We start from the raw sequence: 72,089 nt of genomic DNA on the forward strand, positions 1-72,089 counted from the left end.
AACAGCTGAGCTGCCAGGCGGACCATGGGTTGGTCTTGAGACCCAGGGCAGCTTTCGGGCTTGTGATACAGGCAGGCTGCTACTACCCAGAGATAACCAGCAGTCAGCCTGGTGCCATCACAATCCTGAAGAACCATAAGGTCTTCCTGCAGGGAGAACTTAAAACTAAACATCGGGGCCTGGAGAGATAAGCTGCGTGGCTAAGGGTTCTGGCTGCTCTCCCAGGGGACCTGCCGTCAGCTCTCTGTACCCAAGGGTCTGTAACTCCAGGTCTAGGGGATCCGGCACCCTCTTCATCTGTGACTACCTCACACACAATGCATGCTTGCATACATGCAGGCCAAAGCCTCGTACACTTACGAATGAGAATAAACTTTTCTCTTTTTTGGTAACAGGAGCCATAAAGCTTGAGACAAGGTCTTACTATGTAGCCTCCCGCTGTCCTGAAATTTAGGGATCTGTCTCAACTCTGCTTCCAAAGTGCTGGGATTAAAGGTGTGTGTCACTACACCTGATTAAAAAGAAATACATCTTTAAAGAAAAAAAAAATAAGCAGCAATAAAAATCTCAACCAGGATTGCGCAGGTAACCAGAACGCGTTGCGTAATGTCAGAAATTGACAAAGAATAAGATTTAATAACAAATACGTATAAAAGCAGTAAAAAAAAATTCCCGATGTCCAGATCATATGTGAAGAAACATAAGGGAGCCAGAGAGGGAAGATAGTACTTCACAAGCCCGACAGACACAGCTGGGCCTGCAAATCCTGCTCTGGACACTAAGAAGCAAAGTTCAATAAAAAGCCTGCCCTTACACCATGCCAGAGTCCAACATGGAGCTGTAGCGACCCCTGGTGTTCCAGGACTGATCAAACAAATGCTTCAGGAGCCGCGCCTACAAACGCCAAGCCTGTCTCCACACCTCTCCAGGAGGAGCACCCTGGCACCCTGCTGCAAAACCGCTGTGGCTTCAGTCCACTGGCTAAGCATCCAGAAACAGCCATAAACGAGAAATCTGCCCGGCAAGGATGCAGAGAACAGTAGGAAGCCGTGTGGTGAGTTCTTGTGGGCGTGGTTAGTTAGACACTTTGTGGATGGGCCAATTGGAATAACCGGGAGCTCAGGGGCTGACCCCTGCTACCTAACCCCTAGTCCGAGGTGAAGGAGATTCCTACAGAGTAGTTCCAGAGCATGAGAATCTGCCTAAGGAAAAGATCTGGAATGCGAATTTTGCTCCTGATGGGAGAGCCGACTGGATCAAGCCAGGGACTCAAAACGAGACCCAAATTAAACATGTTGGTGTGTGATTATATGACATTTGGGAAGTTGAGGCAGGGGGATCAGGAGCTCAACGTCATCCTCAGACACACACACACACACACACACACACACACACACACACACACACACACACACACACACACATTCATGGCTAGTGAGCTTCTACCTCAAGAAACAAAAATACAAACGTTGTAAACAAAAAGCTTAATGAGTCAAAAATATAGAAGGGTGCTGGAGCGATGGCTCGGCTGTAACACTTATTGCTTTTAAGGTCCCAGGTTCAGTTCCCAGCACTTCCATGGTGTAGATTCCCTTCTAGTTCCAAAAGCTGGGATTAAAAGCAGGTACAGGCTACGCCCGGCTTTTTTTTTTTTTTTTAAGATTAATATAACGAAAAGCATATATAAGCAGCGGTGCTTGGAAACAGGACAAAATCACGGAGATTGGCTTCGCTGTGGAGAGCCAACAAACTTATAAATATGACCGCATCCGCCGGCCCCGCGGGACAGATGTAGGGAAGGTTAGGGATCAGGATGTCGCCTCAGCCCCATTCCCACCTTTGTCCGGGGAACGCGGAAACAAGGTGACGATCATTTTTGTTTGTTTGAGGGCTTTTTGGTTTTGTTTGGTTTTCTTGAAATGGTTTCTCTGTGTACCCCGGGTGTACTGGAACTATGTAGACCAGGCTGGCCTTGAACTAACAGAACCGAGCATCTCTGGTGAGAGGCTCCTTTGCCAAAGTGGCTGCTGGGAAACCGCAAGCGCTGCCGGGAGGCACAAAGATGGCTTCCCTTACTCCGGGCCCACCCTCATCTCCAGGGTGCTTCCGGGACAGGCACATTCAGGTAGCTGGGTGCTGGTTCTCTCGTTTGGGTCGATCTGGAGCATTACTCTAAATCGCTTCATCTAGAACTCAGCTCCTTCTTCTCTCGGGGTCTCCTGACCCCATTTTTTTATACCTGGGGCCAGATGCTGGACGTCCCTGACCTGAGACAGACAAGGACTCCAAAAGCTGCTTTCATTCACCTAACCCTCCTCCATTACTCTTCTGCGGCGCCGACAGGCTGGGTTGGCCTCCTAGCCCCAAATTGGCTGTTGCTTAGTAACCATAAAGGCCAGCAGATGGCAGCGTTTTCCAGTTTACCATCCTTTAGGAAATGGAGGGTCTGTGGCATGCTTCTAATCCCAGCACTCTTGAGGCGGAGGCAGGAAAAACTCTCTGGGCTCAAATCCAGCCTGGTGGTATACATAGTAAAATCCCGTCTCAAAGGAAAACCCTTTCAGTGTTTATTTAGTGTGTATGTATGTGTGATAGCACGCTAGAGGCCAAAGGAAATGGCATTTCATTTTGGGTGTTGGGAGAGCAGGACACGATCCTTAAGGACACGATCTGTCTCCTGTACTCCGCGGATCCCTGGCTGCATGTTCTTCTAAAAGACTTGAGTTAGGTTCCCCAGCTCAAAACACATCTAACTCCAGCTCTTGGGGGGATTTAGTTCTCTCTTCTGGCCTCCATGGGACCCGCACCTAAGTGTACTCATATGCGCACGCACGCACACGAGCACACACACACACACACTATATTTATTGTTTATAATATTTATTTATAATCTTAGCACTCCAGGATCTTGAGTTGGACTGTAGCTACATAGGAAGGACTCCCAGTCTCCCTATCTCAATAAAAGACTGCCTTGTGGAAGTGAAGTGTCTACCACCAACACCTTCAGCAAGATTACTATTTTTCTTCGGGCACCCGACATTGTCACAATGGCTACAAAGAACTGTCAATACAGCTTGCAGATTGGCTCTATCACAGCAGGCCAGGGCAGGGTTTGGTGACTTGGGCCAAAGCTTGTGGTTTACTTAGAAGAAATGGAAACCCCAAATGCAGATAGGTTTTTGACCACAAGCCCACACACTGTCCTGAGATACAGAACTGGATACAGGAGTCAGGAACACAGTTTGACTCAGGCCCTGTCTGACCTAGTCAAGTTACTATGAGTTAGAATCCAGTCTTCCAACCGGACCTTCAGCTCCCCCTGGTCCCTAAAAGCTGCGCTCTCCTTGGGCTCTTCCCACCTGTCCGTAGTCCTTCCTCCTCCTTTCATCCACTGCTCCTGCAACCTGACTGACCAGTCTTGTTCCATACCTCAAAGCCAGCATGCTGAGCAAGGTTTAAGCTCCAAAAACTCACGCATGTATGGGCTACGGGTGCTAATCGAAATGTCCCCTTACCTTCTCCACCCCCATGCAACTCATTTCACTCTTTCTAGAATCTTCTCTTTGAGGATATTTTCCACAAACCTCAAGGAAGGGCTTGAGAATCAGTCCTAGGCTTGCACCCTCTGTATTTTGGGCTGTTATGAAAATTATCCTGAAAATACATGTGAAGATAAAAACAGGGAGGATTTTATATTAAAATCTTTAATGAAAAAAAAAAAAAAAAACTATTGTGTGGGGCCACTGAGGTAAAACAGCTTTCTATGTGCAAGTCTAGAGAGCTTGATCGTCAGAACTCGTGGGGGACAGAGGATTGATTTCGGGAACTTTGCTTCTGCCTGTCACATGGGATGCATGCATGGACGCACTCGTGCACACATACACGCCACAGAAACACAATAAAAGCTGCAATGGTAAACTATTATGTGACTCCTTTCTTGATATAGAATAGCAAACCTGGGGGGGGGGGGACGGCTTCCAGACAGCCTCACTTTTTTGGGCATTTCTGAAGGTTGGGGAAAGAGAAAACCTGATTTTTGTTTTGAGACAGGCTCACTCTGTAGACCAGGCTGACATTTAACTCAAAAGACCCACCTGTCTCTGCCTCCCGAGCGCTGGGACGCATCACTACCCCTAGCCCCCAATTCCCCCCCCCCCCCCATTTTCAACTTGCAGACTTTTGTTAGGAGGTTTGACTGCGACACTCTCATAATTACAGCATACTTTCCTGGTATTTGCAGCTCCTCATGCCTCCCTGGTGCCTGGTGGCCGTGCATTCTTAGGAAGGGTTGTGTAAGTCTCCAGATGAAAACTTTCTACCCTGCAGGGGATGGTCTCCTATAGCAGGGAGGTAAGCTGCGAACACAAGGAGCTTCAAGAGCTCCCTCCCTACCAGGTTCAGGAGACTCCTCTCCCTACCACAGTAAGCAGGGTCCAGCTCACGGAGCCCTGGGGCAACTCAGATAAGGCGGATTTCCAAGACTCTCAAGAGAATCTGCAGGATGACTCAGACGCGGAGCAGTTGCCTGGGAGCAACAGAAACCAGCAGAGCTGCCTGGAAGAGAGAGATAGGATCAACTGAGGCGCCTGGGAAGAAGCCACTGACCTGCTTTATTGCCGGAAGGCTGTGAGGTGGCTCCAGGTTTCCCAGCTTCTGAGAGCTGTCACCCATGCTGGGGTAGGCCTTCATGGGGCAGCAGTTTTAATCATCTCTGCTCCTTAAGTCTTCCCCCTCACCCATATTCCTGTAACTTCAATAAAAGTCATTGCTTCACCGGGTTGGACTTTGGTGGGAACTGTCTGCCTTGGGCTCCTTATCTGGGGTGAGTGGATGGTTTCATCTCCCTGGGAAGAGTTTTGTCGTGCTAGGAAGCAGCTGGAGCGCCAATGTACTGCTCTCTGTCCTGTGATTGCGCAAGAGTGGAACACTCCGGTGGACCCCTTGCTTTTTTCCTGTTCCCATTCCTTCTTGTCCTTTGAGCTGTGGGCCCAAACTTAAGGCAAACCAAACTCTGGAGCCTCAAGACTCTGGGCCAGACTGAAGGTCTAGTTCAGTGCCTCCGAACTCTACCCAGTTCTTAGCAACCTCGATCCCAACATCGGTGAGTATATAATAATCAGTAATTCATCCACTCAACCCGCTTTATGTAAGGTCTCCTAATGCAGGACTTCAACTTGCAGGGCTAACATCTGCTAACTTAGTTCTAAGTTGTTTTTTTTTTTTTAAACTGACTTTTTGAAGCCCCCTTGTCTTAAATAAAAACTGCAACCCCATGATACTCCACCCAGGAACAATGACACTGTTCCTGGGTCCCATGAGGGCTAATGGAGCAGAAAATGCATTCACATCACAGGGCCTAACAGGCAAGCATGTAAATAAAACACCCAACTTCAGCATGCCAGTCTGACTTCCAACAATGACGGGTTCGCATCTGTTAATATTACGGGGATATCAGTCCCTTAGTCACACCCCCAAAGGGTTCTTTCCAACCACTTCCTTCTGAAAGTGTCTGTTCTTGACACTGGGCGTACAGGCACAAGTGGAGCTCTACAAACCTGGGAGGCTGAGGCTTGAGAATGAGAGTCCAAGTCTGGTAGCTGAACCGAGTTCCTCAGAACACCAGGCACTCAGGGCACACAGATGTGTGCAGATGTGTACATGCGTGTGGGTGTGCCCCAGTGTTCATGTGCACACATTTGGCTGCAAGTACCTTTACCCTTTTTAGACATCCTGTTCACACGCCTGAAGATGATTCTTTTAAGTTGCTTTCTATCCACGGGTGTTTTGTACTGGTGATCCTAGTTCACCCAAACACAAAGTAAGGGCTGGGTGAGATGGTTAAGAGCACGCTGTCAAGTACGGCGGATTAGAACCTTTGGGCCGGGACTGGAGAACACCAACTGTTCTTCCAGAGGTCAAATCCCAGCAACCACACGGTGCCTCACAACCATCTGTAATGGGATCTGATGCCCTCTTCTGGTGTGTCTGAAGAAGCTACAGTGTACTTATATAATAAATAAATCTTTAGAACTCTTACGACAGTACTGTGCAGAAAACTCCAGTAAGATGCCCCCAGCATGTACCCACAGCCAACAGTGCCACTTCCTCCTCCCCCAGCCCCACCCACCCCACCTCACCCCTGCCATAACTGGAAGAGCCGGTATTTCAGATGGTCCTTAGAGACCCCTTGGCAGAATTGAACTTACCTGGAATTACTAAGATGAGCAACACTGCTGATCATTAGCAAACACATGAGAAAATGGGGAAGATTCCGTGTGCAGAGCCTCCAGCTTCTGTGTATGAAACGAGGCACCCACTCACCTTTACCTATACAGCATCTAATCCTTCACTGGAGCCCACTGTGATATCCCACCTTTTGAGGGACATTTCCTCCTGCCAGTACTTCCCATTTACCAGGATACTGGTGCTGAGAAATTCACACAGTAACATTTCCATGGAGGTGCACAGTTCCTTTGGACATGCTGCTATGCTCTCCGTTTGAAACAGCTAAACCGTGCTCACCTGTTTGGTTTTGTAACCACACCAGCAAGCAAAGGCTCCGACCTCTCCCCCATATCCCTGTAAAATACTTGGTTTGTATTTAATGTTCATAATCAGTTAGGGGCTTGATACAGAGGGGTCATTAGCTCAGCTCTTTAGAACTTATCCCACTGGGCCAGAGACAGTGGAAATCATATGGAACTAAAGTCAGATTAAAAAAATAAAGAAGGTCGGGTGGTGGAGTGGTACACTTGGGTGTCAGGACAGCCTGGGCTACAGAGAAACCCTGTCTCAAAAAACGAACCGGCCTGAATGTGGGCGCACACACGTCACAGCACTCGTGTGGGGTCAGGACAACTTCTACCACATGGGTCCCAGGCTTGGCAGCAATCCCCTTTTCTTGCTGAGCCATCTTACCAGCTCTATGAACGTCAGTTTTTCCTTCACAACTTACTTGCTTTGTCTGTTTCCACTCCAGACCTTCGGAAGAAAAGGTGGAGGATCCATTCCCCTGACCGTCCTGCCTGACAGGCGCTCCACGCCCAGTCACAGGTAGTATAAAGGAGACATGTCGCTCTCCATGTCCTAAGGCCACCCATGAACTCACAGGACTTTCCAGAAATGACTGGAAATCCCTCAGCAGGTGTTCAATGCCTGAGTTCTCCACTCTGACCACACTAAGAAACTAACAAATCATAACACTTTTAGGAAAAATGTAAGGACATCAGTCTAGTGGGTCACTTCCAGTCCCTGACAACCTCTACCTAAACTAAAGGCTACATGCTTTGAGAAACAGGTTAACACTTAGATCCACTCAAAGCAAATTCCAAGTCAACTGAAAACATACAGGGCTTAGCCTAGATCTTAAACCGAAATAAAAAAAAAACACTGTGTATGTATTTTTACCTCCATGTCTGTCCACACGTGTGTACCATGTGCCCAGAGGCCACAAGAGGGCGTCAGTTTCTCTGGAACTAGATTTAGGAACCCAACCTAGGTCCTCTGCTCTAACCACAGAGCCAATCTTTCCAGCCTGTAAACCACTTTCCAGTTGTTCCAGGTTTTGAAGCAGAACCTTACTACACAGCCCACACCAGCCTCAAACTCTTGATCCTCTGCCTCACTCGGCCTTCCTGGAATTTAGACGCATGTGCCCACCACGTAGAGCTCAGAGTTCTTTAACCTAGCACCTGCCTCCCTCCCTGACCCCACAAATCAGGAGATGAATTGCTTGGGGCCACAGCTTAGCCCTCAAATGGATCCTTCTCCATCAGCCCAAGATGAGGTTAAGGGGCCATAAGAAGGGAGGTAGCAGGAACAGCGGCAGCTGGTGAGTCACACCGCCTCTCACCCTCTGGAGAAACAGCTGCTACTCTCCTTCCTTGGGAAACTGAAGGACAGGGAGAAAAAGCCTGTGTAAACACAGACTCACACGGCCATTTACGAGAGTGTGCATTGGCATGGTGTGAATGCAGAGGTCAGACGACAAACTGTGGGAGTCGGTTCTCTGGTTCTATCAGGCCCTGGGAACTCTCCAAGCTCAGTGGCAAGCACCTCACAGCCATGCAGCCTGAACTACCCCCCACTCCACCCCACCCCCGGCCTGTTCTGTTTTCTTTCTAAAAAATACTAGCAACACCTGCTTAGCACGTGTGCACATTCGAAATCCTGGGACAGCCAGACCACCGAGTCCCATCCCCCACCCTACCAAGAGTGGTACACCCATACCCAATCCGGACGGAAAGATCACAGACACAAGTTTTTGTGGGAAAACCCTCTGTTTATTTGATTAAACAAAAATAAAATACGCTGCATAGGAACATTTTAAAGTCCAAAGAGACACCGGCTTTGTTTTGAGGCTGCAGTAGCGGATACAGCATCTCCTTGCTACCCCCCCAGCCTTCTCTGTGGACCACAGAGATACATTCAGAAGCCTGTTAGCTCACAGGAGGTTTGGACGCTTTGCCACTGGCTCTTCACCTGCTCATTGCCTGTCACGCCTGCGGCTGGCAAGAGTGACATTTAAGGTTTTAAAGGTAAAAGCCCAAAAAGGGGAGAAAAAAAAAACCAAAAAAACAAACAAAAATAATAATAATTAAAAAAATACACTTTTGCCTTGAGGTTTGGGGGGAAAAAAATTCCCCTAGCTACCCACTGTCTTGAAAAGTTCCTAAATGCCACCACAATCCCAAAGGTGGCAGAGGCAGCTGAGGGATTCCGGTGAGGGCTTTGCTGCCAGGGGAGGCAGTGTGTTCCTTCAATCAGCTTGTCGAGCTTAAGACACTTAAGTCAATTCCAGCATCAGGCAACATGCCTCTGAATTCCACCCTAAGGTATGCATTCACTTTCCTCAAACAAAACTAAAGGACCCAAGTGGGCCGTGTATTCTACAGTTTACATAAAAGTAAAGCTTCTTCTTCTTCTCCTCTTTTTTGGCTGGCCAGGCATGAGACAAGAGAGCTAATGGACTGTGTAAAACAAGATCCATTAAAAACAAAACCGACCGACAACCCTCCCACCCACAACTACATGTAACATGCTAGTTAAACATCGCTAAACCACCCACCCTCACCGGCACTGACAGGGAAGGGGAAAGGGGGAAGACATGTACCACCCTAAAAACAAGAAAGCCCCCCCCCCACCCATACATGTGAACAGTCTCCCTCTAAAGAAGGACAGCTACAGACTGCTAGGAACACATAGCAAAGCTGGTTATGGCGAGAAAGTAAACGCTTCGCTGCCAGGAGTGCCAGCATTCAGCCAGTGTGCTCGCTCTGAGATAGCCCTAAGTAAGACACGACCTGAGCTCGTGAGTTAATACAATCATTAAAAGGGGTCTAAGACCATGCAGATACACAAAAACGTTTAGAACCATTACTGGTTAAATGATGGAAAAAAAAAAAACAGCCCTCCAGGCTGGATTGTTAACCCGTAACACCAGTTTTAAAAATAGACATCGAGGTATTTCTTCACGGTGTGACATTTATTTATAAACCCAAAACCCGATTAGTCCGGCGGCCTTCAGGATGCACTCATCCAGGTAGACCAGCAGAAGGTTACCGGGGCAAACAGAGAGAAAGTTAACAGTACAGCATTTCCTGACAGTGTGCTTCTCAATTTATCAAGTATTTAACAAACAAGAACAAAAGGGGGAGACGGGGAACAACAAATGTCAAAGTGTTGCCTTTGGTAGGAAGAACAAATCAAAGCAAAAAAGCAAGCCGCAGCAGGTCACCAGCCGCTGTAGAGGTGGGTGACTGCACCACAGTGACCGGCATCCTGCTGGGCATAGACAAGCTTCAAATACAATCATGAAGTCAGAAATTCTCTTCCCTTCAAATACCTGATGCTTCCCACAAGACCGGAAGGGTTCCCACTAAAAGGGCATGCTTGCAGACACTCCTAACAGATATAAAACAGCTTTCTCTTGAAGAGAAGAGAGACCTAAAGGCCTTTAATCGAGTAAGCTTCCCCATCCGGTCAGAGAAGTAGCTCCAAACACTGCATGCAGAACTGGGGTTGTGGCAGGGACAGCAAGACTGGCTGAGAACTATGTGGGTGAATGACCACACTACTACAACTCTGGTTCAAGGCCAAACATTTGTCTACTAGAAGAAGCCAATCCTGCATTCCTGAACATTGTCTTCTAGAGGGAGTCTCCCACACCCACCCCCTCCTCCCCGCTGGATTAATACTATCCCTTTCAAAGACCCATCAGGTGCCGGACATGAGGTAGATGAAAATGAGGTAGAAGAAAAATCCATAATAAACAAATCAGTGTGGTTAGGGGCGGTGCCCTGTCCTGTGACCCTGGTTCACACTAAGCCAGAGAAAGCCCCAGTCCTATGTAACTATACACAGGTGATGAGGGACATTCTTCATACTGGCCCAGACTGTCAGAACCTCAGTAGGAGAGATGTTCTAAATAAATACATTTTGGCACCACTGTGTGTGTGTATTTATATGTACACACACAGAGACACACAGAGACACACACAGACACACACTTCTTAAACAACAGGGGGGGAACAAGCCTAGAACTTTGGCATTCCTTTTAATACCTACCAGAACACAGCAACCCTAGAATCTTCCAAACCCAAAAGACAACACATAGACAGACAGTACTGTGCTGCTTCAAGCTTAAAAGACTTCCCAACTCAAATGATTAAGCTTTGGCTTAACTACATGAAACACTGAGCCATCCATCACAAAGTGCCGTCACCCTGGCAACCTCTATGGCCCAACGATGTCCAATTCCGTTTAGGGTACCCTTATGTGCTTCCCCAGATAAGTTAGACTTAAAAAGGGTATTGATTGAGGAAGTTTAGTGCACTTGGGGAACAGCCTAGATTACTAGGCTCAAGCCAAGATGAGGAGTTTACCTGCCAGCCATAATGGAGCAGTTTTGGGAGACAGACAGGGTGGCTTCTCATGAACAAAGTTACAGATTAGTCAATGGTTTCAGATTACACTTTTGGAATGTTACTCAAACTTAAGATAATTCACTTCCAATGGGAGCCTCCTGGTCCCCGCCCTCTCCAGCTCCTGCCACCTGACCAGGCTAGATCTGCACAGGGACCACGCAGTCTCTCACAGCAGAGAGTTCCCATCCATCCAGCACCCAGGACGGCTCCTTCCTGTCGTACCTGTACAGCATCACCTCAGAGTGGACAGCGGGCGGGCACCAAACGTGGCTTGTATCACGATACGGTACAGTCCACATTATATAATAGACACTCTTCAAAGTGCTTAGCACCAATTCCCCTACAGGCTAGGAGTCAAATCTCAGGCAGCCACAAACAGCCGCTTGTTTTAAAAACAAAACTTCTCCAACTATGAACACATTCCTTAGAATCCAGCCCTACACTGAAAGGTAAAGAGCCACAGACCTCCAAGAAAGAATATACCTGCTGTGCTCTGCCCACACTGGTCTATTCATGTACGAATTAAGACCCAACCATCTCAGCCACAAGATGGGAACCTGGGCCGTGCTACCAAATCCTAAGTAAAATGTCAAAGGTCTTAGTTGTTAGTCACCAGAAAAAGTTCTCACTGAACAGCCAATATTCCTGCCGCCGGAGAGCTGTGAGGAAGACCACAAAAGCATGGAATATGACTTGAATTTAGCATTGAGAAACAGCTTTCCCCAGCCAGCGTTAAAAAACAGGTTTCTGAGAAGGTTGTCAAGATTCATTTGCTCAGTTAAGAGTCATTAAGAATGTAAAGCCAGTTATGTATTATGTGTTTAAGGGCAGTCTGTTAGGAAGATGGGGGAGGAGGCGGCCTCCCAGTTGTCCTGTCCTACAAAAAATTTTTTAAAATCAGTGTAACACTTAGGTGGCGTAACAGAGGCTAAAGGGATATAAACTAGGGAAGGACCCACTATTAAATTTTAAAAGGAGCTTGTAACCCTCTTTCGCATCCCCAGGAACTGAAGTGGGGATCAGCAGCTGAAGCTACTTCGGGATTCCTTGATTGTGTACCATTCTCCCTGCTGAGAGGACCCCGCTTAGATCACCCCGAAATCCTGAAATTAAAGTCATGTGGATGAACTTCGTAGTTCACGCAGGCCAACGAAACATCCCAGAGCAATCTGATTGACCCCTTTATCCAGTTCCCCATCATCTCTTCCTCTGGGAAGCTTCTGCCCTCCGTCGTGGGCAGAAACTGAGCTTTTGGTCTTTTTCAGGCAGTTTTCTGTCTTCAGCCAGCGACGTAAGTAAGAACCTCTTCCAAATCTGGTCTGATCTCAGCAGTGAGGAGTACAGAGAACCTCGGTGGGTCCTCATTCTCAGACAGATGAATGTCAAGAAGACACATTCCGTGGCTTACAGTAAATCAGCGCTCAATGGGATGGGAGCCACATGTCCCCAAGTTTCTATTCTTTGGTACAGGTTTTTTAAAAGACACATACTGTGTCCTACACTTCCTGTTGGGATGGTTTGGTTTGTAAATCCTTTACATTCAAAGGCCTTTGGTGGAGGAATGGGGGTTTGTGTTAACCTTGAGGTCTGACTCCACTCAGACACAAGGAAAATCCTGAGAAAGAGACCTGAGCCGAGGGGTTAGGGATCGAGGTGCTCTTACCACTCAGACATTCTTCCATATTCCCTGAACTTCCAAAGCAGGAAAAAAAAATTGTGCTTCTCAAATAAAAGCCATCCCTTTGCCTACCATACCCTCTTGCATGGGGATGAGGTCCCCTGCCCTCCTGAACAGTCCCTGATGTGAGGGCACCTCACTTCTCCAGCAACCCCCCTTCCTGTGGCACCCTGGATCCACATCTGAAAAGCCCCTCTCTCTAAGAACAAGATTAACTTAATTCCCTATACCTAAGTCTTTATAACAAACAACAAAAACACAGATGCTTAACTTTTGAGAACACTTTCAACTGAGAGTCCTGAGCTAAATCTATATTCTTAGCAAACTGGGAACAAGTTTGCTTGGGATGTCATTTATCAAGTCCAGCTTTTCTCCTCAAGCAAAGATGGCTTTGAAACACACACACACACACACACACACACACACACCCTTCCTTACCCGATACAAAGATGAGACATCTGAAAATATGAATGGTCTGCTTTTCTAGGCTAGCAAGCCACAGGCATATCTCCTAGGGATGAGGATGTTAGACACACTGAGGTAAACAGAGAAAAGCTGTTGCATCGATAAAAGATTTCTTTTCCTAAAAAAGAGCAAACCACACAACCTAACCCCACATAAACAACAGTATTCAAGAATACAAATACACCACAATTATGAATTTTAAATCCTATCCTTCCAACACCTATGCTTCTCTTTTTTTCACTTAGTAGCTTTTGGATTTCCTTGGCTCAATCTACAAAATGCACCCCACCATATGGTTCCAGTGCCCTCAAGGTTGCAGGGCTGCTGGCTTGTACCTCCTAAGCCTTCGGGAGAGAAGGGGGTGTGGACTCCACGGAGGAGCAAGGAGGGCCGCTAAAGAAGGAAATGCAAAGATTTGAGGTAGATAGAAATTATCACTACACAGGCTCAATCCCTGCACAAAAGAGAATTACATTCATCTGTAAAAAAATAAAAATTAAAAAAAAAAGAAAGAAAAAAAAAGGCTGAGGTAGGACTTAGGCAATGTTGTACTTTTGTTCTTTAAAAAAATAAAAATAAAGGGAAAAGAAAGAAAAAGAAATATCCCTGAGACAATTTCTTCTTTGAAATTCAAAAATGAGACACACATGCACACCCTAAACACAGAAACACCCAGAAGACACAATTAGAAGATGAGGATTCGATTGTTGCCAAAGTCCACCACGACGATCAAGCCATCCGGGGTGACCGCAATACCTGAGGGGCGGTCCATCTGCCCGAAGCCACTGCCTTGAGCACCAAACTTGCACAGGAAGCTGCCGTTTGCCTCAAACATCTGCACACGGTGATTTCTGGAATCGGCTACAATGATTCGCCCTTCCTGGTCCACAGCCACACCCTGTGGTCGCAGGAACTGCCCATTGCCGGTGCCCTCCGAGCCCAAGAATCGGGCAGATTGGCAATCAGGGTGAATAACCAGAAGCCGGTGGTTGTTGAAATCGGTGACTACCAGGTGACCTTCCTGGTTGAAAGCCACGCCCCTCGGAGAGTCGAAGTGCTTCCAGAGAGATCCCTCGAAGCCGTACTTATTCAGGAAGACCCCATCAGGTCCAAACAGCTGGATGCGATGGTTTCGGGTGTCTGAAACCAGGATCTTGCCTTCAGAATTCACCGCTACATCCCACGGGTAGTTAAACTGCCCGTTCTTGGTTCCTTTCTCACCAAACTTCAGAAGGAACTGGCCCTCGAAGGTGAAGATCTGAATGCGATGGTTGTCTTTGTCAGCCACGACGATCCTGCGGGAGGCGTCACAGGCCACCCCAGCTGGTCGGTCAAACTGCCCAGGCCGAGAACCTAGGGTACCGAACTTGTGGTGGAAAGAGCCACAGGGCTTAAACACCTGGATTCTGTTATTGCTGCGGTCGGCCACGATGATGTAGCCCTCCTTGTCGACGCTCACACCCCAGGGCCTGCAGAGCTTGCCCTCGGCGTCACCTTCACTGCCAAAGCTCAACCCAGGGAGCCCGATGCCCACGTAGCTGCGGCCCGACTTGACCACCACCTTGAAGGGGCTGTTCTCAATATGCTGATTGTACAGTGTCACCGACACCAAGTGCTCACCCTCGAGCTGGGGCCTGTAGCTCACTATGTAAGTCCCATTCTGCTGGTCACTCACTTCCGCACCAAACAGGTTTCCATCCGGGCCGAGGACCACAACTGACATCAGGTCACCTCCTGAGAGGCGGGGCTCACCATCGTGGTCATAGCCCATGACAGTAAAGGAGGCCACCTTCCCCTGAAGGGCTCGCTTGATGCCATCTCCGGCAGCCTTTGTGAGCGGGGCAAAGGCCCCGCTGCTGACAAAGCCGAAAGACTTGAGGGCAAGGTACAGGGCCTGGTCAGGGGGCGTGAACATAACTCGATCGTCTTCTTGGGGCTGCAGGAGGCCCCGGATGGTCTTGAGCTCCTGCACCTGGGCCAGCATCCGGTCTCGGGCCAGCAGGATGTCCAGGGCTCGGCCCTCTTCCAGGACCTGCTGGACAGCGCTGATGGTGCTCTCCAACTTGTTGAGGCTCTGCCGCAGCTTCTCCACCTGCAGGTACAGAGACTTCGCCTTCACCTGGCGGATCTTCTCCACCTGGAGGACAGAGGAAACAGAAACTTGGAACCAAGCAAGGAGAGCAGTGTGGAGCCCAGAACCTCGATTTGGGGTGTCTGTGGAAATAGGACATTAGCACCTGACAATGCAACAGAACATTTCTCTTTGCTGCAGTCAAATCCTAGTAACAGCCACCCATTCTAGGTAAGCTGTCCCACCCTCTGAAGTTTAAAAAAAAATAATAATAATCAACTCACATACTTTGCTTAGGACCATGACGTCCTGGTGCTCTTGAGCAGAGAGCTACAGAAAGTCGACTGTGGAATTAAGGGTCAACTTTTCTGAGGTCTGGATTCAAAACTAAAGAAATTCAATCATTTTAATTGTGTGTGTGTGTGTGTGTGTGTGTGGGGGGGAGAGAGAGAGAGAGAGAGAGAGAGAGAGAGAGAGCGAGCGCAGGTGCCCAGAGGTCAGAGGTGCTGAATTCTTGGAATACAAAGATATTCTGGTCCCCCTAGAAGAGCTAGTCCATGTTCTCTCTTTCTACTTCGTTTCCTTCTTTTTTTTTTGGGGGGGGGGGGGGGGTCCTGATCATGTAGTCTTGATTGGTCTGAAACTTGCTATTTAAAAAACCAGGCTATATTTGAACACACAGAAAGCCACCTAATTACCTAAAATTACCTAAAGGGCACGTGCCCCCACACCTGAAACTCCAGTTCTAGAGGGACCCATGGTCCCGCAGGCACCCACACTCACATATACATTTTAAAAGATTTCTAATTTTAAGGGTATTGGGGGTAGGTGGGTGGGACTAAGAAGCTATCTCTACAGCACAGTACTAGATCAGAACAAGCCACCCCACAGGAGGCCTCTCTTGTAAGTCAGCTTTGTAACCCTGTGTTCAGAATAGCCAAAGAATCCCGTCGAGCACCAGGACACACAACCAGAAAGGCTAAGGTGCTGGTTATAGGGTAGGAGTCTTCCCAGCTGATTGCTATCTGAAAGCCTACCAGTATGCCCGGCTATCTTCCCAGCCTTCAACAGGAAGGACAGCAGACACACAGACAGACAGACACACACACACTCCCCCCACATCGCCAAATGGAAGCTTTACCATGTGGGGGTCAAAAAGTGCAACCAGCCAGGACACCCAAAATAAGGACTGTTTCCTACCCACCCATCTGCTAACAAGAGTTCTGATTGTCTCCCTCCGCTGGCCTCCTTTTCAGAATGCACAACAGAAAACCTGAGCCCGGGCCCTTCCTGGCTCCCCGGGAACTTCTGAAAGGGTTTCTTGTTGTCTTGCTACATGAGTGACACCCAGCATTCCAGGGACACCCCCCACACCTCAAACTTTCTGGAACACTACCAACTCTTTCTAAACTTAGAGCTTGGGCCTCGGATCTTGAAACTAGACTTGAGTTCTGCGCAGGCCAGGCCTGAGGAAGCCGTGCGGGACGTTACCTTCCATAACAGCTCACACTCACGCTCCTCCAGAGCTTTCTTGTGGCGAGCTGTGACAGCCTTGACCTCCGACTGGACCACCTTCGCCTTCATCTCCACCTGTTCTGCCACAGTCTGGGCCTGCTCAATGCTCAGCTGGGAGAAAAAAAGCAAGGAAAACCTTGAGGCATCGGAAGGGACGTCACTTACCTCGTGTGCAGCGGCTTCCGACAGACCTGCAGAGCTCACGCTTGCTGGCACCTGCTGATGTGTAACTGAGAGTTGCTGGCAAAGGTCGAGTGTCTTTGTCTCAGAAGTGGCACCTCCAGAGAGTATCAGACTATGAAGGGATGCTCTTAACAGGTCACTGCGGCTGGGTTTGTGGGGAACGAAGGTCAGGTGTGAAGTAGCTCTGAGCTTGCTACAGATTTCCTAGACTGACTCCCCCACACCTGAAGGAAATCCTGCAGGCTGGGAGGTCCCTCTTGGGATCCCAGGGTAAGGATGGACTGGAGGTTAGTGGTCTCTCCACCACACGTGCATCAGTTTCTAGCATCTCTCCTAAACCAACTAATCCGTGTGCACTCTGGGAGTACCACCTCATCTAATCCTCAACCACACCCTGCAGTCGGGGTCCCTATGTCTCACAGCACCAGCCACAGGACAACAGGCAGCTTAATCGGACATATTGTTCATAAAAAATTAACTCGGACAGAAGGCCTGGTGTGTTCGTTAATATTACATGAAGTTCCTCAAAAAGGTCGAAAGGATTTCTTTCAGACACTGAGAGGGAGGGAGACCGAGATTTTGACGTGACTGTCAGAGGAGCCTGTTTGAGAGCAGACAATCCTATCCCGTAGGTACTAAAAGTGTAAGGCATAGATGGAGCCGAACCCACGAGACGCAGCGACTGAGACCAGCCTGGGCAGGACTCCCTGGGTACGAGATGGGATGTGGTACTAATGGTCTAGGGCTTCAGCACCTCCGGCTGGTGCGGTATGTTACGAAGGTAACCCAGGTTCAAATCTCGGCTCCAACTAGGTCTAAGCAGGCATTTACCACAATCCTCTCAAACCTGAGACAGCTTCTGCCAGTTGACCATGGCTGCTGTTCGTGGTTCAGTGACTAGTAAATGAAATGTGTAAAACACAGAGGTATGTGGAAGGTGCTTGTTTTTTAAAATTACACTCATTTTACTCTGTGTGTGAGTGAGTGAGTGAGTGTGTGTGTGGGGGGGGGGGGGTCCACATGCATAAGCCAGGCATATATGTGGAGCCCAATGATGGATGGAACTCAAGCCATCGGGCTTGGCAAGACACCTTTCCTATTGAGCCATGCTGCCTGTCTCTAACTCACACTTCTTACCATTTTGTAGCAAAATCCAAGACGGAAAGCTACCACCACGTGACATTCTGCACCCACCCCAAGCGCAGCCACCAGTGTAGAGAATTCTCACCCCGAAACAAACTCTGCAAGTGCCAACAGACTTCCTGTGCTTCCTCCCCTCCGAACATCACTTATCTACTGGTGCTACAGGTCCACGAGTCACAGCCCCTCTCCTAGTGACAACATATGGTGGATAGTACTGTACTTGATGCTGTCAGGCTGACTGGGACTCCTACACGCTACACCCCCTTGACTGGATTAGAAGGGACACGTGAGTGTTGTGCAAGCCACAACTATAGCTCGCTGGGGCTGGAGAGATGGCTCAGTGGTTAAGAGCACTGACTGCTCTTCTAGAAGTCCCGAGTTCAAATCCCAGCAACCACATGGTGGCTCACAGCCATCTGTAATGGGATCTGATGCCCTCTTCTCACCCGTGTGTCTGAAGTCAGCTGCAGTGAACTCATAGACATAAATCTTAAGAAAAAAGGAGAGAGCTTACTGCTTGTCTTAGTTAGGGTTTTACTGCTGTTAACAGACACCATGACCTACAGTTCTATTTCTTTTAAGACAGGCCAGGGTCTCAGAACAAGAATGAGGACAGGAGGAAGAACAGGAAGGGAGGAGAGGAGGAGGAAAAGGGGAGCAGGAAGACAAACCTCTTTCTAAATATGCAAACCGAGGGGCCAGCAAGCTCTCAGTAGGTGAAGGTGCTCGCTGCAAGCTGACAACCCAAGTGGCAGAAGAACACATAAAACTTGTCCATATGACAAGGTTGTACATGCAGTTCCTACATACAAAACTCAATAATAAAACTACATGGACCGGATACCCATTTAGTGAATTACAGTAGTTTATGTTAATGCAATACTGCCTTTTTAGGCCAATCATCTTTAAAGTGACTTTCAAACATGTAACAATTTTGTCCTAGGGTTACCCGAGCTAACAACCATGAGAACAATGATCAGCTTGCTCCAGGCCAGTCTGCTGTGGGCATTCACTTTCAGGGACTCCAACTTGGGTCAGGCTGACACAACTGTCAGCACACTATGCAAATGTCATGTTCAGCGAGTCTCATGCGTGTCCCAGCACGTCCCCAGAGACCTCTGGGTCTATTGCTGGTTGTACTGGAAGATCTGTTTCTTCCCAGCGGGCAGAAGAGACATAATAACAACTGAGCAATCACGGACTCTGTCAAGGGGCAATGAGTCTGTCCTGTTCACATTCCAGCAGGTACTGGATCTGCAGGGCACAGGAACTGGAACAGGGAAAGTAACAGAGCACAGGACTGCGTGGCAGGCTTAACAGTTAGAGATCTCCACTCCACAGAGCTGATTTTGTGTCTGCGTGGATGTCTATGCACCGAAAGCATGCAGTGTCCACATCGGCCGGAAGTGGGCCTGGGATAAGAGGAACCTAATCTGGACATTTGACTGTTACACGGCATCGATGGAAAAGACGAGAGACCAGCACAGGTCAACTTCACACTCCATCTCTGCTAAATCCTGAGCAGCCACTCTGTGTGGGTTAGAGGCTGGGATGAAACCCGTTCCCAAGGTACAGCCAGGAACTTGGTTGCCCAAACACTCCTAACGATCCACCACATTAAACATAACTAACAACCTGACAATCATGATGTGTAACTCCCGTTCCAGGGTTCAATGCCGCCTTCTGCTTCTATGGGCACGGAGCATTCAGATGGCTTTCCAGGCAAAACACCAACATGCGGAGTAATTTCTTTGGTTGGGAGAGAGAGACAGACACACACACACACACAGAGAGAGACAGAGAAAGAGAGAGAGAGAGACAGACAGACAGACAGAGAACCCACCATCACCAACAGCTATGTGCAACAGGCAAACCTGCCTCCCTGCCAAGCTCAATTCCTGGGACCTGCATGTTTTAAGAAAATGGACTTCTTCAAGCTGTTCTCTGACCTTGAACCACACACACCATTATCATCAACAACAACTACTGTATGTAATACTTTCAAGAGATAGTGAATCCTCTCCTCCCTCATATTAGGAGGCGCGCTGGTGTGTGGGTGTTTTTTTTTTTTTTTTTTTTTTTTTTTTTTTTGGAGACAGGGTTTTTTCTCTGTGTAGCTCTGGCTGTCCTGGAACTCTGTAGACTAGACTGGCCTCAAACTCAAGAGATTTGCCTGCCTCTGCCTCCCCAGTGCTAGGATTAAAGGTGTGGGTTACCACCACCCAGCTTCATTCATGTACATCTTTTATTTTTCTTAGGATTTATTTATTTATAATATGTAAGCACACTGTCGCTGTCCTTCAGACACACCAGAAGAGGGCATCAGATTCCATTACAGATGGTTGTGAGCCACCCTGTGGTTGCTGGGATTTGAACTCAGGACCTCCAGAAGAGCAGTCAGTGCTCTAACCACTGAGCATCTCTCCAGCCCAGGCATGTTACCTTATATGTATAGGTGAATGTGCATGTGTGTAAGCAGATGAATGCCAGAGCAGGGCATCCCATCAAAAGGTTACAAAGGTGTCCCGATGTCAGTTCTGGGATCGAAGATCCGGTCCTGATAGAACAGTTTTGAGGTTTCAGTTTTTTTCTTCAAGATAGTATTTGTGTAGCCCTGGCTACCCTGGAACTAGCTTTGTAGACCAGGCCGGCCTTGAACTCAGAGAGATACACCTACCTGCCTCTTGTTGAGGTTTACTCCCCCCAGCACAGCTGTTCCATGCCCACCAGCTATTCCATATTGTTGCTGTACACGCCTGCCAGTCACTGACGCAGAAAAACAACTTGACTCAGAGCCGGGTCATGCTGACCACATACCCTGTTCTGAACTGTATAAGGTTTGTTATTCTTACGAAACTCCACAACTATAAACTTCATGTAGAACCCAACAAATTAAAGGTCAATATGGCCTGAGTCAGGACTACTGGACAGAACTTCTAATGCTTGTGTTTGAGCTCATTGGTTCTTGTTTTTCCAGCTTTAGCCTTTATAAGCTGCTGTCCCTAAAGAAATGTCCAGCACACAGATTTGAGCCATTGCCCTGGTCCATCCATCTTGGGTTGTGCGTTCAACAAACCAGCCCTGTCTGACTAAGATCGATGTTCATGTGATTTGTGGGGGTGACTCCTGGACCCTAACAGTCTGCAGCTCCACCACCCTACCCAGTAAATATTCTCAACCACCGAGCCACATGCTTGCAGTGCCTACAGAGGCCAGAAGATCGAGTTGAATCCCCTGAAGCTTTGTGAACCAACCACCCTGTACAGGGGGTGGGAAACCTCTGTGTGAGCCTGAACAGATGACATCTACACGCCCGGTGACTAAGTAGACCCAATTAGATCAGTGGCAGAGCCATCTTCCCAGGCCTTGGGCACCAAAGGACAGTCATACATCCCACCTGCAAATCCAAACATTTCTCATAGAAAAACAGAAGGTATGGTCGCGCATAACAGCATACACCTACAACCCCGGCACTCAGGAGCACTGCTGTCCTGGATGAGCTATACAGCACCAATGACTCCCCGATATATGCCCTTGTGACAGGACTCCACCCTGTAGCTAAATGGCTCTCAGTGTGTCGGGGGACACAACACTTGTGTTGCTAAATGGCAGTAGCCCAGGAGCAAACATTTGTATGGTGTGAAAACTGGGCCACACCAACCTTCTGTCCTTGGAGACAAACTCTTTCTGTGGTTCATGCCAGAAATAAACCAGTTTAGTAGTTATGGCTTCAGGAAAGCCAGCTGACCTCACCTTTTACCTGCCCCACCCCATGCTGGCACCTGAGGGAAGAAACACTCAGAGCCCAGTTAGGTAGGAGACGTGCTCCTGGGCTCACAGTTGGTGTAGGTGTATCCATTAGCATAACATGGCTCAACCCCAATGCACCCGGATCCTCTACCCAGCATGCCTCAGTCTCTCAACCAACAGTAGTCACCAACTAAAATCCTCTTTGCTGAAAGCTGAGTCTTCTGCATGCGAGATCTCACCATTTAACCACTTACTTCTAAGCCAACAGTACATCTGTGAGGCTTAAGCTTTTCAGTTAATTTTACGTATATCACTGTTCTCTTGCGCATGTGATGTGTGTATATGTACACACCCTGAGGGGTCAGATCCCTCCAATTGGAATTATGGATGGTGTGAGCCACCATGTAGGTACTGCAAAAGCCCGGGCTTAACAGCTGAGCCTCCTCACAGCTCCTCCGTCAAATCTTGACAAGTCAATTCTCTCCCCAAAGTAGCTGAGCCTACCAAGCACAAAAACAAAAACAGCCTAAACTGGGCAGTACTAGTGCACACCTTTAATCCCATCACTCAGGAGGCAGAGGCAGGCGGAGCTTTGTGAGGGAGGCCAGCCTGGTCTACAGAGCAGCCAGGACCACACAAGTAAAACCCTGTCTCAGAAACAATGTACAGCATTAATTTTATCACATCCCCTGGCCTGCCTAAGTGTTCTCAGTCTCCTTGCACAGAAAGGTAGGCAGATACGGTGACACCTCCCTCAATCCCAACAGAGACAGGAGGATTCCTATGAATAGGAGGCTAGCATGGGCTATAAATCAAGTTCCAGAATAGTCTAGAGTCACTAGAAAGACCCCATCTCAATTTAAAAACACCAGAGGCTCTGGAGGAAGAGAGTATTTGAGATTTACACAAAGACCGAGAAGGTGGACAGGTAACTGCAGCTCTCTGAGCCTCAGGTCAGAGGCGTGGCCACCGACAGTTATCCAGGAGACAGGGCAAAACAGTTTTTAGGGAATCTTAACTTTTCAGCAGTACAAGAGAAGACATGGGGCACGTCATCAGTGGAAACATAATCATGTTGTCACAAAGCAGAACACCGGAGACACAGTGACACAAGACGAAACACTGCACAGGACTTTTGGTTTTTGTTCTGCTATCTTCAGACACAGTCTAATATGTCCAAGGCATGCCTGGAATTCCAAAGTTCCAGGTCAAGGGGCACTAGTCCCTGAACTGTTTAGGTATTAATAATTTCTCTCAAGGAGAACCCAGATTTGGATCCCAGTGGCCTGTAGGACAAATTTAAGTATCTGTAACTCCCAGTTCCAGGGGGTTCCAATGCCCTCTTCTGGCTTCTGTGGGCACTGCACACAGAGACAAACACATGAAACAAAAAATCTTTTCAAAAATAAATGGCAAGAAACACCTGACACTCCAGAAACAAATTCTTTAACCTGTATTTGAACATCAAGTTTCATCAGGAAAATAAAAATAAAAATAAATCGAATCAGAAAAAGACTTCTCCGGTGTTACACACAGAGACCAAATTAGTTGAGACACTTGGTCAATAAACCCTGCCAACTGTTTAAATGTTTAATTCTGAGCTCCCTCACAAGAAAATGACTTAGAAACTTTATTTAACCTGGATATTTAAGAATGTAGACAATGACAGAGGACGTTAGGACCCAGGGACGGTTCTAAGACACTGAACATTAAATGCCCCATGTTCAGGTCTCAGTCTTCAATTTGGCAATCTGTGTACCAAACACCAAAAGACCTAAAGAACATCAAGTGTTCCTGCTCTCTGCTGTTGACGAAAACCAATGCTTGCTAACTTCAGGGGAAGCTGAAACAACCAGCAAAGGGAACCCAGTAACTGGGAACATGGGCCTGACATCTTCTGGATGCTGCTAGGAGCCTTTCAGAGACCTCAGTAGAGACCTCTGGTCTCTAGTCCATGACACCAGGAAGTATACCTGCCTGCCCGTCTTCCACATGTACGTTTGAGTGAACAAGATGTGTGACTGACCTGAATGGCCTGGCGGCCCTGCTGGGCATCAGCCAGCAGCTGGATGGTGAGGGTCCGAGAGTCCTGCAGGGCATCCTGGAGGTAGGCGAAGCTGTGGCCACCGTGGCGGCCCAGCGTGCACTCTCTGCAGATGGGGACGGAGCAGGTGTCACAGTATAGATGCAGTACCTGGGGACCAGAGAGACAGGTGTGAACAGAGGGGAACAGCATAGATCCTAGACCCCAGAACCCTCCTCCAAACAATATGTACCCCTCCCTCATCCAAGACAAAACTGTCACAGCCAACGCCCGTGTTCTTCCACACATGCCCAATGCCCCAAACCCAGGTGCCATATCCCACTTCAGCCTGAGTCGGTTCACAACCCGGAAACCACCAAGTCAGGGGTCATAGAGGCAGTCTGGGGGGGCTTAAGCAGGGCAGAGTTCCTGTGTCTCAGGAGATCTAGAAAGTTCTATGATTCTGTGTCTGGGATTGGTGGTCTGAATGAAGGAGTTGTCTGTGGGCACTCTACATGAAGCAAGGCCAGGAGATAGTACAGTACTTCCTGGCCCTCCGTCAGGCAGCCGGTCAGTCTGTCTGTCTCCTGGGCACACCAGCAGGCTACAGGAGGAAGCTTCTGGAATTGTGGCCAAAAGCTAACAGTAAGGTCAGCCTGCCCAAGTGAACAGATTCCCTAAGAACCCATGGAAACCAACCACTCCTCCCCCTCGGTAAATGTCTCCTGGATTGATTTCAAGAGCAGCCGGGGGTGGGGGAAAGCTGACACGCGACACAGGGAATCCATGTGTAAGCTGGATTCTCTGCCACACGCAGCAACACACTTAAATCTCCTCCTGCAGACAGGAGGTGGTGTAGGTGTTCAGGACCACACAGCAGGGATGATCTAAGCCTAGCACACGGCTGGCTGCCCCACTCAACAAAACACAAGAGTCTTGGCCCCGGGAGACAGCCTTGAAGGCTGGAGGAGGAGGAGGCTAATGTAAAATAATTTAGGTAGAGATTCCCAAGAATGGAGTTGAGAAGAGCCACCGTGAGGGAGATGTTGCTTCCTGTGCCGAGTTGCCGCCCCAGAGCATGGAGGTGAAGTGTGCGGTCTCACTAGGGCCTGGGAATTTACCCTACATCCAGAGACAGGAGATTTAGAATGCCCCCTTTTTACCTCACAGAGAGATGGGCCAGACCTTTTGTGGGGGTCTGCCCAAAGAAATGCAATTAAGTATCCAATTTTAATTGCTTTTTAACCAACACTGTAGACCAAAACCTTTGGGAGCAATCACTTTTTAAGCAGGTCTATCCTTTTAGAGTCATCTGCTAAAAATCCCCAAAATAATTCCAAATAACCAGCAAGAGGATGCTGAATGAATGTGGGGCAATCACTAGCAAGTTTCTAGGAGTGGGGGGCTGGGGGGCACCAAGAGAAATTCTACTGGGCTGGGCAATCTGGCCACATTCCTTCCCCTCGGCCCCTCCTCCTCTGGCCAAGGAAGAAAGGGCACCCCACCCACCGCCTTTCCAAAGGGATGTGTGAAAACCTCCCACCAGAAGGTGCCTTTTACATTGAAATAGACCAGGCTAAGGCCTTCCCCTTTCTAAGCCTTAGGTGGACTCACCCTTGCTTTCTCCAGAAGTGAAAGCAACTGGCTCTCTCCAGGACCAGAGGCCAGCACACCTCAGGCTCCTGAACCAGGACCACCTGTCCAGTGACATCCTCTGCCTGGCTTGAGATTCCCTCTAAACTGAGAAACAAATGGGGGGTTTGTCTGACTAGGTACCTCAGGAGACCCATTCCAACAAATCTCAGGAACCAGCCTGTCTGGGGACTGGACAACAGGAAGCAAAAGGCTTTCAAGTAATTCTGGGCTGAGATAAGAAACTGGGCTCCAAGCTGAAACTGTCCCTTTAGGCCTGGCCCACCCTGCACCAGAGCTTGTATGAAGCACAGGAACCCCTGAAGTCTTAGAGTAAGCCTCAAAGAAGGACTCTCTACAAATATGGGAAAGAAATCCTGGCCAGAGCAGGCGGTGGTGTCAGGACAGCCCAGATGCTTCTAAAATGAGTCAAAGGGAGTCTGACAGGAAACGTGGCCCGGACTTCAGGTCTCAACGGATGGGAGCAAATCTGGATTCCTTGTGAATGCAGACAGGCTAGCTGGCTTGAGGGGCAGAGCGGCACCCAAGTGGCTAGTAAGGAAATCCACGGATGCATAGAACAAACAGCCTCAGCGTGCTCATAACCTAAACCTTCAAATGCATTTTTAATTTAAATCACAACTTAAAACAATGCAATTTCAGAGTATGCAAAACTGTAAGATCAACTGTAAGTGTTCTAGTTGTGAATTGGAGTTATTTTTTGACAGTCTCGCAGTTGTCTGCCTGCCTTTTGTAAGACTAGGGAGGCAATATCAATCTATAGATAGATATAATCTCCATCCGATATATAATATATCCATCCAAACGAGTGAGGGAAAGCCACTCTGAAAATCATTCCAACAGTTGGAAGATTACTTGAAAAGTTGAGACTGGGGACTCAGGAGAAGACTCGGGGGATCTGGTGCTGCCTGCCAAGCCTGGCTACCAGTGCCTGATCCCAGGACCCACACGTGGGCAGAACAGACCCCATCAAGTAGGCTCTCCACATAACCTACACCTAAAGTAAACAAGTGTAATCTAGAAATATATGGGCCATCAACCTTTAAGAAAGAAAAAGAGAAGAGTATGCTAGACAAGAGCCTGTGGCCCCAAAAGTGGCAGCCACTACCGGGGAGCAGAAAAGGAAGGGGTGGAGCTCGCTGGTGGCACAAATTCCGGGGCCTACGTGCCGCCTGTTCGGGGCTACCCGGCAGATGCTTGGACACGCCCCCTCGAGCCTGGCGACAATCTGGCTGCTCTAGCTAAATGGAGCTAGCCTGACCTCTGCCCCTCCAAGTGACCACCCCCTTCCCTGCCCCCAGCTTCTAGAACGTCCCACCCCTCCCAGTCTTCCTCTCCCAAAATTTCTAAAATACCAAGCAGAGACAAAGGCCTAGGAATGTGGGCCCAGCAGGAAAGGAACAGGGAGGGGGTGGTGGGGGAAGACTAAAGAAAAAATAAATAAATAACAACACAAGGTAGGCAGGCTGGCCTATGTAGCTCCTGAAATAAAAATACTTTGTGTGTGTAATTTTTCTCAGTCCTACACCCAGCTCAGGCTGGGACATACACATGGAGGACACATCGGGAAACACAGGCAACTGTTCCAAGCACAGTGAGGAATACTAAAATGCAGGAAGGGGGGGGGCCCACCCACAAGCCACGGTCTCAAGTTTGTCAAAGTGTCCCAAGTGAGGTACATTATCAAGCACTATTTACCATTTTATTTATTTAAATCTTTCTGTTATCTCCTTCTCTGACCCAAGGCACCTGGTCTCTCACAAAGGAACCACCCAAGCACACACTGGCCACCGAACACCAACCTTCCCCCACCCCTATGTGCTCTCTAGGCTGCACACGGACCAGAGACCTGCTTTTAAAAAATCATAAACCAGGCTCCGGAGCACAGAAAAACATCTGCTATAAAGAACATCAGAACCAAGCTTTCCTGTCAGGCTGACACTGTGGCCCACTGGGTAAGGGTACTTGCTGCTCAGCCTGGCACCTGGTGTTGAGCTCAGAGAGCCACTAACAAACATGTGTTTGCAGAAGGAAAACTAGGGCTCTTAAAGCCAAAAAGCAAGCCCTCAGCAGGAGCCATATGCCCGAGGGCGCCACAACTGGGCAGCCTGGGGAGCTAGAAGGAAGCCTCCACACCATTAGGACTTCTATGGAAGGAGGGGGAGGGGGGTCAGCATTCACAAACTTGTAAAGATGGGTAACACTACTGGGTGAGGTGTTCACATGCATTCAGTCAGTCCCAGACCTTGGAAAACAGGCAGGAAGGTGTGAGTTTGGGACTAGCCTAGTCTACATAGCAAGTTCTGAGGCTAGAGAGACTCTGTCGCAAAAAATAAATAAATAAGCTGCATTTGCTCAGCACCACCAATGGGTCAAATGGTGGTGTGGGTTTTTTTATTATATATATATGGATGGGTGTTCTACATGCAATGCCCCCAGATGCCAGGGGAGGGCGTCAGTTATCTGGAGGAGCAGCCAGTGAGCAGTCTAAACACTGAGCCATTCCTCCAGCCCAGGGTTGCCTGTTATTTTCTTTATTGACAGTTTTCCAAGGAAACATTGAATTCTGGATCCAACCGCTCTCCTTCTCACTGGTGGCCCGAGTCCTCCTCCACTGCTGTAAGCACAGTGATTTCTCCTAAATCTCCCTCATTTGGGGCTCCCTTAAGTACAGGCTGTCCGGACCCTCAGTACCTGGCGGAAACAGGACTGGCTGCAGTTGGAAGCCAGCACTGGCATTGTAGTGAGGCCGACTGGTCTTGGTTTTTCCTCCTTGTTTTTCTGTGTAACTCTGGCTGTCCTACAAACTCACTTACTTTGTAGACCAGGCTGCCCCCAAACTCAAAGATCTGCCTGCCTCTTTGACTCCCAAATGCTAGGATTTAAGGCTGAGGCACAAGAGAAAAAAAAAAAAAAAAAGACCTCCCGCCTACTGCTTGATTTCTTCTCCTCAGGGTATCCAGTGTTGAGTGCATTACAATGTTTCGGTATGGTGCTAAGAATGGAATCCAGGGCCTGGCACATGCTAGAAAGCTTCCCTCCTGCAGGCCCTCAGACCCAACTAAAATCAGAAATACTTAAGCTTGTTTTTGTGGCTGAACTGGCCTCACACTGAAACCAGGGCTGGCCTGAAACCTGCTGTCCTCTTGTTTGCCATCTCCCACATGCTGAGATCCCTGGCAAATACCTTCCTGGGTCCTCACTAATGTTCTGGAACATACTGGCAGGGTGTTACCATATGAACAAATGACAGCTAATGTGACCGGTAGCTGGTCTAAGGAGCTGTGGGATGGAGAGATGGTGCAGTGGTTAAGACCCCCATCCCGCTCTTCCAAAATACCCAACAAACTTGCTTGGTTCTGGGGTAGGAGTGAGACAGGGTTTCCCCATGTACTTCTGGAACTTATTGTGTGGGCTGGGCTAGCCTCAGACCCATAGGGGTGCTGGGATGTGCCACCATGCAAAGCCCCAATTTCTTCACATGAAGGACATGTTGGGTGTTTTATAAATACAAATGGAGATGAGCCTTTGCCTGCCACCATCTTGTGACCTTAGTTTGAATCCTTGAAAATATGTGGTGGGGAAAGTGAGCACCTCCCGTGGGTTGTACTTGGCCCTCTAACATGTAATGTATGCACATGTAGTCTAACATGTGGTGTCTAGCACATGGTACGCCCTACACAGATACACATGAGACTTAAATATAAAAACATGGCAACGGCATGCATGCATGCTCGAATGAAGCCTGGGTCTATCTCTAGCTACATGTAAACACACTGCTGTGGTGGTGTAAGGATAATCAACAGTTCAAGGTCATCCTCAGCTACCTGGCCAAAGTACATGAAGGTTTGTCTCAACAATAAAGACTGTTCAAGTGTGGTCATCTTTGGTCCCAGCGGTTAAAAGACATAGGTAGGTTGGGGCCAGCCTGATCTACATACTGAGCTCCCAACCAGCCAGAGAGACACTGTGAGACCCTGTCTCCAAAAATAAAAACCACAATAAAAACCCTGCGAATCAGCCATGTAAAACGCATACAGGAAGAAATAAGCTATCGGTTGAGTCAATTACAAAGATGAATCTGATAATCACTCCTCTTCACGGAGAGAAAAGCTGAGACCCAAAGAGGATGGGAAAACAACCCCAACCTTTGGGGAGTTGTTCTGCATGCTGCAGCCACTCCAAGGGAGAAAAGTGGTCACACAGGTATGTTGTAATCAGAGCTCACAACACCAGCTCCAGGGGATCCAATGCCCTCTTCTGACCTCAGCAGGCACCAGGCACAAACAAGCTGTGCAGACATGCATACAAGCCAAATACTCACATAAAAAAATGAACCAATCCAAAAGATTACTAACAAAAGAAACCCCACAAACCTCACACTTGCACTCAGGTTCCAACGATGCTCAAAATCATACTCCCCGGAACTCTTCCTAATAAGGGACCCCTAAACGAGTTAGCTCTGGTGGCCCCACACTATCTGCTTCTAAGGGGTTTCCACAGTTCTTCCCTCAATTTCCCATTAGCTGTTACTTCTGTGCCCTCACACTAAATACCACCCTAAGCTCTATCTCACAGGAGGCAAGCAAGGACCAACTCCCTGGAGGTTTGCAAGGAAAATTAAATTTAAAAAAAATTATAATTCGAAGTCCGATTTACAGCACCCCTGGCCAGGGGGGTCACACAAAGCCTATGAAATCATTAGTTACCCAGCATGCGTCTGACCTCTGGTGTTCTAATGAGCCGCTGATGCAGCTTCCAGCCGGAAATAAGAGAGGTCTGTCCAAACAGGGAAACCACTGTTCATGTAAATCCTAAGACTTTCAAACCAGAAGCACCTAACACGGATATTTGAGAGTTTCAGTTCCTGCTGCCTCTGAGGTTGTAAGAACAAGTCGCAGTCTTAGTTGGCTATGTTCCTAGAACTGAGCCCCATCCCTTGCCACCTAAAAGGACTGCAGACCTGAAACCCTTTTACTCCCTCAAATGGCCAAGCAGGCTTCCTCCCTTGGACTGCTGCCTGCTTGGTGGGGGCCGTGGCCACGCATGGTTTTGAAAGCAAGGGAAAACACAAACTGGCCAAGATGAGAAGAGAAAAAAATACCTCAGACACCAACAGAGCCTGGGATATGACCTACTGAGTGAGTGCGTGCGTGCGTGCGTGCGGTTAGGTTGTTTGTTTTGGAGAAACTACCGAGGTAGCTCATTGGTTAAGCACAGTATGCTCTTACAGAATCTAGACCCCATAACTCCAGTTCCAGGAGACTGTCAAAAATAACAGAACCTTCTCTCTGCTGTCTCTTTCTACATCCTGGTTGCTGGGCTCCTGAATCTCTCAGTCTCTGTCCAGGGTGAGTAGATCAGGATTCCCTGAGAGCCCCAGGGTTTCTGGTTACAGGGTTACATCCACCTGCAGTCTTAGCAACTAAGTACTCTTCTTCACAGGACTGTGGTTTAATTGTGAAGGGCACCATGTCAGGAAGCAGAGGGCTCCAGGTGGCTTCTCGGCTCTGTAAATCCAGTGTGTCCCGGTATGACACCAGGACAACTGAGACACACCCCAAACTCAAGAACCCCAAAGACAAGGTCTTGATGTATTTGACTAGCATTCAAGCCCTGAGTTCAATCCCCGGCACTGCATTAAACTTGGTGGCACATAAACAGGAGGTTCAGAAATCCAAGATTATCCTTAGCCGCACGGGGAGGAACTCAAGTCCAACCTTAAATATATAGCCAACAGGACTGAGGCTGGGAGTGAAGCTCTAGTTGGCAGAGTAGTTGTGGCCCCCTAGCTTGTAAGTGCTGAAGATGTTCCAGAAGGGTGTGGGCAGGAGATGCAAGACAGAGATGCAGCTCAATTGGTAGAGCGCTCGCTTGCCTTGCACACACAAACCCTGGTTAAGTTTAACTGATCCATCCCCAATACCATGCAAACTAGATGTGAGGACACACACCTACAATCCCAACATTCAGGAAGTGGAGGTAGGAGGATCAGAGTTTTAAACAAGCAGACTGGAGGCCAGCCTGGGCTACAGGAGATCTAGTCCGAGGAATAAGGAGCCACAAGACCTTCTGGCCAGTATTCTCTAGCCTCAGTAAATGTTGAACCATCCCAAGAGCTGAAATTGGAGCGGTGTGCTCAATGACAGCCCTGACACCGCCCCTGCCCAACTTCCTTTGTAGGCTAGCCGCTGCCGCCTCCGCCGAGGGATCAGTGAACAGCTTCCCGGTGGCAGATTCTAAACTGCACATTTCCTCACTGTGCTGTCACACCCGGGTCACAGTCCATGAGCGTGCCCTGCTCTGAACAGAACCGCAAGATCCTGTGCCGCTGCGTGCACTGCTGAATTCAGAGTCCTCTGAAGGCCGCTAACCATCTGCTCAATTGCTCCTGCTTTGTGGTCCCCTCAAACCTCCTCAAACACTCCACACTACTAACCTCGGTGCTGGCCCGACCGGGTTCCATTCCCTTCTCTGGTTTGCAATGGGCGCTCCTGTGCAGGCCTCCAACACCAATAATCCTCTTTAGCTGGGGCAACAGGTATGTGCTGCCCTTTCACATGGTGTGTGTGTTTATTACTGTTTGTGTCCTAGAACTTACGGTGTTGCTGTCGTTCACAGCTTAACTGCAGCCCTAGAAACCACCTGGTAGCTCCACGCTCGATAAACAGCTGAGGAGCAGCCGGCGGGAAACAACGGTTTCTGGAACTCGGTGATTCAATTCTGAGGAATGGACTGGCACCTTACCAGAATAAGGTTGTGACGGAAAGACACAATGTTCCCCTTCACCTACCAGCAATTTGACGGGGAGTCTTCGGAATGACAGGAAACGGGAAAGCACATACAACCCCTACAGACAGAAGCTAAGAGGGGTTGGGGGGGAGGACGCCTGACAGAAAACACACAACCAGCCCACTGGGAGCATATATACAAATGTAAGCTGTGTTAGACTTTAGATTCCAGGGGAGAAGGTGAACAATTCTCCGGGGCTTTCCCTACATAGGGCTGACAGCTCCCTCCCCCGAAATGTGGGCGGACCTTGCCATCTGTCGCCCACAAATGGAAAGGAAGCGGCACACTGCCCAGGAAACTTAGTACAGGAGGCTCTAAGGAAGCAGGGCAGGCATGTGAGTGCCCTCAGCCAGGCTGACGGGGATCCCCTTGGGCCGACTGTAACCACGAAGCAAGAAAGGGCAGCAATAGACTAGACTCGGGACAATGCTCCTATCAAACCCTAGGAAAACCATAAAGCTGTCGCATTACATTGGAGCACTCCCTAACCACCTCTGACCGGCCTTGTCTGCTTGGAAGACACCCAAGACTTCTTCCTGGCTCAGTCTTTATGGCTCATTCCATCAAAACCCCAGCCATTGTGGGGCAGACAACAAAGCCCCCAGAGGAAAACCCAGAATACGGGACGATAACCCAGTGCCAGCCATAGGTCCCCAGTTCCCACAGTCTATGCGACATTTCGGATTGCTTTCTGCAAAACTATTTCATTAGAATGTAATTAACTGGGGCAGGCTCAAGGCCGACACCAGCAATTGCTCCTCACACAACATACATCACACACTGCACAGAAAAACTGAAACCAGGGCCAGAAACATGCTATGCAAACTGAGCCGTATCCCCCTGTGCTGCAACCCTGAGAGGGTGAGCTTCTGGGTGGGTTCAGCCCAAGGCACTGGTTGTTCTAAGTCGATTTCCCACTGAGAAACATTGGCAGGCCCTCTTCCGCTTTAGAGTTGAGACTGAGTCTAAATCAGTTACCCGGGCTGTTGCCTGGACCTCCATCCTCCCATCTCAGCATCCCTAATAACTAGAATTATAGGCTTGAGCCATGACAAATGCCACCATCTTGTTTTGTTGTTTTTAAGGCCAGAAGCTGGAGGTGGTGCCCCCACACCACACTCAGAGAGCAGAGGGAAGGCAAGTTCGGGGCCAGCCTAGTCTACCAAAATTCAAGGACAGCCAGAACCGTAGTGTCATGTTGTCTTCAAAACTCACCCTCTCTCCCCCACCACCACCATTCCCCATCTCTCTCAGGGACCGGAGGGATACTAAAGACCCTTATTCAGAGGACCCAGGTGCCAGCACAAATATGGTGACTCACAACTTTTCAAAACACTAATTCCAGAGGATCCACTGCCCTTGAGACCCCTTTCAGACACCAGATCTACATGTAGTGCCTACATATGCACGCAGGCAAAAAAGCCATATGCATAAAAATCAGAGTAAATCTAAAGCAATAATAACAGTAATTACAAATCTTAACAGGGTACACCAAGGGAAAGTGTCAAGCTATGAGGGTGACCCAGTGATCCTAACTGAAGTGCAGAGGAGTTATCTCTTTATCCATCCCTAAGAACCACAAGTTATCACTACCACCCTTTAGGACTACCTAAGTCGCTGAATTTCCCAATAAAAGACACACAGAAACTTTTAGTAGGGGTAAGGGCACTCTGGTGGCTACTAACCCAAACTTTATATCAGAGCCAGGAGGCATGCATTTCATTCACACGTGTGTGTGTGTGTGTGTGTGTGTGTGTGTGTGTGTGTGTGTGTGTGTGTTTGCATACACTCTCATGGGTAGCCATTTTGTCGGAGGCGTTCCCAAGTATTACTGTCCAGCCAGCTCTGGCCACTACCCTATGGGATGGCTACTTCATTACACTGTTTTATAGATGAAGAAAGGGCAGACACGAATTAGAAAGAAGGTGGCCCCAGGTCAGTGTGGAAACCAGTAGACTCCTCTGCCTCAGCAGGCTGTAACTTGACTCCTCTCCAGACCTATCCAGTCAGGGCCCTGCAATCCAACTATCGCTGCAGCCATTGACAACCTCTTTGTTGAAGCAGGCAGCCCAGTGGCTCCCCATTATGTCACAAACAGGTCCAGAATAAATTCCTCTTGGGTAAACCAGGCCTGACATCAATAGCCTGCCTCCAGCATTTGGTAGGGTGAGATCTCCGGCCAGATGCTGCCATGCCCTGTCCTGTTCCCAAGTCCTTGGCTCCTCTTATCACTCATGCAAGGCTTCTCCCAATACCTCAGATTTCTCTGCAATCCCCTCGGGGGTAAAACCCAGCAGCAGAAACAGACACTGGAGAGACCCAACCCCCACCCTCCTCTGGTCAGAGGACACAGCCCTCAGTGTCTTTTTCCAAGAGGGGCCCCAGATGCTCCAGCCCAGCCCATGACATTATCCTGCCCCCAAAATCCAAAAGGCTACCACCCCCAGGGAATCTATGATCAATTTATAGTCCAAAGCAGAGGATCCTGATGAAATAACCTGGCCCAGGATGGCAGCTGGTCCAGAACAGAACCTCTGCTCCTACCATACCTCCTCACACAACAAGAGTTCCTTCCAGGCACTCTTCTGATAAGCAGACCAGTGGGGAGGGAATAAATGAACACTTGTGACCCCAGTAAGAAAGAACAGTGCTCTAAGGTGGAAAGGAACGGCAGCCCACTCTGTCTGCATACACTGTCAGCCCTATTTTTTTTTTAGCACCCTGAAATTGTTGGTTTTTTATGAATTACGTAAGACTAACAGGGAAAATGTGTTGAGAGGCAGGCACCTACCCTAGCAGGTCCACACGATCCCCTCATTAACTGTAGCTTGAAATTTAGACCTAGGAAGAAGAGGTTGGGTGAAAAGACAGCCCCGGAGCACTGGCTAAAGAACCAGGTTGGTTTGGCACAGTTTGCCACTCTCTCAGTGCAGTTCCAAAGGATCTGACACCCTCTTCCAGACATGTATATACTGACATGCAGGAAAATACACACATCAAGAAATAAATAAATCTAGCCGGGTGTGGTGGCACACACCTTTAATTCCAGTTGTGGGACTCAAACCTGGGTCCTCTCCAAGTGCAGCCAGTGCTCTTAAATACTGAGATGCCTGAAAAACCAAACTTGTTCAAAAAAACCAAAACAACAACAAAATCCAGAAAGATGGAGGACATTTTCAAATCACTGACAATGTTTCCCATTCCGCATCCTCATAAATTACCGTCTGGATGTCTATCAGGAGTGGGGGTGGGGAGAGGGGGATGAGATTTGGGGATGTGATCAGGGCAATGTGTTAGGAACCCAGCATAAGGTCAGAAGGAAATGACTTAATCCAAGAAGCACACAAAGATGAGCCAGAGAACAGCTCAAAGACTCAAAGAACTGGTCCACACCGAGTGAATTTAAAACCCAAAGGGCCAGTCTACACAAGCTAGTCTTTCTCAGAAGCCACTCCGGGGCTTACATTGCAATGTTGTAAACAGTGCCCAGAATTCGTTTGTTTGGTTCTTGCTGTGCAGAGATTAGTTGTGTGGTCACCTGGACGGACCACTGCAGTCTATAAGTACAACTAAGACACACTAGGAGAATCTCCACTTTCTGCCCGGAACCATGCCGGTCACTAATGATCAGGGAGTATTCTACATCTACTTAAAAGAAACTGCAAGTCAAAATATAAAATTCGCTTTGACATCAGCAACTCCCAAAGTACATAAATCGGGCAAGCTTAATGGGGGGGTGTCTCCCCCTGGGCCTTAAGAAAACAATTCTCTCTTTTAGTTTGACCCCACTTTAAACAATTCATACTATTAAGGAGAATGATGTGCCCCTCCCCCCAAAAAATCCCTATTCCTAGCTAATGGCGTGTCTCTCCTTTGATTGTAACCTCCACAAAATCTCCACAAACAGCCCCTGTCTTTCTGACCCACTATCATATCCCCTGAAGCATGTACTGGACTAATGGATTGTCACTGGGATCCTCAAGAGACCAATGCTGAGTGAGGGGTGGACAGAAGGCTCAGAACTTGCTGCTCTGGCAGAGGACCGGGCATGCTTAACTTCAGTCCAGAAAATCTGGTGCCTACTCCAAGCACAACGCTCACTCATACATATAAGTCGTTAAGAGAGCTGCTTGGAGCTGCCCACGTTGGTCCCAGCAGCACCTGGGGAGGTCAGATCTCTGAGCTCAAAGACCAGCTTAGTCTACAGAGGAAGTTCCAGGACAGCGAGGGTTTACTTACACAGGGGTGTGTGTGTGTGTGTGTGTGTGTGTGTGTGTGTGTGTGTGTGTGTGTGTGTGTGTAGAGGACACCAAATGCACACACACAGACAAGCAAAGAGCCCGCTTGGGAAGTTAGATGTTTGGAGATCTCAGGGGGCCACAGAGAGACAGACATCAATGGGCCTGTTTTATTCCACCTTTGAAATAAAACAGATGGCTATCTTGCTTTAAAAAGCACAGTGGTACCCCCCCCCCAGATTATTTTGAGCCGCAAGAATTTACCATCAGCTAGCTAGATGGGACCAACATTTAAATGTGTGCACAGGACAGCCTGGCCTGGTGGCCCATGCCTTTAATCCCAGCACTTCATAGAGGTGGAGATGGGCAGGTCTGAGTTTCAAGCCGGCGTGGTCTCCACAGTGAGTTCCAAACTAGCCAGGGCCTGTCTCAAATCAGGCAAACAAATGAAATATAAGCACTGACAACCGCCCAATCCGTGTGCATGATTACGAGTGTGCTCTGCTTCACAGATTCACACCCCACCTTTGAGTTTCAGGCCAGCCTGGAGTTACAGACCCTGTCTACCTTAACCAAGTCTTACAGGATACCAAGCGCTGCAGGAAAGCAGCCATGGGCTAATTAAGAGTAATTTCTCATTTACTAGGCCCTACCCAGGCTCCTTCCTCTAATCCATCAGCGGGACTCAACGTTCCGAAAGTAACCTTTTAACAGATCCTCCTGTGCTGGTGACCCCAGCCATAAAATGACTTCATTGCTACTTCATAACTGTACATTTAGTGTTATGAATTATAATGTAAACCTGTTTCCCAATGGTCCTAGGTGACCCCTGTGGAAGGGACATTTGACCTCAAGAGCAACCTCAACCCACAGGTTGAGAGGTGCTGCTTTAATCTCTTACAAACACAACCTTTCCGGGCCTGTTGGGGTGTGCCTTCCAAGTCAGGAAGACAACATGGCAGAAACATGCCGTATGGGACAGCCTGGGCTACATAATGAAGTTCAGACTGGCTCTCAATGTGTTTAAAGCCCTAGGTAGCCTGTGCTTGCTAAGTTTAAGAGTACAGTGAGAGACTGTCCATCACATGACCAAAATAGAGTGCCTAGGCATCAGAGGGACACTGAGGCACTTTTAAGGTCGAGGCAGGCCGATCTGGGTTCAAGTACAGCCTTGTCACAGAGTAGCCCTGACTTGAAAAATGAAAAACAAAACAAAATGGGGCAGGGGGGGGGGGGCGCGCGAAGAACTTGCTAAGACCTCCACAGGATCTGCCTAGAGCTGTCCCATCCTGGGTCAAACTCTACTTCCCAGCCCAAACTCCCCCTTTTTAAACCTTCATTGATTTATTTGCCGGGTATAATGGTGGACACCTTGAATTGCACTTGGAAGCAGAGGCAAGCAGATCTCTGTGAATTTAAGACCAGCCTATCTATAACAGTCCGAAGTACAACCAAGGCTACACAGTGCCCCCCCCCCAAAAAAAAAGAGGAGGAGGAGCGTGGATACACACCTACAGAGACACACCTGGCATTGGTACACTGCCTGGGACAAAGCTAAAGGAATGTTAGGGCACTGCTGCCCAAATACTAATTAGTATGACAGGACCGGGTCAGCAAAGCTAGGAAGCAGCATGTGTCCTGCCTTTCTTAGGAGGGCCCTGCCCAGCAGCACAGCCTGTCCCGAGGACTCAGCCTCCGGTGCTGGGCAGGGCAGGCTGACAATAGCAGACCAGCTGACTTCTGGAGACCAGATAAGAGCTGGCAGGCCAGACCCTGCAGAACTCCCTGGGCAGGATTCCTCTGACCCCAGAACAGGAGGGTAGGAAGGAACACGCCCAAGGCCCAGGAGCACAAGTGGAGACGAGCTTCCTGGGCTTGCAGGACACCACAGTTACTGGAGTTATGAGCCCGTCAACCAGGCGTCCAAGGCCAGAAGTCACGCGCACACTCAGGGGTGAGCGGCCCTTTTCTGCTTTTGCACAAAGTGTTGTGAAACATGTTTCGGGAGCGTTTCCCAGTGTGACTTTTAAGAGAGAACAGAGCTCTGGGTGGAGATGGAGAGAAGGCAGGCCCAGGGCTAACCTCGGCTCTTGGGGTATCTATCTGGCTCAGGGGAGGCAGAGGATCAAGTGAGTACAGAAAACAAAGCAGAGGCTAGACAGAGGCACACCTGCCAAACGCAAGAGCAGCTGGGGCCTAGCTGCTTCCATGGAGGTCTCTCAAAACATGGAAAACAATTGTCCTCTGAGCACACTTAATATGTGAAAAACATTCACAACCCTCATCAGGAAAACATCATCCACAAGATCAGCAGCCAAGTAACACATCACGCAGGACCGCTGCCATCTTGGGGGGGGGCCTATTTTAGCCCAGGCTACCCCAATATCCTAGTGATGCCTTCAAGGGCTAAGATTAACAACAGGCATATGGTGCCATGTTCCTGTGTGTAGCTTTCAGCCTTAATTTTATCCCTGCACATGGTGCATGTTTTATGGACGTGTGGATTTGCGCCCGTATGTGTCTTCCTCGATCACAAACCACCCTATTTTTTGAGACAGGGTTGGGTCTCTCACTGAACCTCTCTTTGCTGGTTGGCCTGGGGATCGGCTACCCCACCCCCCTCAGCCTCACCCCCACTGTATATGCCTCCCAGTCCAGCTTTAATGTGGAGTGTTGGGGATCTGACCCTCACGCTTCCACTGACAAGCACTACCAACTAAAGCACACATTCCCCAGGGTTCCGTCCACCATTTCTTCAAAAACAAATCCCATCACACTGTATACATAACGATGAGAAATAAAATATCCGTGGGGCAGTGGTGGCGCACACCTTTAATTCCAGCCCTCGGGAAGCAGAGGCAGGGGGATCTCTTGAGTTTCAGGCCAGCCTGGTCTACAAGAGCAAGTTCCAGGATAGCCAGGGCTACACAGAGAAATCCTGTCTTGAAAAACAAGGGGTTGTGTGTGTGTAAAATGTTAAGTGGACCACTAGTTATGCTTCTTGTTCAAACATTTTGGATGGATGGATGGACGGACGGACGGACAGATGAAGGAGCAGCTTGATCCTCATTTTAAACAGCTTAAGTTCTGCCCAGGGCGAGCACTCAAAACACAAGGCAGCTTTTTTTTCTGCGATTCTGGTAGAGGGAAAGGAGCACCCACAGGACCTCCAGCAAACTTGTTTCCTAAGAGCTGCTGCTCATCCAGGTCAGGGACGCTGGGGACATCGGAGAGTTTAGGTGGACCATCTGCCACCTGCAATTCACAGCCATACTCTGGCCTCAGCCAACTCATTATTAAAGAGGAAACAAGAGAGGGTTCTGATTTAAGCGGTCACACTAACCAAGAATGTAATAAATACGACAAGCACGCAAGCAGGTGGCAACTGAAAACGCAATTGTGCCTGTAACCCCTTGTCCGTAGGAAGCCAAGGCAGGAAGGAGCGCTCTCAGTTTGACAACCCTTGGCGTCCCTGGGAAGGAGACATTTGTTTTTCTGACACCTTACTTTCCACTCCCCAGTTCACTGAGTATTAGGAGTACTTAGCCTTAGGAGTACTTAGCCGGGACACTCCACAGCCTGGAGTTATTTGTACAACATTAAGATTCAGAGGACAAACTGGTAGAGGTGCCTCTTTGGCATCTCAAACCCAGCAGGGCAACCCGGGAGCATTAACCCTTCTTCTTCCTGGAGGAGACTGAGCACCGTTAAAACCCTGCCAGGAGGATTCGCTGACTGAGAAAAGGACCTATTAGCAGGACAGGTGGCGACTGCAGCCTCCGCTGAACGAGACACCCACCCCAGCACTTCAACACCACTCAGAACCTGCAAGAGTCATGCAACCCCACAGGCCCTTTAACTCGCAGGCACCCTGGGAGAGCTGCCAAACATTGTTAACATCCAGAGCACAAAAGCTGGGTTTTTTTTTTTTTTCTCCTACACACCAGCCCACTATCTCTTGAGCCAGATATGGTGTGGTAGGAGGGGAGGCTTGGAGGCCGAGGCCATGGCTGTCTGTGCCTCATTCATTCATTCATTCATTCATTCACTCACTCACACACTCCTCCAGCCAACTGCTTGGCAACCCTGCTCCACTGTGGCAGCCCCAGGCTAGATGGCCATGGCACAACATTCCCAGCTGGCCTTTCAGCCACCGCTGTGGTGATGCTAAAGCTCCCCCTCCCCCTCCCAGTTACAGAAGATCAGTGCTATTGCCATCAAAAAGCACTTAATAAGCCAAACCACTTGGGGTTCAGGCACAGAGTGATAGGGGCCTGGCCCTGCCTTCAGAGGAGAAGGTCGTTTATGACCATTAAGGTAGGGTAAGGCAGGCTTCCAGGGGCTCATAAAACTCCAGGGAAGGAAGTGGGGATTAACCACTTCCTCCCACCTCTCAAGAAGGGGTTTCAAGTCGTACCAAATTGCAGAATAGAAGGTTCTAGGGTGGGGGGAGGAGGCACCACTGTTAGAAGGGTCTACACCTGGCTGGGATCTCCACAAGGGGAGGAGGCAACCCTGAAGGTCCTTGTGCTCTGGGAAGTCCGATCTTGGTGTCTATTTATCGAGTCCTCTTGGCCCGCCCCTCGGCACGGGTCTGGACTCTGTCCAAGAATGGAACAGAGCACTGTCGGATTAAGCATTTGTTTGCCAAGTACGGAGATGGTACAATGGCTTAATTCTTTTACATTCCATCAGTCAGATTTGCTGTATCAAAAACTATCCTTACCCTGACCAATAATTCTTCAAATTAACTAACACACACACACACACACACACACACACACACACAGTTTTTTCCTTGTTGTTTTGCTTGTTTTTTTTTTTAAGACAAGTCTCACTCTGGCTATCCTACTTACTATGTAGAACAGGTTGGCTTTGCACTCACGGAGATGGACTCTTATCCCCAAGTGATTAGGATTAAAGGCTTGTTCCACCACACACCCAACTCAAATCTCAACTTCAGTTAAAACCTTTTTTTATTTTATTTGGTTCATAAGAGTACACTGAAGCTGTCCTCAGACACACCAGAAGAGGGCATCAGCTCTCATTACAGATGGTTGTGAGCCACCATGTGGTTGCTGGGAATTGAACTCAGGACCTCTGGGAGAGCAGTCAGTGCTCTAACCACTGAGCCATCTCTCCAGCCCCATCCTTGCTTTTTAACTTCTATAGCTCTGCTTCTAGCTTACTGTGGCTATTGTTAACTCCGTCAACCCAGAATATGATTTTTGTGCTTAATAAGCTCACCCTAAAAAAAAGAAAAAAAGCTCAGTGCTACACCGGGACACCCAGTGTAGTCGCTGGCCGACTTTCTGCTGACTTAAATCCACACCTGAGCAGTCTCCTCTGGGGAATGCCTAACAACACACACCTGGCACAGATCAACAATTACAAAACAGGCAGTCTGAGTAAGAGGGGCTCGAAAGATGGCTCAGCAGCTAACTACTGCTTTTCCAGAGAACCTGAGCCCATCGCAACTCACAATGTCCTATAACTCAGATCCTTCGGCATCTGATGCCTTCTGACCCCTGCAGGCACTGTCTGTTCCCATATGGTATATAGATTTGTATGCCCGCAAAGCATCCATACACATAGATTTTAAATTAAGAAGTGTCAGACAGTGGTGCTGAAAAGCTTGTAATTCTAGCACTCCAGAACCAGAAACAGGAGGATCTGAGTTCAAGGCCAGCCTGTTCTACAGCGTGAGTTCCAGAACAGCCAGGACTGCACAGAGAAATCTGGTCTCAAAACACACACACACACACACACACACACACACACACACACACACACCAAAAAAGGGAAAAATTAAGAAGGATGCCGACTGGAAAGACCACTCAGCCTGGGGTCCAAGTAAGGCTAAGTAAGCCTCCTGACACAGCTATAGCACAATGTAAGGACAGACTCTCCCACCCCTGGGGCAGGGAACAAAGCAACACGGAAATATAATCAATCTGATTTCTCACCAAGCAGTCCAAATGCTGAGCCAGAAACGGGCAGATGAGGATGTGCCCAGGTCCCTTAGTCCACCCAACCCTGCAGCAATTTCCCTCCTGAGCTAGGGAGTCTTTGCTGGTACTGTTATGGTGGAGATGATGCATTCAGGAGTCCCAAGCCATAAGAACTTTTCATTGGTACATTTTTAATCCCAGCACTCAGGGGGCAGAGACACGTAAATCTGAGTTTAAAGGCAGTCTGGTCTACATAGTGAGTTCCAGGGACATCCAGGGCTACAGAGAGAAACCATCTCAAACAAACGTTTTTTTTTTTTTTTTTTTAATGTATTAAAGCGAACAACAGAAATGTACAAAACAAGGAACCCCTAAAATCTTCTTCTGGAATTATGGTCTGAACACAAGAGTCCAGATGGAAGTCGCCGTGCACATAAACCTGAACAGCAGCTCTGGGAGCCACAGGCAGCTAGCTCTTCCTTCCGGCTGCTCTCCATGGACCACATCCGGTAGGGCATGGGGTTCCTCCCATGTCTGGGGCATGATGGGTGGGAATGTCTCTGCTGCTAACCCCAGTCCTCTTCCAGGACATTGAAAATGTCTCCTGGGGCCAAGGAGATCTTCTTCAGGGGAATCTTTCAGCACCTCCTTTGTGAGGCCATACACAGGGGCCCCAGGCAAATTCACACCACCCTGAACGAGGTAGGGAAGACTGAAAAACTGATAACTCATTGTCTGAAATTCAAGTCTACATTTGGTGAGGAAGGGGCTCCCTGATAAACTGTGGGGACAAGTCACACCTTACAGGAAAAGGCTGGGACTTTTCCACAATTTAAGCCTAATAAATGCTTAAAACACTTCACAGGCAGCCAGAGGCCTTTTGTTTTAGGAAACCCAGGAAGTTCAGAACAAAGGCTAACTGGTTCAGTCCAACTTAGGGGTACCAAAGGATCCAGTCACAGCCAGGTATACTCACACCTGAGGAGCAAGGCCAGACTTCTGTGATGCCATCCACCCAAAGCAAGGCCATTTTGTCCCACAGTGCCGTCAGCTGTTCCCAGACTTTGGGGAACAAAGCCCAGAGAGGAAGGATTCCTACGGCAGAGCCTGCAGGTCAGCAGGGAAGAAAAAAAAACAAAAAAAAAACAAAAACAGGGCACCACGAAGCCCCATTGTCCTCTGGATGCTAGTCTCCAAGAGAACCTCAAAAACCAAGGTCTAACAAGCTGAGGTGGGGTGAGTCCCAGGGCGTGAGTGAGCAAAGTTCAGGAAGCAACAATCTTGGAGGGAACCGGGCCCAAAGCCCTGGATTTAATCATTAACTGCGTCTCGAGGGTCTCCTTTGTGTTCCTTCGGTGTGGTAACTCGGGCAAACACTCCTGCCCTTCAAAGCCTGGAAGGTGGGGTTGTTTGAACATGAGCTCAGCATCACCACCAGCCTGGGAGATGATTCGGGAGATTCCAACTGAGATTCTCTGGAAGAATGCAGAAGAGGTCGTCCCTGTTCCCGCCTGCTGACTCTGGGGGTGGGGGGGATAGCTGAGCCACCTCGGCTGGGGGATGGGGGCTGAACACCTTCTGAGACCAGAAGGAATGAGCCAGGTAGGCATAGGGACTAACTGCAGAGTCCCTAAGAAGGCTGAAGCAGGATCGCTACAAGTTCAAGAACAACTTGGGCTGCACCTCAGGTCCCAGGATAGCCTGTGAGAGACTCTCATTAGCTTAATAAAGCAAATATTCAGTGGAACCCAACAGCTTCCTGCAGCCAGTCTAATTAACTTGACACTGGTTGGAGAAGCCCAAGCACTTCCAAAGACCCATCACTCAAAGGCTCTCAGGTCTTTGGGGACCGCTGCTGGCTCTTCCCTTTCCTGGGTACCACCCACATCAGTCCCCCAAGTCTGCCGTCACTCGGCCCAACTCCCACCCATTTCCTACACACTCAGATCCTACAGCCCAGGAGGAAAGAATTACAGAAATAAAGCTGAGAAATCCGTTCTGCATCCTCACAGGGCTGTGGCCAGAGTCTCCCCAACAGCCAAGGCTTCTGGGGTGAGAAAGGAGGGCTCTGGACCCCGCAGGAAGGAAGCAGCCTGAAGCCTACTGTAAAAACCAGTCACATGCTCCCAACTGGTGGGATCAGGTCACTTCCCCTGGGACCACATCACCAGGGGAAGACCATTCTGTAAGGCATTTACAGTAGCTGGTCCCAGACTGTCCTGATATGGGGCCCTGGAAATGTCTCAGTTGGCAGAGTATCTACCCAAGCCACCCTTATTTTCACCCTCTGCAACATTTTCGGGGGTGGGGGGGGATGACCAAAAACAAAACAAAACAAACAAAAACAACTTGCAGTTGGCGGCCTAGGTAACTAACCTCAGACCGATTAGCCCTGCAGAAAATACACTGTCAATACCAAAGGGAGCTCCTGGCTCCCCTCTCCCACCTGGTCACCTCTGTAACAGCACACAAAAGCTGGCTTTCTGCTTCTCCACCACCTACCCGGCTGTGGCTGCTTGGTTAACTTTTTAAAAAATATTTGCCATAAGCACAAAGCACTTTGACCAATGACATACCCCAAGTGCTGCTGGGTAATTGCCTTTCCTTCTTCTAGGGATGCAAGGGTTCCCAGAATGTCACTCTGCCTGTGTCCCTAAACACCCAAAGGGAGAGTTGGGAAGGGCAGCTGTTCCCTGAGTGTGATGGGATGGACTTCACCTCTGCTTTTCAGGCCCTTTGTGCGTCTGCTCAGTAGCAAACATGTGCCCTGGCCATTTGCACAGTGGCTCAAGGACAGCAAAAGTTTGCCACAGAGGGGTGAGGGGAGAAGCACACTGGTCTTCTTTGAGAATATGTGGCTTCCAGGTAAACATTCTGCACGTGAGCCAGGACATGGCAACTTCTACCATTAAGACCCACCCATTTGGTGGGATTAGTGTTAATGTTCTTCTTACCAAGAATGTTCTCTTGGTCAAGGGTTGCTTTTAATTCCAGCACTCTGAGAGCCAGAGGCAGGGGGATCTCTGAGTTCAAGGCTAGCCTGGTCTACAGAGTGAGTTCCAGGACAGTCAAGATGACAAAGACAATCTCTCTCTCTCCCTCTCTCTCAAAACACCACCTGCAACATATATTTTTTTGGGTCTCCGAGATGGCACAACAGCTGGAGGAGTCTGCTGCAAAGCCCGACACCCAGAGTTCAGCCCTCAGGACGCACACGGAAGGAGAAAGCGGGCTCCAAATCGTCCTGACCTCTGTGCAATGTAAGAGTAAGTCCTACAGAATTTTCAGAGTGAGAAATTGGAGGAAACCCAAACGAGCAACAAGCCACATGGAAGAGGGACACGGATGTACACCGAATAAATTACTACACTGTCCGCTTGGAACTGGCAGGGCCCTTGCCTAAGAGGCACCAAGTTTAGGGTTCAGTTCCCAACACCGTAAAAATCCAACTTCAGCTGTTTTGGTGACATGTGAGACATGAGCTTGGGATGATAATTTTGTTTTTATAAATGCTGTTTGTTGGAGCTGGAGAGATGGCTCAGTGGTTAGAGCATGGTCTGCTCTTTCAAAGGTCCCGAGTTCAATTCCCAGCAACCACACGGTGGCTCACAACCATCCGTAATGGGATCTGATGCCCTCCTCTTCTGGTGAGCCAGTGAGATGGATCCAAGGTTTAAAGGTCCCAGGTTTGGGTTCCCAGCACCCATGTGGTGGCTCACAACCTTCTGCCCAGGGAGCTCTTCTGACTCTGCACACTGCTTGAAGGCAATGCAGACATACATGCAGCCGAAACATTCACAAACGCAAGATAATAACTTTAATATTGCCAAGAAAATAAAAATGTGGGAAAAGGGGGTGTGTGGGAAAGGGGTCCACTCAGCAAACAGTGTTTGCTCATATGAACACACTATCCTTGTGAATTCACAACTGTTGTGGTAAAATCCACCTGCTCTGTCATTCTCCCCCTCATCCATCTTTTCTTCTTGTCCAATGACAGGCCTTGTCTTATCCTTGACCTGCCTTCCTGCATAATGACATTATCTTCACACAATGACTCTATACCAACAGGAATAAATACATTAAAATAAAGTAGAAACCTGGCGTGGTGACTCCTGCCTGTAATCCTAGGCTGAAGAAAGCAAAGCAACTTTACATAAGCATGAAGCTATCCTGGGTTTCATAACATAGAGCAAGTTCTGGATCAGCAAACTACAGAATAAGTAAACCTTGTCTCAAACAAACAAAAACCCACCACAGAACACAGTGTATCACCTCAGTGACAGGGCATGCTGCAGGCAGGAGAGATGGTTAAGAACCTGTACTGTGAGTGGAAATAAACCCTTTCGTGTCAGGGTGTTTTTATCACAGCTAGAAACACTAGGAGCAGGCATTGTGGTGAACACCTTTAATCCCAACACTTGGGAGACAGAGACAGGCAGGTCCTCTGTGAACCCAGCCTGGTCTACAAAGAGTTCCAGGGGCTCCCGTGCCCTCCTCTGGCCTCTGCGTGCCTTCACTCGCGTGCACATACTACAGACACACTCATACATAAAAAGTTAAAAATGAGGGGCTGAAAAAAAGGTAACAAGATGTTAAAGGACCGGCTTTTCTTTCAGACTGATTCCCAGCACCCAGCTCACAACTGCCCGTGACTCTGGTCCTCATCTGACTTCTGTGTGCTGCAAACATGCACAGGAGCAAAATACATGTAAACTTTAAAAAAAAAAACAGTGTTTTTAACTTCTTAAAGGCTGAAAAACTGACTCCAATAAGCCTCCCGTACTTTAGAGGTAACCAACTGCGATTAAAATCCCCTCACAGTATCCTAGGGAAAAAATCCAGAGGCTGGAGAGCTGTGGTTTGCTTCTGTTGTTTAGTCTTTGAAGCCAGGGTCCGGCTGTCCTGGAACTTACTAAGTAGACCAGGTGAGATCTGCCCACCTCTGCCTCCCAAGTGCTGGGTGGGAGTGAATGACAGAGCCACCACACCTGAGGGACTCGCAGTCTTTACCAGGTACAGGTGTTGCCGAAATGTGCTAACATCTATCTGAAGGAAACCATCCAAGTCGGGAATCCCGGGGAAGGCATTAGTCATCATTTCTCTACGGGAACAGATGCCAGAAGAAGCATTCAAAGACAGAGGAGGAGAAGGGGGTGCTAAGCCGGCTCCCAGCCTTGCCTCCCATCTGAAGTCTGTAACCACATGCAGTACCAAATTCCATCTGGAACGGACACATCCTGCACTATCTCCCGAGGCAGCCATCCACACACTCACGTTTCAGCCTTCCTTCAATCAGGCAAGGGCTATCAACAAATCCAAGGGCGTAATCAGAAAGGCTTACAGGTGACTGGGTTAAGAGATCGAGGCTTCTGAGCCTGAGGAGTCCCCAGCAAGGCCCTGGCCTGAGTGTGCTGATTCCATGGGAATTGGCCCAGGAGAAAATTCTAGATGAGTACAGGCTTGAGTCACCATGTCAAGCTCCTGCCCACACTCCAAGCACTGAGCCACCGTACCCAAGGATAACCAGCCTTTTAACATCTGTTTCCTCAGCCAGGAGCAAGGACAGGCTTCTGTGTTCTCAATTCTGGGCCAGCCTGGTCTACAGAGAAACCCTGACTCCCAAGACCAAGGAAATAATGATAAAAAAAAAAAAAAATCCACTTCGCCCTGATCAACAATGTTTTACCAGGTCTTACCAGCAGTGGTTCGTGGCCCAGCAGCTGTGGTAGTCAGCACAAATTGAGCAGCCACAGCCCAAACACGGGCAGATGACAGCCACCAAGGCTGTTCCGTTTTCTCCTTTTGCCTTGTGGGATCCTGGGGACTGAACTTAGGGCTTCTGGCTTGGTGCACTTAGACCACCTCTGGTCTGGTCATCTCACTGGTCCTGTCTAGGAAGGGTCTTCTTATGTAGCCTTGGCTTGGCCTTGAATTTACAGCAATTCGCCTCTGCCTCTGAGAGCCTCTGCCTCTCAGGTACGAAGTCCAGTCTCTGGCACCAGGAAGGCAAACTTCATCCCTCCTGTTCCCCATCAAAACACACTTCTAGACTCCAACCACAGCAGGTGGAGTTCAGCCCAACATCTAACCCCCCCCAAAGACTTTCAGCCCAACTCACCTACCCAGCTGACCTTTCCAGTGCCACCATGATCCTTAACACTTTGGGTTTCAGTAACAGACCAGCGCAAAGCAGCCACACTGGGAAAAGAAGGCTGACCCCTCCTGCCCAGTTCCCTTTCCTCTCCTGCCACATGCTGTGTGACCGAGAGGCCACTCAAAGCGCTTCAGAGTTATCACTTTTCGTCGTCATTAACCAGAAACTTTGGACCCAAAAGCAAGACTTGCAAGCTCTATAAACTAGGATGGTCTGGGAATTTTCAATTCCCCTGCCTCAGTTGCAGGTAAACTAACTACAAAATATTATTTTACAAGGAGCACAGGCAGGACCTGAAGTTCGGGCCACACCTGCAATCGGTGCTATCCTGGGCTACCGATGTCTTAAATTAATGAAGAGGCTGTCCTGGGCTACCGATGTCTTAAATCAGTGAGAAGGCTGAGTGAGTAGAGTCTAACGCCCAATAAAGTGGGAACCAGCCCAGCCCCGAGACGAGCCTACTCTACACAAACTGCAAGCCAGCACAGACCGCGCCATGAAGTTGTCCTCTGATCTCCACTGTGCACCATACACGTTGCACACACACACACACACACACACACACAATAATGCATTACTTTTATCTTTTTTTTATTTATCTTTACTATACCTGACTTTATTACCACTTATGCATACATTGGGAAAGACACGGGCTAGAAGCCAAGGATGAATTCTAAATCAACACTCTCTCTCTCCTCCCGTTGGCATGGACCCCAGAGGGCACAGAATGAAACCTCGCATGAAAAAAAAAATGTGCTGTGGTACAGCGCAAGGGAGAGGCGCTCTGTGGGCTCGCTGGAGGCCTCGGGTTCCAAACCCAAAGAAGACAGAACAAGCAGGGTTTGCTTGCATAGAATCTGGGTGCTGCTTGCATTCTGAGCCTCAGACTAGCCTACCCCTGTCCCTCCTGTCGCAGCCTCCTAAGTGAACTTTGGGAAAAGCAGGCTGGTCCAGGAGCCACCACACCTGATGAAAAACAAATTCTTAATTCTGTGTGGATACCCAGAGGCCAGTTGTGTGATGCAGGAATGGATGCCAGGTATAGGGCATAGAAATTAAGGGATGAGCCATCTGGCCACAGAAAACATTTTCCCAATTCCGCAAATGGTTATGGCTAGAAAGCAGCTAATCAAACAGCCTGTAACTAACTCTCTATAGAATGGAGCTGGAAATAGGAAACTTTCTTTTTCTGGGAGGGGTCCCCAACATGAAGGGGGGCGTGTGTGTGTGTGTCCCTGGCTGTCCTTGAACTCAAAAAGATATCTGCCTGCTTCTGCCTCCGGAGGGGTAGGATTGATTAGGTTTGAGCCACCGCTGCCCCATCTCAGGCCTTCTCAGATTCAAGCTTCAAAACCCAAGACACACACAGGGAGGCGAAGCCATGAGGCCCTGTCCACAGTCTATTTCCTCCCATAGGTCTCTGCTTCAAACTGTTTCCACGTACACGTGCTATCCCAAGAAAATACTTACAGAGAAATAAATGCAAACATAAATTAACCAGAGGAGCTGCAGATAGCTCAGCTCTCCCAAGGGCCCGGGACCCCTTCCCAGCACCTTGTGGTGGCTCTCAACTGCCAGTAACTCAGGTCCCAGGCAGACGTCCGGCTCTAACCTTCACCAGCATCAGGAACAGGTAAAGTACTCTCACACACATAAAACGAATTAGTTAAAAAAGACAGAGGCTGAGCCTTGGGAGTGCACACCTTTCATTCCTGCACTCGGGAGGCAGAGGCAGGAGGATCTGAGCTCCAAATCAGTCGGAAGAGCTTTGCATGCAGTGAGACTATCACAAAAAAGCAAAACCACACACACTCAAAATTAACAGAATGAACCCACTGAAGACAAAACCCCCAATCAACTTCTAACACAATCAGAGAGCAGACAGCCTCAGAGGTCACCTCCCCCAGGGCCATCTGGGTTGCAGAAATGGCCAGGTTTGGAGATGGGGGTCGGTATGATAATTAAGCTGGGATCACTGCTAGGAGAGGGACCGCCTATAGGTCGGGCTGATCTGAGCATAAATTAAAACTAATCTTCAGCAATCTACTTTAAGGATGGGAGGAAAAAGAAAAAAAAAAAAAAAAAACCACCAAGTAACCAACTCAATACAGATCTCACAAAAATACTCTGTGGGCTCCGGTGGAGAAAGGCCCCAAGCAACAGTCCATTTTCCCTAAGAAATAGCCAGTAGTAAACAAATCTGTTTCCAAGTGTGATCAAGGAAGGGAAGCAAAGTCACTTTCAGATGCAAATAAACTAGCACCTTGCCTACAGCCCCCCCTAATCCAAGAGCCAGTCAATCCATTTGGTTTGAAACCAAATAAAGGGGCCGGGGAGATGGCCTAGTAGGTGGTAACTTGCTTCTGGTAATTCCTGAGGACCTGGGTTCCAGGCCGGCCAGGCTCCCTAAGAGGCCTGGGTCTCAAAGATGAAAGTGGGTGATTAAGAACACACCCTTCCACCGTGGAAGAAGGCACACACACAAACCCCCAGATACACAACACCAGGAAGAGCTTACTCGGGAGCAAGCAAGTCTCAAGTGGCCAGGATGGTGAAGGAACTCAAAGCTAAGGAAACCAATCAGAAGGGCTGTGGGAGATCTTCGAGGGGCTGCAGCAACTCTTCTCCCTACCCTCTCTTGCGGACTTTCAAAACAGAGACGGCAAAACAGCCTTTGGGCGCCATCTTTGTGTGTTATAGGTGGAGGGTAAAGAAAGAATATTTCAAAACGGCAGCTAGGGGTAAAATTAGTCTCCGATCTCCCACTGCTGTTTGCTAAGAACAGCAAATAATAAACCCAGCCCCAATAAACCTTGACCTGTGTTTGGAACTGGAAGGAGAAACAGCGAGGGCGAGCGAACCACGTGATCCCTGAGCTGCCAGGGGGGATTAAACTTTAGAACTGCACAGTTCTAGCAAGGGGGCTCCCCCCCACAAGCCAGAGCGAGCCCTCTCACCACTGGGGAGGCTGAGGCAGGAAAAGCTGGCTTTGAAGTCAGCCGAGGCTACTATAGCAAAACCAAAGGATGGGGAAGAACAAATCAGATCTCGAATAAATTACGATGACACACCCTCCACCCAGGCAAACTTAAAAGAAAACCCACATTACCCTCTTGAGCACATTTACTGCTCCCACCAGGACAGACTCACAACCAAGTTGTGTTTTAAAAGACAAAAGGCTAGGTTGAGAAAGTAGCTCAGGCACTTGGGAGAAACCTGCAGCCTTTTTATCGGGTCTGTTTACCAAATCCCAAGACAACTGAATGAAGGGCTGGGACTGTCTCCTAAAAAAAGCAGCATTTACCTAAAGTAAAAAGGTACCGGGGTTAGGGTTAGCAATTTCATTAGTTGAAAGTTAGCACTTTCAAGATTTCTCTATCCAGATACAACGTAGAAAAATGTTCTTGATAAAGGAAGGAGAAAAGCCTGTAACTTTCCTTTCCCTTTAAAATATCTTCACTGATACCCAAAAAATACATAATCCAAACACTGAAAACCAAATTTTATAAACAACCATCAAGTCTAGGCAATTTCCACATTTTTCCTCTCCCCTCCTTGAGATAATTTCAGAAGCACACAGAAGGGTCACCACACCAGGAAGATACCGGAGCCTCAGTTTATACCAGCGCCTTTTCCTGAGTCCAGCTTTATCAGCACGGTGGACTGGCCAAACTAGCCCTGCTAATGAAAGCCTGCCCTGTGCACTTCGATTATTCCAGGTAACAATGGACAAAGTTTAACCGTCAGCAAGCGTCACCCATGCCCCTACATCCACGGGAAATACTTAACTTGCTGAACCACGGGCAGCAGTCTCTGGAATCACATAAAGGAAGACAAAAGTTGTTTTGTGACCCACAGATGAGATACAACTTCATCTCTCGCCCATCAATGATATTTCTATTTAAATCCCTTTCCTTTTTTTTTTTTTTTTTTTTTTTTTTTTGGAAGCAATTCAAAGCTTACCATAAATATGACCCTCTAGAAACGGTAGAATAGAGTATTTTTTGGTCAGTTCGGTTGTGACAAGGGTCTCCTGTAACCCTAGCACTCTTTGGCCTGCTGAGGCAGGAGAATTGGGAAGAGTAAAGTCCAGTGTGGTACATGGAGGAAGATCCTGACTTAAAAACAAAATGGGAGGAGTGTGGCAGCGGGAAGCTACTTTGGCCTTCATGTATAAACGAGAAAAACTATATGGTGTGGATCTTGTAATTCACACAAAAATACACACGGTTTTTAGAGACACACTGACTGTCACTGAGTTCCTACAGGCCAAAAGCCGCTTCACTCCCAAGAACGCAAAGCAAACCGACATTAGTGCAGAATACAGTCTCGATGTTGCTCACACAGACATCTAACCTTACCAATCATCACTTTAGGCAGCAAGTTACCTTGTTCACAACGATGGTGGGGGGTGGGGCCTGAGCCAGATCAGGATTCTGAAAGACGATCCTAGCAGGACTCCATATTCTGGATTAAGTCGGTTTTGAACTCTGTATCTTCCCAGAACCCAGCTTTTATGCTGGCTGATCAGTACCTTCACCCCACCTTCCATCCAAAATTTCAAAACCCTTTTCTGCCACATCCCACACAGGCGTTTCCTACAGCCAGGAAAAATGTCTGTCACACCATACAGCCATCACCTATCTGCCTGTCCTGCAGGTCCCCAAGAGTCCTGCCATTTTAACCAAGCCCGGGGACACTGAATGAACACTGATTTCCTTCCCAGTGTGGCTTTCAAAGCAGCAAGGGGCTCACTGGGATAGCCACTGAGGCAGAGAGAGATGAAGGAGTCCCTGGTAGCCAGGCTCAATGACACAGAAAAATCCCAGAAGCCTTGAGTTTTTCACAATGTTTCAAGAATATTGGGCCATGGGGTCCCTGTCCCTAGGACCAGAAAACTTTCTCCTCCCTTGAGGACACCCAGTGCCTCTCAAGACTAACTGGATCTCTAGGCACAGAACTAGCCGAAAGCCCAAGGAAACACATCTCACAAAAACACAAATGCTTTTTTATTTCAGTTTTTAGGTGTTTTGTTTTTTAAGCTTTTTGAAATAAGATCTCACTTTGTAGACTGGGCTTGTCTCAGAATCTTGGCCACACTCCTGCTTCATTCTGGGATTGCAGGTATAACCCGATTATTGGGTTCCTTCTAGGTTTTAAAGTCCTTGTAACTTTTACCTGAACCAGTTAAATATTCAGACATCTTGCCTCAGTTTCCATATGATACCCGAGATAGGTCACCTCCCCAGGGAAACTTTTTCCGACAAGAAGTTAGGTGACAAGCAAGAAGATTCCAGCCACATCACATTCCGGTCCCCCTAAATGAAGACACCCGAAATCATTTCACCCCATTGGGAGGACTGACTTACAATTGTCACATATTTTAAGCACAGAATAGCACAGTGGTATTCGAGCAAGAAGCTCTGTGTACCAGGGTTAAGACAGGGGTCCATCTTTCCCAGCCAAAGGCAATAAACATCAGTTCCATCAGAGTTGGAAAAGGAGGCTTGTGGGTCTTCTTATCCAAAGTACCTTTCTGTCACTCCAACAATTTCCAAGCTTTTTTGCTTTAATGAAAAGCTGAGAACTCACTCACTCAACAAACCCGAGGTCCCTTAATCCTGACGCACATGCCGAAAGGAACTTTAAAAGACATCTAGTCGGATCCGGGTTAGAAAGAGCCTCTCCCACACGCCTCGGTAATTTACAGTGAATAAGCCAGACATGGCAAATCATGAAACTGTGTCATCTGCAGAGGAACAGGCGGAAAGGGATCACCCAATCCCTGAGGAAAAAAAGGCCCAGCTTTCCCTCAAGGTGGGCTTCGAAGGTGTGGACGGAGGACCACCTCTGTGAAGCCAGTGAAGGAAAACTACAAAGCTGACAGGATCTCAGACCCCCAACGTAGGTATGTTATTTATGCCGGGAAAGCAGGTGGTAGGAAGGTATGCAGGGAAAGATTCAGACAGAGAAGCCGAGACACTCACTTTGTCTGCTTACTCCCAAAATGTTTTGTTTTGCTCTGAAGTAAAGCCACTCTACCATTTGGGAAGTTGAGGCATGACTGGATCAGAGACCAACCAACCTGGGCTCCACAGTCCCAAGCCAGCTTAGACTAATGAACAGACCCTATCTCAAAAGAAAGGCACAGGGAGTTGGCCTTTCTCAAGTCAGCCTTACCAAACACCTACAGCCCATTGGACCATCTTTGTCTAAAAATTAACAAACAAACAAAAAGAAAAAAGAAAAGATGACATTTCAACACTTCCTCTCCCCCAGTGGAGGGAAACAATCCTGGTTTCAAGGGGTTCTTTCCCTGCCTCGTCCTCGAATTTGATCCTAAGATTAGGATCAAGGGAATTGGCTCCATCTTCCTGCTCAGGGGATTTTCTAAAAGTAATGAAAGAACACACTAGAAACATCCAACCGCAAGTACGAGAAAGCGGTAGGGTGGTGGTGGGGCTGTCAACCCTGAGCTGAAAACTTAAATGAGTAACCGACTTCACTCCAAAAGAAACCTTTTTAAAACCTTTTTGCATTGGAATTAAATTTTTCTCCAACCTCAGTCAATTTAAAAGGCCGTCAGAGGATAACTCCGCCCTCCTCCCCAAATAACCTTAGAACGTGGACCCCGCTTCGGCGGGGTGCCGGCAATCCCACGCTTAGCCACGAGGGATTGTGTTTGCCCCCCCCCCCGCTGTCCTCCCAACGACAGGAATGCCACCGAAATCACGCAGGGTCTCAGATTTACGTGTAGATAGAGACCAGGTTGCCTAACCCATCAAGGCTAAGGGTGGTCCCGCCTAGCCTGTGCCCTTAGCTTCCAGTGGGGTTCTCGGGAACAGAGAGAAGGTGGTCCAATACCGAGGTGAAAATACGCTCAAAGATACTGCCATTTGCTCCCAGTTCGGGCTGCGAGACTCCGCGTTTTTCCAAGGCAAACGGAGTGCCCGTGATGCTGCTGGGTGGCTACCGGGTCCCAGCGGGATGGGAGATGGGCCGGCTTGGGAACGGCGCCAGAGACGCAACTGCGGTGGTCCCAATCTGGCTTCTCTCTCTCTCTCTCTAAGGTCCCCAGGAGGCCACATGGTCACTGCACGTGGGTACTCAGCGACCTTTACAAAGTAAGACAATTGTCCGAAGCAAAATCAAGGACTTAATACGGGGTTGCTTGGTTAGTAAAATGGCATAGGCTGGGCCTCTTACCAACATCCTGGCACACAACGCGGTAAATGGCAACCTGTGTAACTGACAACAAAAATCGAGGCTTCCGGCCACGCTCGCACGTGGGAAGCCACCCCCGCACTGCAACCATCCCTTCCGCACCCACAGCCCTCTCAGCACGATGGGCAGCCTCCGGCGGGCCCACACAAAAGAAGTCCAGGACTCCACAAACATACTTATCTCCTTACAACCGGTGCCTAACAAGATAAACCCACTGCACATTTTATCACACGGGAAGAAAAATATTAATAAATGAAGTCTGACTGGCGAGATGACTTATTGGTTAAGAGGCATTTGCTGTAAAACCTGAAAGACCTGACTTGGGTCTCCGCGTCCCACTTGGTGAGGAGACCCGACTCCTGAAAATTATCCTCTGACCTACACACACGTGTACAAATAAAGAAAAAACGGGGGGGGGGGTTTCAGGGTCTGGGAGTCTATTTCATGGGCAGACTTGGGTAGCTAAGCCCTGGGTTCGAACCTCACCACTTTTAAAAAAAAAAAAAGCAAAAGAAAAAAGGAGGGAATCTCGTGTTTGGGGACTCTTCGGACACGTAGAAGGAAAACAGTCAAGTCCTAGTACACCGAGGAACTTGGGGGTCAGGGTGGCGATGCTAAGTCCGCAACAGTCCCCTTCCCCTCGCCCGCGTCCCACGCGCACTCACCTCGTCGTCGTGGTGCTGGCAGAAGCCGAGGCGCTCCGGGAACACCGAGAGGATGGAGAAGGGCGCGCCCGCGAAGGGCGGCCCGAGCCCCAGCTGCTGAGCCGCGGAGGCGGCCGCAGGCCCAGGCGGGCCGCGCTCGATGTAGTGGTCCTTGGTGAGGCGTACGCGCTGGTGCGCGCGGACACAGTTGTCGCACAGGTGTTCCTGGCAGTCGAGGCAGCGCGACGAGGCGGCGTTGCCCTCGTCGCAGGAGCTGCAGCCGTGCGGCCGGCGCAGCAACAGCGACCCCGGGGAGGCGGCCGGGCCGGGCGGCGGCTGCGGCGCTGGAGCGGCGGCGCGCTGGGCCGGGTGGTGCGCGTGGTGCCGGTGGTTGCTGTGGCCGCCCGCGCCCCCGGGGCCGCCGCCCGCGCGCCCGTTCTTGGGCGGCGGCTCGTCGGCGGTGGCCACCACGGCGTCCAGCAGGTTACTGAGCAGGAAGGCGGACGACGGCAGCGCGTCCATGCCCGCCGCCTCGGCCAGGACCACCTTCTGGTCACACACGGGGCAGCGCAGCTTCAGCGCCTCGGCGGGGCCCGCGCCACCGGGAGCGGGCAGCCGGTGCGCCTCGAGGCACGGCCGGCAGAAGGCGTGCAGGCAAGGCAGGACGTGCAGGCGCCGCGCCGCCGCCCCGGGGCCGCCGCCGCCCGCCGACGACGTGGACGTCTGAGAGGACGAGGACGAGGCGGACGAGCTGGAGGAGAGCGGCGCGGGCGAGCCGCACATCTCCTTGCACAGCAGGCAGATCTGGAAGTCGGTCTCAGGGAACGAAGCCATTTGCAGGCGGGCAAGAGGGCAGAGGGCGTGCGGCGAGGAGGAGGAGGGCGCGCGGCTCACTCAGCAGAGCGCATCGAGGACGCGGTGGAGGCGACCCCTGGGCCACCTCGGCAGGGCGGGTTTGCACTGCTACTCCCCAGCAAGCGAGCGGCCGCACAAGTCTCAAAGTCCGCCGTGGAATCCGGTCCCCGCGGCGCAAAACAATTTGGTCCCGACGAGTCTTGCTGGTGTTGCTTTTTTTTTTTTTTTTCCCTCCCTTCGGCTAGAAGGTTTGAGTCTCCTGGAGGGAGGGGAAAACGTCCCGGAGTCGCAACAGTCCGAGTCCCCGCGCGCGCCGCCGGCCGCCCCGCCGCATGACGCGGAGGCAGGAGCTCCTGCGTGGCGGCCGAGGCGCGGCCTCCCCCGCGGCGCGGCCGGCTCGGGCGCGCAGCTGCACCTCGTGCGGGGGCCCCCCGGCCCGCGGAAGCACGCGTGCCAAGTACGCACGCGCGCCCCACACACTCCGCCGCGTCTGTGCGCAGTCCGGCCGGGCCGCGGTCTCTGTGCGCTCACACGCACGCGCACCCCGCGCGGCCCGGCGCCCGCGTGTCCACCGGCCTCCGAGCTCTGCCTAGCGCGCGCGCTCCGACCCTTCTCCGGCCTCAGGCGCTCCGCGGCGCGGGGCCGCAGGTCCCCGCGGGCCGCCCTGAATTATTCATCGGCGGGAAGATATTGGATGTACCCGCCGCCCGCTCCGCGCGGGGCCGTCGTGCAATGCTATCCGCGTTCCGCGCGCGCTGCGCGCCCCTCCTCCTCACGGCCGTCCTCTCCGAAACCTGGGCAGCGAAGGGGGATCACATTTCCTTTGTCATCGGGCCATTTCACCCTCGCTTGGGTCCCCCCTTCAATCCCGGAGCCTCGGGAACCGAGTCTCCCTCCCTGGCTTGCTGGAATCAGAGGCGTCCGCGAGGGACCGGCGCGGCCACTTCAGGAGCCGCGTGGCCAACGCCGCCCGCGGCTCCCGCCTGCGTCATCCTCCAACGAACGAGTCACCGAGCGGGGATGCGGGTGGCCCCGGCTACGCTGCGCCTACCGGGCTCAGGCTCTCCCGATGCCCTGGTCTCCTCGCTTGCTTTGGGCTTTATTTTGCACAACTCCCCCGAACAGGGGGCTGTGTGCGTGCGCGTGTCCCCCTTCTTTCTCCGCTTTGCCGCCTCTCGGAACGCGGGTTATTGGGACTGATCGGAATTCGGAATCCTTTTAATCTCCAAAGGAGCAAACTCACTTCCGCCCGAGTGCTGGGAGGGGTGGGGGAGGGGAGGCCGGGGAGGGGGTTCCAGGCAAACAGGAAACATTAGCCCTCTTGGCCCGGCCCGCTTTTGTGTGCGCCTCCCCTCCTCCCACCACCCTCCTCCCCCGCTCCGGCCGCGGGGGAGACGATCGCCCCCAGGCCTCAGTGTGACGACCTTTGGAACCTCCTGGGCGAGGAACGCAGAGCGACTCTTCCGTTTATTTAAAAAAAAAAGAAAGAAAGAAAGAAAGAAAAGGAAAAAAAAAAAAAAGACTTTATTCTGAATCCCTGCCTCTTGGAGGCTGATGGCCACTGCCCTGGAGAGCTAGGGTCTCTCTCCCTAACACCAACACCACCCCTTTTTTCCTCTTCCGTTTCTTTTACATTTTCTAGGACTCTACAAAGCTGAGACCGACCTCCAAGCATCGCACAGTTATACAACTAAACGAATCTGAATTCTGATCGTCCTAGGGGCCGGTTGCTCTCGGTTTTAATTGGAGCCCAAGCAGCTGTTAAGAGAAGGCGACCCACTGACCGCCCCTTGGCCATCTGGGTGGTGCCCCGGGCGGTTCTGAGGGGGGGAACTTTAAGGCTCAGAAGAATGACTTGGAAAGGCTGCTCTCAGAACTTTTTTTTTAATGCCATTTAAGATGGGTGTGGTGGTGTATCCATTATAATTCTGTAGGCAGGAGGCTGAGGCTGGACTACACTGTGAGACCCTCTATCAAATTAACGCTTGAGTAAAATACATAAACAGACGCCATCAAGCTGTGTATAGTTTCACTCTGCAAAGTATACTGTTAGAAAAAAAAGAGGGACACTGGACCTTCAGATGTTCAAGACCTGGGCTACGTGAAACCTCTCAAGAAAGCAACGAGAGAACTGGAGAGGAAGCTCTGCAGTCTGTCAGGAGAGTTCCGTTCTTAGAACCCCACTTTGGGTGGCTCTGAACTTCTTGCTGCTCTTGGGCACGTGGATTCCTATGTACATACCCCCACATTGACCCACATAATTTACAAAATACAGAATGTTTTCTTTTAAAGAAACACTAGAACAGAACTTAGCTTCCAGTCAGAGTTACCATTCCTGGATCGTAATGATAAGGAAAGGATGCTACTCTAGATACTGCCTTCTTATTCACAGGGAAAACAACAGCAACAGAAAAGATCATTCTGGAAACGTGAATCAATGCAACTGGATAGGCTGCTGAAGAAGCCAGTCCCTCAGGGCTCAGATTCTGCAGAGATGAGGGCTGCCCCTGGCCCACGAGTGACCTGTGGCACCATGGGAAGAAAGAACTGAGACCCTCTGCTTTACAGAGGGCCCCCTTCACCTTTCAAACACCAAGGAAGGTCTGCGGCCTTCTACTCCTAGGATGTATGTGGAAGTGAGGAAACCATGGGTCCTCCAAAACTGAGCCGAGCTCCCTAAACAAAGATGGGAAATTGTATAACATAAAAATAAGGACCAGAAGGAACTCTTCCTGTTTATAATAAAACTGTTGGGGAGGCCTCAAAAAAGAATTTTTAATGACCATTCGGGCACAGAAGTTTGCCACTAAGACGGAAATTTTAGTTCAACCCTTAGGACCCACATGGTGGAAAAAGAGAAGCAAATTATCTTCTGTGGCAACAAGAGTACATCACATTTGAACACACAAATAAACATAGAGTGTGCTGCAAATCTATTTAAAGATTTATTATGTTGTACAGGTGCGTGTACAGGTATCCAGTGAAACCAGAAGATGGTGGCAGAGTCCTTGAAATTGGAGTTACAGGAATTTTTACCAGCTGATATGGGTGCTGGGAACTGGACTTCAGTCTTCTGGTGGAGCAGTGTGATGGTTTGTCTACGCTTGGGCCAGGGAGTAGCACTATTGGGACCTGTGGCCCTGTTGGAGTAGGTGTGTCACTGTGGGTGTGGGCTTTAATACCCTAGTCTAGCTGCCTGGAAATCAGTCTTCCATTAGCTACCTTCAGATGAAGATGTAGAACTCTCAGCTCCTCCTGCACCATGCCAGCCTGGACGCTGCCATGCTCCCACCTTGATGATAACGGACTGAACCTCTGAACCTGTAGCCAGCTCCAATTAAATGTTGTCCTTTTAAGAGTTGCCTTGGTCATGGTGTCTGTTCACAGCAGTAAAACCCTAAGACAAGCAGTAAGTGCTCTCTTGCTCTCTCTCTCTCTCTCTCTCTCTCTTTAAGATTTATTTATTTTATGTATGAGTACACTGTAGCTGTCTTCAGACACACCAGAAGAAGGCATCAGATCCCATTACAGATGTTTGTAAATCACCATGTAGTTGCTGGGAATTGAACTCAGGACCTCTGGAAGAGCAGTCAGTGCTCTTAACTGCTGAGGCATCCCTCCAGGCCCAGCAGTTAAGTTCTCTTAACCATTCCACCCTCTCTACAGCACCTAAAAACTGTATAGATAAAAATGAGGGGCAGAAGCTGGACATGGTATCTCAACACCTGTAATCACAGCACACAGAGGTTAAGGTAGGAGTGTTGCTGTTAGCTCCTGGCCAGCCTTGGCTATGAATTGAGATCTTATCTCAAAAGACAAGGCAATACAAGTAGGGCTGAAGCTTGGTATGGTGGCACAGCCAGAAATGCCAGCATGTGAGAGGATGAGTTAACAAGACTGAAAGGCTTAGGCCAGCCGGGGCTGCATAGTGTTACCCTGTCTCACAAAGTAAACTGCAGGGTGGCCAGACAGTGCTGGCACACCCATTTAATTCCAACACTTGGAGGAAGATGGATCTCTGAATTCAAGACCAGCTGGATCTACAGAGTGAGTTCCAGGAAGCCATGGCTACAAAGAAACCCTGTCTCACAAAAGAAAAGTGTGTGTGTCAGAAGAGTATATATCTGGGCTCTCTAAAAGGTATCTTCTGGTATCTTTTACTTTCTCTTCATAGTGACCTCAATAATCACCCTGCCTCAGCCTCCCAAGTGTCCTAGACAGTAGTCAGAACACTTGAACACTTGGCCAGTATTGCCTGTTGATAATGAAGGTTCTGTTGTAATCTTAAAAGATAGGCGCTGGAGGGCTGGAGAGATGGCTCATCGGTTAAGAGCACTGACTGCTCTTCCAGAGGTCCTGAATTCAGTTCCCAGCAACCACATGGTTGCTCATAACCATCTGTAATGGGATCTAATGGTCTCTTTTAGTGCCTCTGAAGAGAGCTACAGTGTACTCAATTGTAAATCAATTAATTAATTAATTTTAAAAAAGAGCTGGAGAGGGGCTCTACTGTTGAAATCCCTTGCTGTGCAGAGCTTCTAGCTCAGTTCCCAGCACCCACAGAGCTGCTCACAACCTTCTGGCTCTCCAGTTCCAGGGGATCTACTCCCCCTCTTCTGGCACCAGGCACACACAATACACACACACACACACACACACACACACACACGCAGACAAAACCCTCAGATAAAGATATCAATCCTGGGGGGGGGGGGGATTAGGAACAGTTTCACACACCTTTAGTCAAGCACTCAGAAGGCAGAGGCAGGCAGAGCTCTGACTTCCTGGCCAGCCTGATCTACTTATTGAATCTCAAAACAATCATGGCTACACAGTGAGAACCTGTCTCAAATTTTTTTTTTTTAATATTCAGAAAGTAGTGGGGCTGGAGAGATGGCTCATTGGTTAAGAGCACTGGCTGTTCTTCCAGAGGACCTGAGTTCAATTCCTAGGACAAACATGGGATACACGTGCAGGCAGAACACAGGTGTACTAAAATAAAAATAATAAATTATGAAAACGAAGGTAGTGAAGGTAGTGATGAGTCTGTGCACACCTGCAATTTTCCACATGCAGACATGCCTGTAAACACATTTTAACTACTTTTCAGGTTGTTTCTTTTCCTTTATACCACTGACTTTAGTTTTGTCCTTGTAGTTTTGAGGTTTTGCTACTTGTTTTCTAAAAAAAAAAAAAGAGGGAAAAACATTGCCTGGCAGAGGTAAACAGATCTGAGTCTGAGGTTGTCCTTGTTTACAGAGAAGGTTCTAGGGAGAAGGGGAAGAGAGCAAGAGAGGGAGGGAGGGAGGGAAGAAGGGAAGGAGGGAGAAAGAGAATGAGCAAATGCTGCCACCAGGCCAGATTTAGCCAGATTTCTTGGGTGTTAAGAATCAAAGCTTCCCTGCAGTCCAGCAATCCAGTGGCTACACTGTAGCTGTCTTCAGACACACCAGAAGAGGGCATCAGATCTTATTACAGATGGTTGTGAGCCGCCATGTGGTTTCTGGGATTTGAACTCAGAACCTCTGGAAAAGCAGTCAGTGCTCTTAACCACTGAGCCATCTCTCCAGCCCAAGAACTGATTCTTATAAGTTGTTATCTGACCTCCACAAACAGTGTGGCATGCAAGCATCCATAGGTTCACACACAATAAATAAATTAATGATAGACAGACAGACAGACAGACAGATGTAATTTCAAAAGAATAAACCAATGTTTTGCTTACATAAGCATGCCTGATGCCCATGACCAGAAGACAGCATTATGTCTCCTGAACTGAAGTTACCAAGGATTGTGAACTATCAAGTGAGTCCTGGGAACTGAATTTGAGTCCTTTGCCAGAGTGCTCTTAATCACTGAGCTGCGTCTGCAGCCCTAAATTTATTAAACTTTAAAAACTTACTTTGCATGTATGTGTCTGTACATGTGTGCACACACATAAGAGAACAGGGTCAGTCAGTGAGTGTTGGCTCTTTCCCTTTACCATATAGATCCTAGGGGGTGAAAGTAGATCTTTAGGATCAGCAGCAAGCTTCCTGATACACTGAGCCGTCTAGCCAGCCCTTTTTGTTTGGCAGGATCTCACTATTTCGTCCTTGCTGACCTGAAATTTGTGGCAGTCCCCCTGACTGTCCCTCTCTTGAGTGAGGATCTCAGATCTGGACTATCACACCGAGCTTCAGGATCGCCCGGTGTTACAAAATTCTAAAGTTATTTGCTATGCAGAAATCAATCACTGGAACAATAGAGCCCCACCCTACCCTCAGCCTCCCTTAACTCCATGCCTCTTCCATGCCTCTGAGGTTTCCCTCCCAGGAGGGATGAACCCTTTGTCTACTTTGCTTTGGCCAAAGTTCTCTGCCCCTGAGATCTCTCAGCCCCTGACCTTGACACGATAATAATTTTTTTTGAGGTTAATTTAAGTTTTGGTAAAGTTTTGTTTGACAGTTTTTTTTGGGTTTTTTTTTTTTTTTTTTTTTTTTTGGTCTTGATGTTGACTTTTGGGGAGGGCACTATTTGCTTGTTTTGGAGACAGCATCTCTAAACTAAGTGTGTAGCTGAGGATGACTTTGAACTTCTGATTCTCCTGCCTCAGTCTTACAAAAGCTTGCACCACTGTGATCTAGCTTATGTAGTGCTGGATATCAAACCCAGGACTTCCTGTATGCTAGACAAACACTTTACTACTACCAGACTCAACTATACAACTTCCTCCCTTCCTTCCTTTAGACTAGGCTGGCTTTGGACTCAGAGATCCACATGCCTCTGTCTCCCAAGTGATGGCATTAAAGGCAAGACCACTCCAACTTTATTTCTTCCCCCACCCCTTTTTTTTTTTTTGAGAAGATCTCAATGTATGTGCAGTTCTGAACATCTTGGAACTCACTTCATAGCTCAGAGTCCCCTCAATCACACAGCCACCTGCTTGCGATTGATCCCCTGGGACCCTGGGACTAGACTTAGAAAGAGTTGTGAGCAGCCATGTGTCACTGGGAATCAAACCTGGGACCCTCTGGAAGAGCAGCCAGTGCTCTTAACTGCTGAGCCATCTCTCTGGCCACACTTTTTTTTTTTTAATGAAAAGATTTTTATTGTGTTGCTTCTATAGCCCAAGCTGACCTCAAATTTTTGATTCTTCTGCCTCATCCTCTTGAATAAGTGGAATTACAGATGCATGTCAGGGATGCTTTCAGATTCCACACCAAGACTATGTACTTACTGTCTTTGTGTGCTTAGCTTAGCTTCCTTCACTTAGCATGGCGTCCTCCAGGTTTTCCATATTGTTGTGAATAGCAGATTTCCTGCTAAAGACCAAATAAAACCTGGAGAGATGACTTAGACATTAAGAAGTAAATCTCTGAGAGCTGAATGTAGTTGATCCCAGCAATGAAAGAGGAAGAGTCAGGCAGATCTCTGAGTTCAAGGCCCATCTGGTCTACAGAGTGAGTTCCAGGACAGCCAGGGTTACACAGAAAAACCCCCGTCTCAAAACCACCCAACCAAAAACAAAAAAACAGTGAACTGGACTCCACCTCCAGGTTCTGTCACTTGAGGATACCACTCCTATGTACACACAATTTAAAAATAAGATTAATAGGGTTAAGATTACTGTTGGCTCTTCCAGAGGACCTGGGTTCAAATCCTAGCACTTACAAGGTAGCTCACGACTGTTTGTAACTCCAGTCCCAGGAGATCATTTGAGGGTGACTTCTGACCTAGGGTGCTGGGCACACAGAGGGTGCACATGCATACATTCAGGTGAAATGTTCATATGCGTAAAAGTAATACACCTTTTCCCACATGCTGAGTTCATCTCCTCTGGACACAGGCCTGGTGGGAAGAAAAGATTGCTGTCAGATTCTGCCCTTAGTGGGAAACTACCGTTTGCCTCAAAGCTACACCAGGTCATTTTCTCTAACATTCTTTCCCAGAAGTGTCCATCCCCGGGGGAAGCCTGGGACTGGGCCCGCAGCCTTCAGGCAGATGATGATGATCCTCTTGCACAACCATACCTGGGCCAGACTCTGACGCTCCAGCTGTTGTCCCTACAGGCCTGGTCTGTGGTTTCCCAACCTTGTGGCCTGTCCTCCCTCAGAGCTCTGGCCACTGGGACTGGGCCTGGTAGCACACCCTGAGGTCTTTGCCGTCATTCAGAGGGAAGATGATTGCTGTGAATTCAAAGCCAGCCTGGGCAGCCTGGGCGAGAGTACAACTCAGCCAGGCCTATACATCGAGACTGTCTCAAGCCCGCATTTAATGCTGAGAACTACACGGAAGGGGAGAGCCATGTCTTCCCGAAAGTTGTCCCCACACATCCGTAGGGACACACAAAGCAGGTGCCCACATCCATTCCCACTAAACAACTAAACAATGTAAAAATAATTTTAAAAAGAGCAGACAAGCCGGGGAGGTGGCCCACTCCCTTAACCCCAGCGTTCTCAGGGGCAGAAGCAGACAGATTTCTGTGAGTTCAAAGCCAGCCTGAGAACTTGCCTCAGGCCGGTCTCAAACTCACAGACATCTACCTGCCTTCGTGGAGTGCGGGATTAAAAGGCACCACAGTGCCTAGCAACCTTAACGTTTATAGAGAAAAAATAAGTAGGGACCAGAGAGAAGTTGGAGCGGCGCGGGCTGCTCTTCCAAGAGAACACAGGCTGATCCCTAGCATCTAAATGGAGACTCATCACTGTAACTCCAGACTCAGGGCTTCTCTTCTGGCCTCTGAAGGCACCAGGCATGTGCATAGTACACAGGAAAAATAATAATAAAGCAATAGATTAAAAATGAACTTGGGGTCCGGAAAGATGGCTCAGCGGTTATGAGTGCTCACTGTTCTTTCAAGTTGTCATGATTTTTTTAATTCACTATTTAAAAATAAACTTAATTTTTAATTTTTTTGGAAGATTTATGTAATGTATACTGTAGCTATCTTCAGACACACCAGAAGAGGGCACCAGATCCCGTTACAGATGGTTGTGAGCCACCGTGTGGTTGCTGGGATTTGAACTCAGGACCTCTGGAAGAACAGTCTTAACCGCTGGGCCATCTCTCCAGCCCACCTTACCTTCTTATTAATTTTTTTTGTCCTTTTGTAGCTAGAGTTTCTCTCTGTAGACTAGGCTAGCTTCAAACTCAGAGATCTGCCTGCATCTGCCTCCTGAGGGCTTCTGGGATTAAAGGCGATTTGTCCTGGAACTCATATAAATTCCACCTGTGTCTGTCTCCTGACGTTTCTGGGATTAAAAGCATGCTCCAGACTCCATCCTTTTAAAAAGTGGGCATGCTGGTTATCCTGATGCACCCTTAATCTCAGCACATGGGGAGCCGGGGAGCCAGATACAGATGGAATTTACATGAGTTTTAAGCTTGCCTGGTCTACATAATGAGCCAACCAGTTAGGGCTACACTGTGAGAGACCTTGTCTCTAAATAAATTAATTAAATAAAAGAAATATTGGGTACAGAACTCGTGTGTGTGTGTGTGTGTGTGTGTGTGTGTGTGTGTGTGTGTGTGTGTGTGTGTGTGTGTGTGTGTGTGTGTGTGTGTGTTTAATTCTAGTGCCTGGGAGGCAGAGACTTCCAGGGCTTGCGGGCGTTCAACAAGTCCAACCAGATTGAAAGAAGGCGTTGGCCAATCCGGTTCCGGGGTTCCAACGCCCTCTTCTGGCGTCCACAGGCACTGCGTGCACGTGATGTAATACGTACATAAAAGCAGGCAAAAGCAGCGCATAAAAGAAGTTAATCTAAAAGGAAAAATTGAAAAACTGAAGGAAGGAAGGCTTGAGCCTGAAGATACTGCTGGGTGAGAGAGTAGTAAGTAGAGTGTGCGCGTGCGCCTAACACGCACAACGTGCCGAGTTTGATCCTCATCACTGCCCAAATGACTTAATTGATGATGATATCAAGCTGTTGCCTAGCACCCACACATGTGCAAGTGTACCCTCACCAAACACGTATTATAAAAAGGAAAGCTAAAGATACAGTTCAGTATTTAGTTTGCACGAGGGCTGCAGAGATGGCTCAGTGGTTAAGAGCACTGCTCTTCCAGAGGTCCTGAGTTCAAATCCCAGCAACCACATGGTGGCTCACAACCGTCTGTAATGAGATCTGATGCCCTCTTCTGGTGTGTCTGAGGACAGCTACAGTGTACCTTTATACATAAAATAAATAAAATCTTTTAAAAAAATTATTCAAAAAAAATACTTAGCTTGCATGTGACTCTAGCAGATGTCTACCTCACAAAGAAAATGGAAACTCCGCAAGCCGCAACCCTGCAATCCCAGCCCTTGGGAGTCCTGGAGAACCCTCAGTTCCTGGCTGTGCTGAATTACACAGACTATCTCGCGCACACAAACCCCATAATAATGCTACTAACTCACAGGTACCTGGCCACCCAGGCTCTGCCAATTTCAAATCAACCCTGCGTCTGCTCGCGGTCCTCCCACCCTGACCGTTTCCTGGTGCATTTCCTAAGACGGTGAACATTATCTTATATGACCAAAGCGCCGTTATCAACATCAGGAAGTTCCATGTTGATACAAGTCGGCTATCTAATTCACAGTGCGTTCACATTTCATCGGTTTTCCCAATAATGTCCCGTCTGGGTTGGCTTTCCCTTCCCAGCAGCCCAAGTGCAGCAGAGTCTTCAGGCTCCCTGGATCCAAGGCAGCCCCCCCCCCCAATCCCTTGTCTCGGTTTCTTTGTCGCAGCCCACATGCTCGAAAATTCCTCTCTTACCGCATCTCACCTCTGTCAGCAGCTCTGTGCCTCCAGACCCAGGGGACGGACTCTTTGCAGGGCCTTGTAAAACCTTAAATAAACCACGCGAACAAATTTCACTTTGACCACTATCTTGTTAAAATTCCTGAAAAAAGTTAACTCATTGGGCCCGAAGTACCTTAACAAAAGCCAGGCTGTGTTCTCTCATCCCTGCCAACCCCTCAAACCCTTTTATGTGCTGTTTAATGATTTTTTTTAACAAATACTTTCTCTTGCCCTTAAAGTTCGATTAATTGAATCTTAATTCAGTGGGATTGCCCTCTCGGTCTGGCAGGTGGACCCTCACGGGCACGCCTAATTAGTGTTCCTGTTCAAGCAGGGTGGGGCCGTGAGGGGTACACTGCTTAACACCCCCACTTTGGATCATAGAGTCTCTTCCCTTTTCTGCTTAAGGAAGGAAACCCATGTGTTAGCTATCAGAGGCTGGATCTATCCACCCTGACTCAGTGGACCTACGATGACTTCCCTGAGACCACACAACAGGTCACATCTTTGGTCCATTTTCTTCCTTTGTTCCTGCTTTGTTCATAAATGACTTGTTGAAGGCTGAAAAGATGGCTCAAGGGTTAGAGAGCAAGGGCTGCTCTTCCAGAGGTCCTGAGTTCAGTTCCCAGAAATTACACGGTGGCTCCCAACCATCTGTAACGGGATCGGGTGCCCTCTTTTGGCCTAGAGGTGTACATTCAGATAGAACACTCATACATAAATAAGCCTTTAAAAAAAGGTAGTCTATTTTTTCATAAACTTATTATATTTATGTGCATACACTGTTGCTGTCTTGTACCAGAAGAGGGCATCAGATCCATTACAGATGGTTGTGAGCCACCACATGGTTACTGAGAATTAAACTCAGGACCTCTGGAAGAATAGTCAGTGTTCTTAACCACTGAGCCATCTCTCTGCTGGCCCTGACAACTTTAAACTTCACTTGGGCTGAGGAGATGGCTCAGTAGTTAAGAGCATTGGCTGCTCTTCCAGATGTCCTGAGTTCAATTCCCAGTACCCACCTGTAATGAGATCTAATGCCCTCTTCTGGTGTGTTAGTGACAGTGTACTCATATAAATAAATGGATTAACTATGTTCTTGGACTAGTGAAATGCTTCCGTAGGTTCAGTGCAGGACACTGAGTCTGGTGGGAGAAGAGGACCAACACTTTACAAGCCACTTTCTGCTCACACACACACACACACACATGCTCTCACACGTGTATACACACACATACACACATTCACACACATGCACATACACACACATGCACATACACACATGCTTATACATGTGCACATACACACACATACACACACATACATACACACACTAAAAATAAATAAGTTAAACAGAAACGTTCTTACACTGAATGTAGTGGCCCATGTCAAACCTTAAATAGACTACGTGAACAAATTTCACTTTGAGCCCAGGGAAAGGTGAAGGAGCCCTGAATTTGCATCTTCCTGAGCTACATAAAAGAAAGTCTTGGGGGTGGGGGAGGCTGGAGAGGTGGCTCAGCAACTAAGAGCACTGGCTGCTCTTTCAGAGGTCCTGAGTTCAATTCCCAGCAACCACATGGTGGCTCACAGCCATCTGTAATGAGATCTGGTACCCTCTTCTGGTGCAACAGTTTACTTATATATAATAAATAAATCTCTTTTAAAAAAAGATTTGTTTATTTCATGTATGTGAATACACTGTTGCTGTCTTCAAACATAACGGAAGAGGTCATCTCGTTCCCATTACAGATGGTTGTGAGCCACCATGTGGTTGCTGGGATTTGAACTCAGGACCTCTGGAAGAGCAGTCAGTGCTCTTAACCACTGAGCCATCTCTCCAGCCCTAAATAAATCTTTAAAAAGGCATCACACACAGACAAAAAAATAGCCAGGCAAGGGTGGCACATGCCTTTAATCCCAGCATTTGGGAAGCAGAGGCAGGGGGATCTCAGGGTCTACAGAGTGAACACCAGTACAGCCAGGGCTACACAGAGAAACCCTGTCTTAAAACAACTAGTACTATTACTACTACTACTACAACTAAATTTTTTAAAAAAGAAATTATCTTCAAACAAAACATTTCTCATACCAGATTGACCAGATTTTTTTTAGAGAAATGATGTTGTTTGAAGGCGACCATCAAACAGAAGAGAGTCCCATGGACTCAGAGAGGGCAAAACCCAGAATCGCACAGAAGATGAGCCGCTGCTTAAGAGACGGTTTCCCGCATAGCCAAACATCGAGCCACCAAACACTGTGCCAATATCAGCTCCTGATTCGCCAACACCCACTGTGGCAGCCCCAGCACCAATAAACTTGGGCTGCTTTGTCTGATGTCCCGGGAAATATCACTGGTCTGGAATTCCCGTCTGGCCCCCTGGTATGGAAGCGGATCAGAACGGGAACGGAGCAGACCCTTGGGGTGGTCTGCAGTTTTCAGTCTCGCAGCGTTAGCCCTCGGTCTCGGCGCTCGGCTCCCGTACCCGACCAGGAACTGATACTGCTGAAGATGAACTGGAATTTATCTTCCTGCCCCACCTCCTGTCCCCGCCATTGGTCTGTCTATCTGTCAATTATCTATGTGGTGCTGGTTCAGCCCCTTCTTGGCATCCATGCTAACCATAGGCTCCATCTGAGGCCTTCTCTCCTCAACCCTGGTTGGTCACCCTTCTTTATTTTTAGTAAAGATTTTTATTTATCTTATGTATGTGAATACCACCATCAGTGTCCTCAGACACACCAGAAGAGGCCATCAGATCCCATTGCTGTGGTTGTGAGCCACCATGTGGTTGCTGGGAATATGAACTCAGAACCTCTGGAAGGACAGTCACTGCTCTTAACCACTGAGCCATCTCTCCAGCCCGCAGATCTCCTTGAAAGTCTGAAATGAGTTCTCAGCATCCGTACTGGGTGATTCATAACTGCCTGTAACCTATGGCTCAAGTTCCCGGACTTCTATGGAAGGTGTTTTACCCACTGAACCATTTCCCAAATTCCCCTGTGTTTGTTTGCTCGCTTTGGAGACAAGCCTTCCTACACAGCCCAGGTTGGCCTTAAACTCATGGCAATTCTGCCTCAACTTCCCAAGTGCTAGGATTACAGACTTAAGGCACCACACCTGGTTGCTATAGCGACTGAATCAGAGTAGAGGATCAGATTGGATCCTGTATCATCCTAGACAGCCTGTAACAGAGGGATTAAAGTTATGGGCCATCACCACCTGGCCTTTGATTTTATACACTGCTCTTATAAAAAGATAGGAAGGTAAAAAGGGGCCTCTCCTCCCACCAGGCAGGGGCTGCCACGAGGCCCACTTTCTTTGGCGGCATAGCTAAGTATCTCTGTCTTACCCTGGAAGTGAGCACATACTTCATTGTATAGTGGAAACAGGTTCAGAGAGGCCAAGAAGCATGGCGGACGGGACGGGGGGGGGGGGGGGGGGGGGGTTGGGGTGGGGGGAGCGGCGCTCACACAGCTGGGGAGAGAGCTGGGATTTGGTGGGTTCCTTTTGTGTTTCTTTTGTCAGCTTACCTCCCCCTAGTGACGTCCAACAGTAAACAGTGCCTGATACCAGCATTTGAGAGGCTGAGACAGAAAGGTTCGAGGGCAGCGAGGGCTACAAGGGCTACAGCGTGATTGATGTTCCCTCTCAAAAGAAACCAACAGATGAAGGATGCTATCATGAAGTCAGTTTACCTCTTATTTAGATAAACTCTGCAAGCCGGGCAGGGGCTTTAATCCCAGCACTCAGGAGGAAGAGGTGGAGGGGTATCTGGGAGTCCCAGGCCAGCCTGGTCTATAGAAAGCTCCTAAGAAACAGGCCTGTCTTTTTGTCTTCCTGTTATCTGCTTCAGCATTCACTTTTAAACTCTTCTGGTCCAGCCAAGCAAAGAGAAGCCCATGTTAGGGGCTGGAAAGATGGCTCCACAGTTACAAGCACTGGCTATTCTTCCTAAGGACCCAGGTTCAACTCCCGGCACCCACGTGGCAGCTCACAACTGTCTGCAATTCTAGTTCCAGGGCATCTGACACCTCACACACAGACTGACATTCAGGGGA

The 72,089-nt window shown here is 48.9% G+C and overlaps 1 protein-coding gene across 1 annotated transcript; it reads right to left on the bottom strand.

Annotated features, from left to right (window-relative positions):
• Positions 1-13,753: 13,753 nt before the first annotated feature.
• Positions 13,754-57,243, bottom strand: TRIM71 (tripartite motif containing 71; the record flags this gene model as incomplete). The annotated part of the gene is made up of 4 exons (XM_080933994.1): positions 13,754-15,205; positions 16,631-16,765; positions 23,757-23,924; positions 56,431-57,243. 4 exons carry the CDS (start codon positions 57,241-57,243, stop codon positions 13,754-13,756), a joined length of 2,568 nt encoding a protein of 855 aa, XP_080790120.1.
• Positions 57,244-72,089: the final 14,846 nt, after the last annotated feature.

The sequence above is a fragment of the Micromys minutus genome (genome assembly GCF_963924665.1).
Source record: "Micromys minutus genome assembly, chromosome: 21".
Lineage (NCBI taxonomy): Eukaryota > Metazoa > Chordata > Mammalia > Rodentia > Muridae > Micromys > Micromys minutus.